Genomic DNA, 71,767 nt, shown 5'->3' on the forward strand with positions numbered 1-71,767 from the left:
GTGGTGTTGTTGTTGTTGTTTTGCAAAGCAGTGTGTTTGCAAAGCAGTGAGCCCCAGAATCGTTGATTGAGATGGGTGGCTGTAGAAATTGAACAAATACATAAAATTCAGTGATTTGAGTTGAAGGCGATGAGATTGTATCGGGATGGCGTGGGTATTTTTTTTTAAGGTGTGAAATAGCTAAATGGACATTTTAATAACAGCAGGAAAAAGTGAAGCATGATAAGATTAGGGGAATGTTATTCTCAGGCTGGAAAACTACATTATATAAAGATGACTCCGGCGTTTAGCCAAAGCATCCCTAATCAACAATGGGAGTATTTATCCCAAGCAGCAGCTGCCTGAGTCAGCTGAGTCCCGCAAATGAAAGCTCTGGAGTATCAGATAGGACTGGCTGGAATTGGTGCATCTAAACCATTTTTGTGCCTGAAGATGTCGGCTTCTGATCTTGACTCCAAAAAGCTGAGCTTTGGGGCTCCACCATCTTTGAGGAGGCTCCCACCGTATTCGGGGCCAATGGATACAAGCTCTGGATGATGGGTTGACTGGCTGGAACAAACACGACTTGACAGATTCTCTCTTCAATCCAAGGGTCGTTCAAAGGTAAGGCCATGTTAGCATTTTGGACAAATTGAGGCAGTAAGTTCATTAAGGTAGAGAAAGAGCCAAGGTGGTGCAGTGGTTAAATGCAGCACTGCAGGCTACTGCTAGATCAGCAGGTCAGCGGTTCAAATCTCACCGGCTCAGGGTTGACTCAGCCTTCCATCCTTCCGAGGTGGGTAAAATGAGGACCCAGATTGTTGGGGGCAATATGCTGACTCTCTGTAAACCGCTTAGAGAGGCCTGAAAGGCCTATGAAGCGGTATATAAGTCTACTGCTATTGCTATTGCTATTGCTATTGCTAAGTCCACAGCCAAGCCAAAGGGATGATTTCATTAAATTTCTTTAATTTAGTAAGGATGCTGTTTCCCAAGATCAAAATATCTTCATTCACCCATCATTTATATGCTGAGTTCTATAAGTATGTATCAATTCTTATCTCGATAAAAGTGGCATTCTTTATGGATGGTATGATAAAGTTGCATAGACAAAAAGAAAGGATAAATGTTATTCTTTGGTTAGCTTTTACAAACATAAAGGTCCAGGTAAAGGTCCCCCTTGCACATATGTGCTAGTCATTCCTGACTCTAGGGGGCGGTGCTCATCCCTGTTTGAAAGCCAAAGAGCCACCGCTGTCCGAAGACGTCTCCATGGTCATGTGGCCGGCATGACTCAACGCCAAAGGCGAACACGGTTACCTTTCCACCAAAGCTGGTTCCTATTTTTTCTACTTGCATTTTTTACTTGTTTTCAAACTGCTAGGTTGGCAGAAGCTGGAACAAGTAATGGGAGCTTACTCTGTTACGCAGTGCTAGGGATTCGAACTGCCAACTTTTCTGATCAACAGGCTCAGCATCTTAGCCACATTACCAGTATACTGTGTACAATAAAAATTGGCAAATGGAATTCTTTTTCACTTAATATTTTTACTTTATCCAATCTATTTTTATTTGAACAAATAAGTGCAGAAATACACCCACTCACATTTACATATGAAAAATTCGTGGATTGTGTGCGTATTTAACGTTAGCCATGGTTTTAACTGGTGGGAACAGTAGGGGGAGCCCCCACACAAAGTATTTGTAAAAAGCCCAGACAATCTGAGCTGAGCTGCAGAGGGCAGGTGATGTTCCCTTGATTCCTGGTGAATACATAGAATCTACCCAAATTTTTATTCATGCTAACAGTTTATAGCACTGTTGCCTTCTGGGAAGTTTTCCATTTCTTATCTGTAGCCTTGAACATTCCTGTTGCTTTCCCACCCAAGCACTATGCATATCTGGCCTTGCTGAGTTTTTAAGATTAGTCAAGAATGGGCAGCTTTTGCCACACAAGGATTAGCCCATCCTCAACTAATACACCTGATAGCTTCCAAGAAAACATCACACAAATCTTTCTGTCTATTGCAATTCTGTATGGCCCAATTCTTTTCATAACTGCATAAATGCTCAATTTTGGAACCATTCTTCACATGGTGAGCACACTTGGAACAATGTAATTTTTCCCCCCTGCAAAGCTGGGGAATTTGGGCAATGTATAGAAATTCCTCTATTCCCTCTTGTGATATATTTATAGAGTTGGAATGTAATTGTCTTGACTTTAATCCAGCGTTTCTCAATGTTGGCAACTTTAAGATGTGTGGACTTGAACTCCTAGAATTCCCCAGCCATCAGGCATTGCTATAATCTTTTAAATTGATTACAGAACTATTGTAGAGAAACTGGAATGTAGATATTCTTACATTTTGCTGGATCGCTTTTGTACTGTGTATACCCCCCCCTTTTTTTTTTCCATAACAAGCACCTGATGTACAAAACAGCCTCTCAACAAAATAAACAGATGGGCTCAGTTTGCCAACTTCTGGCTGGAAATTTACAAACAGCCCAGGAGTTCCAATTGCTCAATAATCTGTTAATGGAAACAAGAGGCATTTAGATTTGTGGACTCTTTTAAAAAAGCACTCATAATATATATTATGGTAGTTCTCTAAGAAGTACCTGCTCCCTTTTCATGAAATCTCCCGAATATATTTAATGCAGTCTGAAAGGTGGGCATAGAACTCAAATTTACTAGAATAGCAATTTGCAGCTTTCCTTGCTTAGATTTCATTAAATCTTCCATAAAACAACCCACTATGAAAATAGCAGCGAGACCAATTTTTATGAACATATGTAGTCTTTTCCAAGCATGTATTTAAGGCTATTGCCAATCCTAAAATAATGCCTTAGAGCAGGGGTCGGGAACCTTAAACACTCAAAGAGCCACAAAGGTCCTAACTGGAAGCCCCCCCCCCATTCAATTCTGGAGCTGACCTGAAATCCAGTTCCCCTACCATAGAGCCTCCTCCTAGCATGGCTTCCACTTTTTCCTCTACCTGTCCTAACCGAAAGCCCTATCAATTGTGGAGCCGACTGGTGACAGGGCGCCGGAGCAGAGAGATGCAAGAGCCACATGCAGTTCCAGAGCCACAGGTTGCTGACCCCTGCCTTAGGGTGACAAGCCTTAGAAGAATCAATAATTAAAAGAAAAGACAGGGAGGTCTCTTCATCTTACTGAATAAATATGATAGGAATAGTTAAATAGACAAAGGCAGAGTAAACTAAATGACTCAGGCAAATATTATACACATGCGGACACACATACTACCCAAACCCATGTAGTTTACTAAGCACTGCAACAGCAGACAATTCACTCTAATCGGGGTTTTTTAGATGGCTAAAGTGGGTTTGTTTTTATCTAGAAAGTGTCCAATTTCCTCATCCTAAACATCTATATAATTTGTAACAAATCTAAGAGAGTTCTGTTTACTTAGAAAAATACTACAGTGTAGCAGTGATCTAACTTGGAATATTCTTGAAATTTGTTTCCCCCAGTGTGGGCAGATCAGCAGCACAACGAGCTTGAATCACTCGAGTCCCTCTTAAAACCCAATCCAAATTTTGCTGGGCATCATTTCAGCGGGAACTGAATTTTGATGAGAACACCAGCAAAAGGAATGTTCTTGTTGGAATGATTTTTTTTCTATTTCTGTCCAAAGACACCAAAAAAGCCACCAGCTGTTTCTAAACCTTCTGGGACCATTTATATTGAAGGCATAAGCTTAAAGTTTTACTGACTTACCCTGACCCTCAGATTGTTTGTGAGATCCCCCTAGGGCACATGTACCACTGGCGGAGGTTGATTGCTTTAAAGCATATGGTAGCTGGAAGTAAAGGATAAGGGAATTAACAGGTTCATCACCAGCTCTGCCAACATTTGACTCCTCTCCATTAAGTATTTCTATTTATGCCCATTGTCTTCCAGATAATGGTAACTATGTGCCTATATTTACATTTTTCATCCTCCTCTCTCTTGATACTTTTCCTCTGTGTCTTTTAGAGTGCAAGTTAAATTGTACTGACAGTCTTTCATTAATTTCTTTGGCCAAATGTGGGGTACAGACTATTGCTGTGAATGAATAGGAAGTGTGTGGTTGTATGAGATGCAAAATTTATCTAGTCTTCCTTGCAAATTGAGGCCCACCAGCCTTAGGGTAAGGGAGCTGTGAATTCAGTACTCTGGTTATTGGACTCCAATCCATGATAATCCATTATCTCTTGCATGTGAGGGATTCCCTATCAAAAGGGCACTGATAGGTCTCTTTTCCAATGGCTTAGTAAACCTTTCATAATCTTTTTTTCCCCTCCCAGGAAGCAAGGCACTTCTTTGCTTCTAATTAAAAATAGCTTTTGTAGGAACTAGCAATTCATCAAATTCCAGGAAACAAATAAGGATATCACTGAGAAATCATAAAGGATAGTGGTGTGGAAACTTTGGCTCAAACTTTAAGGCTGTGTGGCCTCTCTTAAAGGAAAGCTAAGCAAAGGGGAAGAGTCATCAGCAAAGTGTGTAGAGGAGATTGGAAGAACAGGGAGAAAGCCAAAAGCAATGTGGTAATGGACTTAGTCTTGGTCTTCAGGGCAGTTAGTTATTTTAATATTTATTTCTGAGTCAAGTCCATTTCCTTTCTCACCATCCTGGTGATTTCATCCTGGGTGGGTGTAAAAGATACGATCTGCAAAACTTCAGGCAAAGTTGTTGTACAGGACCAGCATTTTGAACTCAAGTCATCTTGCCTGGGACAAAAAAAGGAGGAGGCTTAATTGCTGGGGAAAAGCCAGCTGGATACATCATCGAGTTTGTCAACCTGATAACTGTTCAGGCTTCTTAGCTTTTCCTTCCTTCCTTAGCATATGTAGCCTGAGACCATTGCAAAAGGCATGATGTCCAAATCTGAATCAAAACCAAACATAAGTTATGGAATAATGTGTGAGCCTATCCTTAAACCTTCCTCTTCAAAATCTAGAATGTCTGGGCTTAGATGATTAGAAACCACAAGATGTTTTTCCAACATTCCAGTCTAGTCTATGAGCCTGGAATTTCCTGATATTTTCCTTCCAAGTATGAGCTAGCCCTGCTTAGTCTTCTAAGATCAGGTTGGTTAAGTCCTGACACACCAGAGGTGGATACAAATGCAAAATGTGCCACCTGTGCCTTTTTCTCATGAATTCTTGAGTAAGCCATAAGGAAGAATATTCTAAAAATATGTCTAAAGGGCGGCTAAGCCTTGGCTGGAATTCTGAGAAATATTCCAGCTTCAATTACACTGTTGGTTTGGGGCACTTCTCCTTACCCGTCCTCAGCTTATTGGCCTTGTCCAGTCATCTGCCTCTTTGATTCAACATCTTGAACTTGGAGTCACACAGCTAAGAGATATTTATTCTCAAGATGAAACGTGCTAATTTCAGAGTTAAAATGGTATCCTGGTGGTGGTCCATCTCAAGGCCTTTACATTTGGCACTGGAATTCTTTAACCAACTGAACCATGCATAGGGTTTTTTTTTGCAGGCCAGGCATCTATTTTGATCTCATTTTTTTTTATAAAACACAGTGGTTTGGAAAGCCCAGGCAACTGTTAAAAACAATATTTTTAGGAGAGGTGTAACTTCTAACACAGCCACCGAAAAATAATTCTTTGGTCTTGTGGATGGATTGGGAACTCCTTCGTTTTTTTTGGCTCTCCAGTAAGCTGTGATAATGGGTAGGCTTACAAGATGGAGAGTAATTTAAAAGGGAACAAATATTTTCTTTCAAAGGACAGAGATGCCCCATGTGGTTTTGGAATGGAGGAGGTAGAGATGCTGTGGTTTAAAGCATTGGCAAAGCCTCCCCAAATCTGCTGGTCCAGAGTTTTCATAATTTCCAGCAAGTGGCTGGGAATTATGGGGCTTGATACCCAGCACATTTGGAAGCCAGCAGCTTGAGTAAAACTGGACCACATGGGTTGTTCTCACACAAAGCATGTTGACAGCTGACTTAAATCCATTTTCTGGCTTTACACAGCAGGTTGACTCATAAGGTAAACCAAAAGGTTGGATTGTGCAGCTACCTAACCACAAAAAAGCTAACCATGTTTAATAGGTTGTGCACATCAAATGCCACTATTGTCTCCAACTGAGGAAGTGTATGAACAAAGCCTTGGTGGCAATCTGGGTTTTCAAAATTTCTGGTAAACAGCATATTTCTTTTAAAAAATCACTTGATTGGCTTACTTTGGAAATATTATCTCCAAAACTGCTGGACAAGAGATGAGTAATAGAGCGTGGAATTTTACTTTCTGACTGTTAGGGAGATTTTGGAAGCAAAGCTGGTGGGATGAGGCCTCAATGATGCTGATTTGATTGCTCTGTTATTTCCTCCCAGTTCTTTGTCTCTGATTTATTCCGAGAGGAGACGTTTTTCCCCAAAAAAAGAAGAATCAGAAACATAAGAAATTACCTTTCATTGAGTCAGTCTATCTCGTTCTCTCCTGATTAGCAATTGCTCTCCAGGGTTCCATGTAGAATTTTTTTCTCATCTTTCCAGGAAATTGAACCCAAGACTTTTGGCATACAAAACGTATACCGTACTTGCTCTCATGCAGAATCTGATTGCAAGAATGGTGAGAGCTCATGTGGCCCTTTTTGTACCTTTGGTCAAAGGAATTCTTTCTGCAGTGAAACTTAGCCCATTCCCTTAAGCAGAAGGAATCAGTGTAAATGTTAAAGTCCGCTCATGAATTTCTATCAGGTTAAGCTGCTGTACATGTTCAAAGGATGTTTTTTATATTGATTTATAGACTTTTAAAAGAGATATACATACAGCTGTAAAACAAAGTGGTTAAAGAAGGACAGAAGATAATCCACTTTTTCTTTTCTTTTTTTCCTTTCCGTGGGTAATACTTTTGTATTATTGTTTTGGAACATTAAAAAAAAATCCTGGTGGAAGCTAATGTTTTTCTAAATGGTTCCTATTACTGCTGTTTTTATGAATTCCAGGAACTAAAACTGTAATGCTTGCCAGAAATGAAAAGCTGAGTTTTGAATGTATTACTCCATCCCATAAGAAATAATATGGAATATAGGAAAAATATTTTCTGTGTGCATTGAAAACCATAATCTATGTAAAACCTACTAGTAACTGGTGGACTAATAGGAAGATATCTCTGCTATTAAAGCCTCGTAACTTCTCTGGCTAATAATCAAGCCTGCTTTCCTGACAATATAATACAAACGGAGAAACTAATATGGGAATCCTAATATAGTAAATTGCCCAAGTCCAATTCCTAGATGTTTTTGGAGACAAAAACCATGATCAAATCTGTTATTGAGTCCATAGCAGGCATGCTGGGAGAGAAAGTCTCCTTTGAGCCAAAACTGTGATAGACGTTATAAATAAGAGGGTATTGCAAAGGCACCCTAAAGGGAGATGCAAAATTTGGTCTCTGACCAAGAGTCAAGGCTCAATTTAACAACATAATAAGGCTTTAGTCACTGACAGAGATGGAAAAGCCACAGGTGGCCACCCAGCAACAATTTCAAGCTTTCTACATGACAGAATGCCTTTGACTGTGCACAGAATCCTCACCTTTGGATAGCAGCAAGCAGTAATCACATGAAATGCGGCACAGGAGCTGTCAGCTGAGTTTTCTTTTGATTCGGGTGAGAATTTTCTGCGGAGACCTTAGATTTGCATCATGGCTTCTGTTCTGGTCCAGGTGGGCAGTCTTCCCGCAGGGACGGATCCCCCAAGTGTCAATTTGTAGGAGTGGGGGTAAACCAGGGTCTAGAGTAGGGAGCAATTAGAGCACAGAAAGACTTCTATAGCACAACATGTCCCCAATAGATTCCAGGATGGGTGAAGTCATGGGAGTAATAGCAGATTACGTCTAGCAGGCCTATAATTGTGGCTATATTTCAAGGGATGCCTTTATTGCACAAGCAACCCGCCCTGCCAGCAGCAGAACTGTGTTAACCCTGCTAGCTGGATTCCCTTTAGACGCCTGACTGAAGATTTGGGATACTAAGGTGCTGATAGAATATTGTTAAACCATATCCCAATTGCCCCAACATTCTGTTATTTGGTGAAGAATTTCCTCTACCAAGAAACCTTGATCATCATCATCGTTTAATAATCCCTTGCAGGGGTGGAGTCGGGGCAACTAAATGGTGCTAGGAGAGTATTTACTGGCTGGATGCCCTTCCTGTCCCCAGGGCGGAGTTTTGTTCAGCTGATATATTTCCCATTGTGCCCAGAGAGAGAAATATCTGCCTCTATCTAGGATTGAACTCACAGCCCCCCCCCCCCCTGATGGTGATGTGAGAGCTCCACCTCCAGGCCACCACACCACTCCTATCAAGAAACCTTAATCCTTTCTGCATAAAGGAAGGCATGGGGAAAAAATACTCCTTTGAGACCAAGGTCAACTCCCGTAAACTTTGTGGCTATATCCATGCTGTCTTCACTATGTAACGATTTGCTGCTGCCCTCTTCCAAGAAGTGTTTTGATGTCTTGCCTGGCTTGCAAGTCCTGTGATTATCTGATGCTCCCCCTTTCAAGGATTGATCAGATCCAGCACTACTTGGCATTTTGATATTAGCCAAAATGGTCAGAGTGCTTCAGTTTAATGACACCTGATCTGTAAAGTGCACGTAGATACCAGATTCCCACATGCCTCCTCGCTTCTCCCTGATGCTTTCAAATTCCTTCAGGCTTTTCTATTCTTCTCTTCTCCAGGATGAAATGGAGATCAGATTCAATTACGGTACTTCAGCCGAGTTAAAGGATGAATTAACATTACTGTCAGTTAAGTTAGTCTTTTTTTGTGGTGTAATGTGAGGCCATTGTTATAATGCTCATGTACCCTAGAGGCTTATACAAAGTCTTGGCTTTGCCATAAAGTTTACTCCAGATATGTTTTGAAAGAATTTTTGAGAGTCAGAAATATCATTGTCTGTTATTATGGAGGTCCAATGAGCAGTAACAATAAACATTATTTTGTAGGCTCTTTTGCAAAAAAAGAAAAGGTCATTGTGGACCTACTATCTCCTCTGGCAATAGCAAGGAAACAGTTCTTAGACCACAGAACATAGAATCATAGGGTTGGAAGGGATCTTGGAGGTCTTGAAGCTATGCTGGCTGGAGAATTCTGGGAGCTGAAGTCCACAAGTCGTAAAGTTGCCAAGTTTGGGGACCCCTGGGATAGATGGACCTTAGACTAACACGGTTCTTTTGAATGGAAAGAGCCAAAGCCTCAGTTTTGTAGCAGAATTGCTCAGAAGGTATTTTTCTGAAAGGTTCCAAGGGTATGTTTTGGGGAAAATATTTCTGCTATACACTCTCTGCCTATAATGTAGCTTTGATCTCCCTGCTTCTGATGTATAGATAAATTGGAATTCCATTATCTTAATGTCTGCACGTCCTTAAACGTTGTGGCGTACTTAATCTATTATTGGATTAAGAAAGATGCAAACAAAATGCTGAAATCCAAGAGAGTTTGTTTACAGAAAATGGCACTCATTAGGACATGCATCACAACCTGCATGTTGGCAAAAGCTGCAGAAGAAAGTCTGTTTCAGATTATAATGAGGTTCTGCGTATGTTAGTTTACAAACTGCCATAGAAATCTGAAAATATGAATTTATGAGTGAAAACAGATGAAATTAAGTCACACTGAATACTTAACGAAGTCACCTATCCCTGGAAGGTACAAAGACTTTAAGTCCAAATGTTTTATTCCTATAGAAATGTGGTCTAATAGGGATGTGTTGATAATATTAATTTGACCTTGTGTGATTCATGTTTTTTCAGAACTGTTTTGAAGTTGACAGCAAAGCCATCTAGAGTTGAGATGGACAAATCAAAAGAATAAACTTTTAAGAAAAGGAGGGAAACGGGGATAGTGAAAAGATATAGGGTGCAAGACAACATCTGGCAGAAAGTCAGCCTAAGCAGGAAAAAAGAAAACTGGATTCCGTAAATGCCCAGAAAATTAATACCATATATCCAAAAAGGGAGGTGGGTGGATGGGCGGAACTGTCTTTGAAACTTGGAGCTGTGAGGAGCAGAGCCAGCAAAACGTTACCAGGTTTTTAAAAAATCCCTGTTACATCAAAAGTCATTTAGGCTGTGTAAGGCTGCGGAAAGTTCAGAGAATATGTATGTTATGTAGAAGCTGAGCCATAGGATTGGACAGAGGTGGGAGGGCTGGCAAGCCAGAGAAAGAAAGAAAGAAAGGAGAAAGGAGGAAAAAGGCTGTGCTATGGAAAGAGGTTTGCTGTAGTGTATATCCATGTTTTGGGGCTGTAAACGGATGAGATCATAAGTGTTTTCAAGCAAGCAGCAAGGGGAAGATTTGAAGAAAAAGAAGGAAGAGAGACATGGAGCAGGCTAGCAAATTCCTTTTAGCTCTCTTGCTGGTTCTCCAGGGTAAGTGTGAAAAAACGGGGATTAATTTTCTTTGTGTGTCCTTGGCACGGCCCTCTTTCTTCCTCTTTTCTGCAAATGTTAGAATTTGCACATACTTTGGGAATGATATATGTGAATATGGAGTGGGTGGGTGGATTATCTTGGTTATTTTGAGGACTGTCCCATCTGTAGCACTTTCATGGGTTCCTCCATTGGAATGAGAATATGTTTTGTGAGTTTTGCACTGCTGAGAGGAAGAGTAAAATACAACTTTGCATGGATAGAATTTTATTGATTGGTTGGTCAGTTGGTTTTGGCTAAGAAGACCCTTAGCCACAATCTGGCTAAAAAAGTCAAGCTTGGCTCAAGTTTATTTTGGCCACTTTTGATGTATTAGATCTATTTTTTTAATGACAGCATGAAGCATATACTTTTATTAGATGCTGCCTTTCTGGTACAGCATATATGATAAGCAAAAGCTTATGTGGTACTTGTCTGTCAGCCAGCATAAACAGAGGAACATAATCAGTAAGGAAAAGTTAACATTATATTAGTGTCTGGTTGGTAAAACCTAGAACCTTAGTTTTCTATCAGTGAATGCAATTCTAGCTGCAGCTGCCTATTTGCAAAAGAGCTATCCACCAAGTAACTACGCTTTGCTGGAGGAAAAAAGTTTTTCCAAATAAATGTGAAGTATTGGTGAAAAAAGCAGCACATAACAAAGGGGAGAGAAGAAGTATTAAAATAACGTTTAAAAACAAGGCTCTTTAAATATTTAATAGTAGTAGTGGTAGTCAAATTGAATTTAGTTAAGTCACTGGAGATAGCTAATTTTAAGCAATTAGGTTGCTACTTATTAAAATCCTGATGTTATTTGTGATATATTGACTGCAACCCCGATAAAATCTTTACATTTTTTTTTTAAAAAAAATCTTGATGGTGAAGGAGGTACTTTAGAAAGATTTATTTATTTGATGCCTATAGCTGTCCATCTCAATCAATTATTCTGGGCAGTTTGCAATTCCAAAACTATAAAAACATCCGAAATATACACAGCAGCTGAGATAGTTAACCAATTAACATAAAAGCCAAGATCTGGGAAGACGGAATCTGCCAATGCAAGCAGATGTCTACTTTCAGATATACTGAATTCTTCCTTCAGTAAACAAAGAATTTGGGAGCATAAAAAAAACCCCTTCTCATAACTTCTGCCTTTTCTGCAGCAAAGATCCAGAAAAAAAACCTTTGCAGTCCTTGTTTTTATTTATTTCTTTATCAAAGAGACTTTTACATTTGCTAGAGATTATTTAAATCAAAATTGGACTTGTGATTAAGGATTTGGATCTATCGTAAACCAACAAAACCCTTTTATATTCAGCCATGGAAGTTATTTGTACTTTCTTCCTCCTTTCTGGGGCAAAGTATTGTGTTTGTTTTGTTTTAAAAGATGTTTGTGATCCTATCTAAAGTAAAAATAATTTCTAAGAATAGAAAAGTGGGTGAAGTTGTTGTGGTTGTCCTCTCCTCTTCATCCCAAGCATTTTTGTTTTCACCAAATATTATTTATTTTTATAATAAGAGGAATATGCAACTATTCAAACGGGAAATTCAGTTCAGTAGTAGTCTGATCACATCTCAGAATCAAATTTACTTTTTGGGCTGAATTGAAAAGTCAAACTCTATCAGAGACCACCTTCAAATTGATTTGACCAATTGTTTCAAAAATTCAGACCAAACCAATTGGACAGTCAGATCGGAATATCTGAATTGAATCAGATTGGTTTTCTAAATCAAACAGGATTACATCAATTGTCTGAATCACATCAATAGTGCAGAATTGATATTACCTGCTTCATGCAGATCTGGTTGAGAACTCCCTAAGCAGTTGGGTGGGGGGGATGTTAAATTTTCACTAATTTTTATCTGATCTAAATCTGTTGGTTTTTTGGGGCAATTAAAAAAAACTTTCAAAACTTTTTCCTACAATGAGAATGATCTCCCAACACAGCCTGCATTTTAAAAAAATCTTAAAGCTCAATTAAGACTAAAGTTTTTTTAATACCATACAGCATACAATGTTTGTACAGAGAGGAAATTAAGAGTGTAGTCTGACATTTTGGAAATTACCTGGCTGGATCAAAGGTGTCATTCTGTTACCTGGCAGGGCAAAACATCTGACCCGGACTCCCTTAGATTAGAAAGTCCCCCAGATATAAATGTAAAAAAGATATGAAGACTCTAGAAAGAGTGCGGAGAAGAGCAACAAAGAGGATGAGGGGACTGGAGGCTAAAACATATGAAGAAAGGTTGCAGGAACTGGGTATGTCTAGTTTAATGAAAAGAAGGACTAGGGGAGACACAATAGAAGTCTTCCAATATCTCAGGGGTTGCCACAAAGAAGGAGTCAAGCTATTCTCCAAAGCACCTGAGTGTTGGAACAAGAAGCAATGGATGGAAACTAACCAAGGAAAGAAGCAACTTAGAACTAAGGAGAAATTTCCTGACAGTTAGAACAATTAACCAGTGGAATAGAAGTTCCCTCCAGAAGTTGTGACTGCACCAACACTGGAGATTTTGAAGAAGACGTTGGATAACCATTTGCCTGAAGTGGTGTAGGGTTTCCTGCCTAAGCAGAGAGTTGGACTAGAAGACCTCCAAGGTCCCTTCCAACTCTTGTATTATATTATATTATAAATGTTTATGTAGTTCTCAACATACAACCATTCATTTAGTGGCTGTTTGAAGTCACAACAGCACTGGGGAAAATGACTTACGATCGTTTTTCACACTTACAACCATTGCAGCATCCCCACAGTCAAGTGATCAAAATTCAGATGCTTGGCAACTGTTTCACATTTATGACGCTTGCAGTGTCCTGGGGTCACGTGATCCCTTTTTGTGACATTCTGACAGGCAAAGACAATGGGAAAGCGAGATTCACTTGACAACTGTGTTGCTAACTTAACAATGGCAGTGAATTACTTAATAACTATGGCCACAAAGGTCGAAAAAGGCTCACTTAACAACTGTCTCACTTAGCAGTGGAAATTTTGGGCTGTAAGTCTAGCGCTGCCTGTACTATTCAGATGTTTCCTGTGGCCTTCCAGGTGTGGGACCAAAAAGTAAAGTGGAGGGGAGGATCCCTTGAATCTGTGAAATCAAATCTTTACTTTTCCTTCGTGCTGTGCCTTTAACATACCAGTTGTTTATTTCTGCCTAGATTGCCTAGCACGGAGTCCTGTTTCCCATAAGTGCGAAGTAGGGCATGAAAAGGACGGTATGCTTTTCTAAGCTGTCCCTGCATAAAAAATTCTGAGGTAGACTGCCAATAAAACCCGGGTCCTATTGCTCTAACGACCACAGAATTGCAGGCAAGAAGGTAGAAAGGTGGTAGCCTGATGCCTTCCCAGTGGGAGTTGTGTGTTTGTGGGGGAAATTGCCCACTTTGTTTTATAACCACCTGTTGGAAAAACATGTCCTTCTGGGTTCAGTTCCAAGTGGGGGGAAAAACACTGGAAACATGGAAGCTGCTTGGAAAGAGGGTTTAATGTGGGACAGGATCACATGGCTTGAGCTCCTGAACAGAAAAGGGGGATCACATGCTTCCGGATGTTGGGTGAAGAAAAAAAAGGGGGGGGCTGAAAGTCCCTGGTTTTATCCCCTCTCTGGCCTTTGATTTTGAACTTGTATTCTGATTGGTTGTCAGACTCTCCTGGGACCATGCAGGGGCAACATTGAGGCTGTGTTTTGAGTCCAAGTTGAGTCCTTGCTGGCTGATGTAATTTTCCCAGGTGCCTTGTGTTGAGTTTCTGTAGACGGATAATCCTACCTTTGCTATGTAGAGTAGACTAGGTCAGGCTTTAGTGGCAAAGGTGGTGGGGTGGGGGCAGGAAGCTCGAGGGAGCTACTTTGTCTTTAAAAACACATTTCTCCCTTTTCACATCCAGGGAAATATAAGATTCTGCCTTCTTAATATTTCCTAGGATATTTCATTCCTCTAGGAGAGGGGTGGGTGCTAACTTCCTACTACCCCTGAGTGCATTTTGTTTAAAAAAAACTACATTTACAGTCAGAGACCAAATAAAAACCGTTTCCTTTGATCTTCAACTAAGGTTGGCAATGCCAGCAGGTCTGGGGGGGGGGGGGGTCTGTTCCCTCTGCATTTAAATTTGGCAGAATGAAAAAAAGGGTTAAAAGGATCTATGCAATTCTGAGCAACATCTGATGAGTTTCCTGCTTTCTTTGGAAGAACAACCAATCTCTCTCTCTCTCTCTCTCTTTTCTTTTCCAAAAAATTTGTCTGCAGTTAAATCATTGCAATATGCAAGTCTATTCTTTGCATTCAACTGGGATAAATAAAGGGTGAACATTCCTCCCCAACCCCACAAATAGAGATACCGTGGAGAGGGTGTGCCCCAGGGTCACCTAGTTCCATCAGACTAATCTTGCTTAAACAGGAGTGAGTGCTCTTCAAATAGAGAATGTCCTCCCTGACATTCCTAACAGCACCCATTTAGCAAATCTTTTAAGAAATCACTGGGATATGTAGTCAATCAGAGCATGAAATTCACGCTTTGACGCTGGAACTTGGGCTGGTGATAGCTTCTCTTTCACGAAACAAGGAAAAAAGATTTGCCAAATGTTCCCTTGCTTTCCGGTCTTTGGGATGGAAATTTCAAGGACCTGCAGGATTCAGGGTTGTTGTTTTTTTAAATAGCAACCAGACTGACGGTTAAGGTTTACTTAAGGTGTTACCGAAAGCATCACCACCGATGGCTGTCCAGCGCTGAGTCCATTGCCTGTCTGGATTATTGCCCTCCAACCTTCTTAGTTCTTGTCAAGACTACAGCTTCGTTAATGTTTAACAGTAGCAAATCAAAAAGGGGATTAGATCCTGTGCGGCTGCTGCCTGGCACCACCACAGCAATGCCAAGGGTGCCATTTGGCCTCTCTCGAATGTTCACGGAAAGGGAAACTCTTAATATTTGCTGGTCCTGTCTTTTGAGCTCAGAGATCACCAATTATGAGAAATGGGGGGGAGAGCTTCACCTAGCCCAGGGCTTCTCAAACTATGGCTCGGAGCCCAGATAAGGCCCGCCAAAGCCATTAAACAGGCCCATGGGAGACCATGAGGCTGCCCCACCCACATCACCCCGCCTATGTGCCAGTCCCCACCTGCCTTCTGGAGGCCAGGGTGGCCAAAATTGGCCCCATTTTTTTCCTCTCTGGCTTCCAGAGAGAGGGAGGGAGGGAGACACACACACACACAAACAGAAGTCCCTCATACACACCTCAGGGCAGCCACATTCCTTCACTAACCTGCTTTCCACCCCAGGAGCAAAACAAAGTTTGTGTGTATTGCTTGGACTGCTAAATTGACCATGCCCACCTGGTCAGATGACCCCCCCCCCTAGCTACACCCACCTGGTCACACGCCCACCTAGCCATGCCCACCCAGCTCATCCACCCACCCACCCCCACAACAGTCTGAGGGATCATGAATTGGCCCCCTGTTTAAAAAGTGTGAGGACCCCTGGCCTTTTTATTTTCCTGCTTTGGAACAGCCACTGGGGATGGGGGTGGACAGAAGGTTGAAAAACTGCAGCAACTGTAAGGAAGCCCCTTTAGCTTTGTGCAATAATGCCCAGCTGATGGGAAGCCCCTTGTTGAGTGGTCTCCTGAGAGGAAAGATCTGCAGCCAAACCTCGCAGTAAGAGATCCAGTTCTTGAGGCCTGACAGATCACCCCACACCTACATCTAAGGTACTTCATCCCTTGGCTTTCTCTGAAATATACTTTCTAACCTGTGTAGGACTTGGCACTGGTGGCGGTCGTTGGTACTTTAAAATTGATACTAAAAACTTTCTTTTCTTCCATTTTAGAAACTGCTGTTCATCCATATTCTGGTAAGTGAGAATAAGACAGTAGCTTTACATTCCAGCATTTTTTTTAAAATAAGAGACATGCATTTCATACAATTCCCCCACCCCTTTTGTATACCAGTTGAATTATTGTCAAGTAGCAGAAATACCGTAGTGGATTTATTTAAAGAGATGGCTGCTTACTGGAAGCTGCCCATTGTTTTTCAGAATAATATATATATTTTAATGTGGATGTGATTCTCTCTGAAATGACCAGGCTGCCTCTAACCTTTGGCCAAGAAGAGGTTTTCCCTTTTGGTTGCGGTGTCAGGAGCTGAGCCTGGATCTCTTGTGTGCCTTGTGCCATGGCTCAACGAAGCCTTTGCATGAACCTCTTGGCCTGTTGCCCTGCCCTTGCCTCCTTCGGCTAGAACAAGGATCGGCAATCTCTGGCTCTGGAGCCGCATGTGGCTCTTTCATCCCTCCGCTGTGACTCACTGTCACTGCCACAATTTTGAGAGGAGCTTCCATAACGTGGGGTAAGAAGCACGATGCACCAGGAGGAGACTCTATGGCAAGGGGCAGATTTTCCGGTCAGCTCCACAATTGATAGGGCTTTTGATTAGGACAGGTAGAGGAAAAAGGATGCCACGCTAGGAGGAGACTCTATGGTGAGGGAACTGGACTTACGGTCAGCTCCAGAATTGAACAGTGGGGATTCCAGTTAGGACCTTTGTGGCTCTTTGTGTGTTTAAGGTTGCTGACCCCTGGGCTAGAAGGAGCAGAGAGGCCATCTCCTCCCTGACTTTCGTTAGGTTTCACATCAATATGTCAATGGACGCTCCCATTTTCAGTGGAAGGCCTCTCTTATTATATACCTCCTTTCCTTTCTTCCTGTTGCAGTCCCAGCGGATGCACCTAATCTGGAAAGTATGGTGGTGTCCGTAGTAAACATCACCGCCAAGGAAGGTTCCCGGACGGTTCTCACTTGCAAGAGCTACCGGATGGTCTGGACTCAGGACAATCTGAACGATCGCCAGCGGGTGGTTCATTGGGATCTCTACAGAAGCCAGCAGTCTGTGGAGAGGCTGTGTGACATGTACTCTGCCGGGGATCGGCGGGTCTACCACACGTACAACCAGGGGCGGATCTCCATGCCCGAAAACGCATTTACGGAAGGCAACTTTTCATTGATGGTCCAAGGTAGCTGCTACCCTGCATACATCCATTAACCTTCTTTTTTCTAAAAGTAGAGTGTGGATTTATTCATTTACTTTAGAAAAAAAGTAGTTTCCAAAAAGGCTTGCCATAGTAATCTTAACCACAAAATCTAGAGAAAATTGTTTCAATTAAGATTATTAATTTAATCTTTCTCTATATATAAAAAAACAGCTTTGTGTGTGTGTGTATGTGTGTGTGTTCCAATATAATTCTGGAACACCTCGAGCAATTTCAACCAAACTTAATGCACAAATGACTTACTTTGTCGAGAAAAATACTGTAGGGGTAAGACGCCCCTAACACCCCTTGGGGTGTGTGTTCTGTTAAGATGCAACCTGTTGTGCCTTTAAATGACTTCTACTGTACAGTACAGTGGAGTTGCCATGTTAATGGTTTCACAATACTCCACAAGGGGGCTCCCTCTGGTAAGGGGAAAAAGACATTAGAAATTACGTTTGGTTTGGACATTTTCCCCCTATAAATAAATATGCGGGCAACGCCAGGTTATCAGCTAGTGAAAAATAAAAACGCAGCAGGGTGACTTGTTCTCAGATGCCAAATATTTTCAATTCCTCCTTTGGGGCTCCTTCTTCCAAATGTGCCCACTGAAGAGCCTCATTTCCACCAAAGGAAAATATTGGCCCTCTCTGTGATGCAGTACATACCAGTGGGTTCCTTATAAACACTGAGTTTATTAATATATAATGCTGAGGTTAGTTGTGGGTTTAAAAGTTAAAAAGTGACTCTTACTGACTACATGGATTATGGCAGGTAATTTCCTTAGCCCCAATAGTTTGCACTTGCTGTCAGCTACAGGTTTCTCTTTTCCTTCCCAATTTTGCCTATGGCTGTGATCTCTTGGTGATGCCCTATCCAAGGACCAATTAGATCCAACCTTGCTTATCTTTTTTCAAGTTCTGCCAAGATCACTGCCCAATTCACCAGCCTCATGACCCGAAACATCACTTTAGCTTTTTCCTTTTAGTTTGTTCCTTTGTTTTGCATTGCAGATAGTAGTTCTCACCCTTCAAATTGCTTATTCTCTAAAATGGCAGAAAGGGGAGATTTGTAACCAGAAGGAGGGTTTTCCTAACGTTTCACTGTAGAAGAGACTTTCTGGAGAGCTGGCAAGTTCCCCTCACGGATGTTTAAAATCAGAAGTGCATTTGTTTTGAATACTTATAGTTACAGGATTCCTTCACTGCTATAGATTGGACTTACTAAACTGGCAAGAATAGCCGACACCCTAGAAGATAGGCTCAAGATCCAGATGGATTTTGACAGAATTGAACACTGGGCCCTATCTAACAAAATGAAATTCAATGTAGAGAAAAGTTAAGTCCTACACTTAGGTAAGAAAAAACAAAACGACATATATAAACTGGGTGAAACCAGGCTTAATAGCAGTGACTGTGAGAGGGATCTTGGAATCTTAGTGGACAACCAGCTAAATAGGAGCTAGCAGAGTGCAGTAGCAGCCAAGAAAGCCAATGCAATCCTAACAGAGGGATACAATCAAGATCAAGTGAGGTATTAATACCACTCTATAAAGCCCTAGTAAGACCACTGCATCCACTTTTGGTCACTATACTAGAAAAAAGAGGTTGAGACTCTAGAAAAAGTGCAGAGAGGCGCAACCAAGATGTTGAGGGGGCTGGAAACTAAAACATCTGAAGAACGGTTGCAGGAACTGGGCCTGGCTAGTCTAGAGAAGTGAAGGTCCAGGGGAAACATGATAGCAGCCTTCCAATATTTGAAGGGCTGCCATAGAGAGGAGGGGAGTCAAGCTATTCTCCAAAGCACCCGAAGCTGCCGGATAAGGAACAATGGATGGAAACTGACGAAGGAGAGATTCAGCCTAGAAACAAGGAAGAACTTTCTGACAGTGAGAGCAATCAACCGATGGAACAGAAGTTGCCTTCAGAAGTTGTGGGGAGCTTCGTCACTTGAGACTTTCAAGAAGAGATTGGACTGTCATTTGTCAGAAATGAAGTAGGGTCTCCTGCTTGAGGGGGGGTTGGACTAGATGACTTATAAGGTCCCTTCCAACTCTGTTAATCTGTTAATAATTTATCTTCTCCCTGTTGTTCTGATATCTAGTGATCTAAACAATCTCCTTCTCTTCCTCTTTATTCCCCTAATCAAGACGTTGCTGAGAGCGACCAAGGGATTTATTCCTGTAACCTCCACCACCATTATTGCCATCTGTATGAAACGGTGCAGCTGCAGCTTGAGGTCACAGAAGAAGGTCAGCAGTTTGGGAGGGGGGGGGAATGGGAGGAATGTACGAGTGGGAATCAACAGGAGGGGGAATGTGCACGTGGCTTGTCTCTGCAACTTTATTTTTTGCTCCCCTTCGGTGTTTTTCTCAGTCATTAAATCATGTATCCCTGTTTGAAGCAATTTTGGAAAGGGGCCTTTCTACTGTTCAGCACGGAGCAAATGAGAAGCCTGGGGAGTTGTAATTTAGATGTTTGCGGCCAACCAAGCATTTCCCGTCACAAGGCTGCAGAGAAAAGGCCTGGAAGACTAAGATATGCTTTTGTTAGTGAAAAAAAATGCGATTTGCAATTTTTGGGGGGGGGGGGGGGGGAGAAAACCTTTCCTTTCAATCTCTGATGAGAAGTAATCTTGCTCTGATTGAGAAAATAGAAATATATCGATGCCTGAGCTGACCCTGTCATTATGCTCTTAGGGATCCTTGTTGGATTTCTCCCCCTTTCCTCCCCCCCACCCCGCCTTGTGTGTGTAGATGTAGGATTTAGGGCCAATGCAATCTCTTTGGCTGGATCCAGGAAAATTCTTACGTTTTGTGTTCTTAATGAAATTTTCTCTATGAGATTCTTACCAAGCAATGTCATTTGTAGACGGGAGGGTGGGTGTTTTTTTGGGGGAAAAATTATCCCCAACTACAGACACCCCACAAAGGACATTTTAAAAGAATTTTCCAAGAGCTTCAATACAAGGAAGCAAAGAAAATCTACAATTTTCCTATTTTGGAAAGACTGGACTGGTTTGATGAAACTCAGATACTTTAGCCACCTAATGAGAAGGAAGAAGGACTCCATGGAGAAGAGCCCAATGCTGGGAACAATGGAGGGCAAAAGAAGAAGGGGACGGCAGAGAAGGAGGTGGCTGCATGGAGTCATCGAAACAGTCAGCGTGAGCTTAAATGGACTCCAGAGGATGGTAGAGGACAAGAAGACCTGGAGGGATGTTGTCCATGGGGTCACAATGGGTCGGACACAACTTCACAACTAGCAACAACAAATACCTTATATTGGAATAGGATGCATCTCATTAGAAAGATAGAGCACTTCCTAAAAATTGCATTTTATATAAACAGCAAGCCTGCGAAGTAAGTTCAGCTGAGAGTTACAAGAGCAAGAGACCAATCAGCGACATGCCTGATATGGGACCAGAACTTTTTGTTTTTTGTGCATTTGATGCACTGGAGTTAGTCAGATTTTTATTTATTGAATGTTTATTAGATATTTTTGTGGCAATTCCTTTTTATGTCAAAGTTACAACACACCATTTGTACAGTCCCTCTGTCCTTCTGTGCAAAGCAGAAAAAAAACAAGGCAGACAATCGCCATCTGGATTTTGTCCTAACGAAGCCAGTGATGGAGACCAAGATACCGCTTAATGGACAATTTGGCTTGGCTGGCTGATGTTTAAAGCCAACTTCAGAATGTATGTTGACTCCCACATCCTCCCCTCAAAGAATCGGTAGAGAGAGTTGGAAAACCATGATGGATCTAGGTTTTATAAAGACTTAAGCAAATCCGTTCTGCCTTTGTACTTGCTTTTGCATTCTCCCTGACATCCAATTACTTCTTTATTAAAATTGCCTGCCGCCTATCTCTATGAAGTGACACTGGGCAGCTTATTATTGTAGAAAACATACTCTGAACAATATGGGCTGTGAAGGGTTCTAATTCTGTCTCGATGAGAACTGGAGGGAACAGTATGAAATGGCATTGTAGGAGATGACCAGGCAAGCCCAAGGGAGGGGTCAACTATATTAGTCGGGAATCCCTTCAGGCCCACAAGAGATTTAAGAAGAGGGAGTCAAACTATTCTCCAAAGCTCCCGAGGGCAGGACCAGAAGCAACGGGTGAAAACTAATCAAGGAGAGAAGCAACCTAGAACTAAGGATAAATTTCCTGACGATGAGAATAATTAACCAGTGGAACAACTTGACTCCAGAAGTTGTGAATGCTCCAACACTGGAGGTTTTGAAGAAGAGATTGGACAACCATTTGTCTGAAATGATATAGGGTTTCCTGTCTAGGCAGGGGGTTGGGCTAGAAGACCTCCAAGGTCCCTTCCAACTCTGTTATTCTATTCTATTCTATTTAGGTCCAGCCAGAGGTTCGGACCAGTTCACCCCAACCGGTAGCGAAAATTGTGGGTGGCCACCCGGCCTGGCTCTACACCATCCTATTTTTGAACCTGGGCACATGCACAGAAGGCGTGTGAGCGAGTAAAGCATATACATGGAAGGCCGGGCTCATGCACGGAAGGTGCCGATGGCAAACTGGTGGTGACAAAATGTGCAACCCGCCACTGAGTCCAGCCCACCTTGAATTCCTTCGAATTTTATCTACTGCCAATTTGCTTTGACCCTTTGTAGTTCAGATTCTTGTACAGAGCTTAAGTTTGCAATAAATCTTTCCCTTCATTTGAACTGCCCGATTTCACAAATTCTCTGGCATATCACAAGCCTCCCCACCAGCAAATTTATTCTTTTCTCTTGTGTTTGTGTGGTTTCTACAGCCGGGGAAGTCCAGAACTACTGGGATGGAGAGAAAGTGGTGGTCGTTGCCCTGAAAGGCAGTGCGGTGATCCTTCCTTGCATCAACCGGAACCAGGTTTGGACCGGACGAGATGAGGAGGAGGATCAACAAGTCGTCCACTGGGACAGGCAGCCCCCTGGGGTGCCTCACGACCGGGCCGATCGGCTTATTGACCTGTATGCTTCTGGCGAAGGCCGTTTGTACGGGCCTCTCTTCCTCCGGCAAAAGATGAACATCAATGAGAAGGCCTTTGCCCTCGGTGACTTCTCCCTGAGGATCTCATCCTTGGAGGCCGCGGATGAAGGGATCTACTCCTGTCACCTGCACCACCACTACTGCGGGCTCCACGAACGGAGGATCTTCCAGGTCTCAGTGGCTGAGCCAGAACAGGAAAATAAAGTGGTGGTGAATCTCACACGCCCCAGTCCCCCAGCACCAGGTAAGCAATTGACCTACCCGTATTTTTCGGACTATAAGATGCACCAGAGTATAAAACGCACCAAGATTTTGAAGAAGTAAATTTTAAAAAAAGTTTTTGCACTCTGCAGGCCTCCATTTTTGTGAAGGGGGCGGGGTTTCAGGAGGCTAAAAATGCTGCATTGAGCGTATAAGATGCACTCAGATTTTCACCCTCTTTTTGGGGGGTCTTATACTCTGAAAAATATGGTACTTATGCAATTAGCTTAAAGCATAATTGATAATTGATGTCTTAACAAAAAGGATGGTCTCTCTCATCCAAGAAGCATTTTTAAATTCCAGACGTTACATTCCAAGGACTGATGTGGGGAAAAAAATTGGACTTGCTAATTCCAAGTGCTTTGGGGAATAAAAGTATGTTTTAGGGCCGATTTTTAATTGAGGTAGTAGCCAGTTTTATTGCATTGTACTTTTCTTGCCTCTGAACCAAGGAGTCAGTTTTTCCATCTTTCTAAGATTAACTTTTTTTCTTTAAATCAACAGATAGAGGCGGGGAAAACCCTGCAACTTTAATAAACAAAATGCCTAACAAATAAAGAGAACAAACCTATCAGGCATAGTCCATTGTTTATTAACAATCTAAAATATTTATTGCTTGTTTAATATTTATTCCCTGCTTAATAACATCCCTAGCAGTGCTGCTATGAATTTTTTAAACGGCCCAGTACTGCTAGGTTTTAGCTCTTCGAGGGATTCAGAGAGGATGCTGAGAAAATCTCAGGGACCATATGGCAGATCTTTCCAACCAAGCTCCTTCTAAATGGCTCAGGGCAACTCTCTTCACAGCATGGTGGACGGGGACAATGGGACAGGCCCTAGAGGGGAGAAAGCTATCATTGCAGCAGCAGTCTTAAAGAGTGGGATGCACTTCTCTTTCTGGGCTCTTCTAGAGACATGGTTTGTTGAGGGTTGCAATCAGAAAAGTAACTATCATTGTGTTGTACCTTATGATTCATGACAAATGTATCTTGTCTTTTTGTGTACACTGAGAGCCTATGCACCAAAGGCAAATTCCTTGTGTGTCCAATCACACTTGGCCAATAAAGAATTTTATCCTATCCCTATCCCTATCCCATTCCTATCCCATTCCTATCCCATTCCTATTCTATTCTATTCTTTCCATATTCTATTCTATTCTCTATCCTCTATTCTATTTTCCATATTCTATTCTATCCCTATCCTATCCCATTCTCTATTCTATTCTATTCTATTCTATTCTATTCTTTCCATATTCTTTCCATATTCTTTCCATATTCTATCCTATCCTATCCCATTCTCTATTCTATTCTATTCTTTCCATATTCTTTCCATATTCTTTCCATATTCTATTCTATTCTCTATCCTCTATTCTATTTTCCATATTCTATTCTATCCCTATCCTATCCCATTCTCTATTCTATTCTATTCAATTCTATTCTTTCCATATTCTTTCCATATTCTTTTCATATTCTATTCTATTCTCTTCTCTATCCTCTATTCTATTTTCCATATTCTATTCTATCCCTATCCCTATCCTATCCTATCCCATCCCATTCTCTATTCTATTCTTTCCATATTCTTTCCATATTCTATTCTATCCTATCCCTATCTCTATTCTATTCTATTCTATTCTATTGAACTTGGCAAGGCAAACCCAGCCATTTCCCTTTTATTTCATTTACCTTGTAAATATAACTCCCAGGATCACTCTGAAGGCATTTCCTTTTCCCATTTCAATTATAAGCTGATAATGACTTTTGGTGGCTCCTGGGGGCATCATAATTTGGAGTTTCAAGGAAGGCACAGATGACCCTGGACCTCGGCCTGGTTTCAAGGGGACAAGTCACAAGTCTGAGAGTCCAATTGCCATTTGCAAACGAGAAAGCAGAGGAATTGTTTGACCCAGTTTCTGAGCTGCTCCGCTCGTCTCTCTTCTTGCAGCTGCAACCAGGAAATTGGTCCCAGATCCCCAAGAACTTCTTTCTATCTTTTGCAGAACACTTTTTTTTTCCTTTTCAGCTAACTCAAGACTTCCGTTGGAAAATCCGTTCAAAGAAAACTCACTAACTCACTATTTGCAAGGATCTTTCTTTAATCGCAGAAGTTCAGTTGCTTCCTCAAACTCTCAAACTCTGGGAGGAATATACTTTTTGTTCCAAAGAGAGGAACGAGAAGCTTCTCCTTGGATTTTTTAGTGTCAGGCATAGTTCCAAGATTTGGAACCCTTTCCAACAGGAAATTTTATTCTGCTTACAAGATCAACATGGCCTACTTATTTTCACTCCGCCTTCCATCAAGATCTGCTGTTAACTCTTTGAGGCTCTGATTTTAAGTACAAGGTCACTCAGATTCCTATTCTTTTTTCCAATCAGAATTTTGGTGTGGATTGCAGGATCATTGCTAGGCTGCCTTTAAATATATGTGGCAGTTTGTTCCCTGGATTTTGTTATCTGCTTCTCCTCCGTTATCTCTCTCTAAATGTGGCTGCTCAGCAATGGTTTGTCCAAGGTAGATTTGCTTTGCATGTGGAAGTTTCATTACAAATCCTCAGAGTTTTATGAATTCCTTTTATACATACATACATATATAATTTACATATGAGTATATCAAACACAGTGTGACAGTCCTGGCATTCCACCCGCCATAGAAATCAAAAACAAATAACAAATATACTACTTACACAATGCTGTCATACAATTATTTTTGACCAATGTATTCATTCTAATACATATATAATTTCAGGTCTACTTAGACTAATTTTTTCGTGTTCCTTCTCCCACCTCGTGTTTCCAGCCATTGATAAAATCTATTCCATGCATCATAATATTCTGTCTCTCCTTTGTGTTTTAATTGTAACGTTAGTCTATCCGTTTCTGCGCATGTTAATATCTTCCTTATTATTTCCTTTTCTGAAGGGGTATTTTCACTTTTCCATTGCTGTGCATGCATCATTCTTGCTGCTGTCAGGATGTGACGCTTTGCTATAACCTTCTGTTATAATACCTAATAGAAATAATTCTGTCTTGAATTCCTTTCCGAAGGGCTTCTGTCATAGCATCTTCTTTCTTGTACTAGTCGACCAGATAACTGTAATCCTGATTTTTTTCTGAACGTCATTCAGAGGTAACAATTCTCTGCATGGACATTCTGTCTATAACTGTTGTGACTAGCAGTCACTGAGAGAATCTTCCTCCATGTTAACTGTGCCACAAATTAGCCCCTTTCCTTTTCTGTGTCCCGAATACCGCAGAAAGCAGGCCGTCACTCCTTCCAAACCGATCCCCAGGACAATTATTTTAAAAATAGATGGGATGATATTACCATGCACAACATGTGCAGTTTAAGAGTCTGACAACTCTGAATCACATGACATTAATATCAGCTGATGTAAACAGTGACAGAAAACTCAGTGAAACGAAAACTTCTCTTTCTGTTAAAAATGAGGGTCACCCCTAGACTCTGCTGCTGTTCCCCACAGACTAAAAAGGTAAAAGTTTCCCTCGCATATATGTGCTAGTCGTTCCCGACTCTAGGGGGCGGTGCTCATCTCCATTTCAAAGCCAAAGAGCCAGCGCTGTCCGAAGACGTCTCCATGGTCATGTGGCCGGCATTACTCAAGTCCTGAAGGAGCATGGAATTCCCTTCCCAGCAAAGGTGGTCCCTATTTTTCAACTTGCATTTTTACATGCTTTTGAACTGGTTGGCAGAAGCTGGGACGAGTCACGGGAGCTCCCTCCGTTATGCGGTGCTAAGGATTCGAACCGCCAAACTGCCAACCTTTCTGATCAACAAGCTCAGTGTCTTAGGCACTGAGCCACCGTGTCCCAGACTATATTCCCCACTATGTCAAAGAAGAACTGGGAATGAGGACAGTAGCAGCCCAAGTCATCTAGGCAGCCCTGGGCTACACACTAATTTGAAAAATAAAGGTTTATGGCATCTCTTTGCATAGATCAAGAAAGGAGAAATTTTGTGGCTCAGGGTTGACGTGTAGGATACTTGGTGCTCTCTGAGCTTGGGTGTTTTCTTGCAGACGTTTCATTACCCAGTTAGGTAACATCATCAGTGCTAGTGTAAAATAGCTAGCCCTAGTAGTGTCTAGCACTGATGATGTTACCTAGTTTGGGTAATGAGACGTCTGCAAGAAAAAAACCCAAGTTCGGAGAGCTCCCCTCATTTGCATTATCGCTTGCTTGAAAGATGGCGGGAAATTGGTTTTCACAGCCAGTTCAATCAACTTGTACAAGTTTCTACCATAAGATACGACCACATCCCGCCTACTGATGTTGTCAATGTGCTGATAACCGAACTAGGATTTCCCCTCGGGCCGGGCTGCTCACCCACCAGCCAAAATCTTCTACATTTCATGTTTCATTTCAGCCTCTGGTTCTCCAGATGGTTTGCCTGAAGTTTCTCTGGCTTCTTGATGTCCAGTGCTGAACGTTTCTTCCCAGGCTGTATGTGCACATTGTGGCCTCAAGAAAAAATGTGCCAGTGGATTTCAAGGAAGAAAACATCACTGCATGCTGAAGTTCTATTTTCCTTAGAAACTTTTGCAATCGTTTTTCTTCCATTGTTTGGCGAGGTTGTGTTTTCATCTCTAAGGTTTCTCCAAAGTTATTCAAAAAGGAGTTTCTTTGAGATCTTCTGGGATCTTCTCTCTTTCTCGATGTATCCAAAGTTCCCTTTTTTTTCACATTGTTGGAAGAAACGTCCTTCTGGGTTCAGTTCCAAGTGGGAGAAAAGACACTGGAAACATGGAGGCTGCTTGAAAGATGATTTAATGGTGGACAGGATCACATGGCTTGAGCTCCTGAACAGAAAAGGTGGGATCACATGCTTCCAGATGTTGGGCGAAGAAGAAAAAGAGGGAGAGAAGCTGAAAGTTCCTGGTTTTATGCCCTCTCTGGCCTTTGATCTTGAGCTTGTATTCTGATTGGTTGTCGGACTCCCATGAGGCCATGCAGGGGCAACTCTAGGCTGCGTTTTGAGTCCAAGTTTGGTTGAGCATTGCTTCTTCCCAGGTGCCATGTCGTGAGATGGGTAAAGGGCTAATCCTGTCATGCCTTAATCCCATCACCCTGGAGCTGAAGGGGGAGATCTTTGTTATGTAGAATCGTCTGGCTCAGGCCTTTTAATGGCCCATTGACAAAGGTGGGGATTATTAAGAGTGAGTCTGCTTCCTGCCTAAAAACATGTTTCTCCATTTCTTATCCAGGGAAATATAATATTCTGCCTTTTCAATATTTCCTAGGATATTTCATTTTTCGTCTAGGAGAGTGGTGGGTGCTAACTTCCTACAATATGAAATGCTGCCTAAAACCAAAATGCTGCTCTAAGTCCTTGTCTGCATTTATATAACCCTTTGACTCTTGCAAACAAGTATTTCTCCAAATGTCACATTTTGTCTCTCCTCCCTCCCTCCCTCCATCCCTCCCTCCCTCTCTCTCTCCCTCTCTCCCTCCCTCCCTCCCCCCCCCCCCCCTCTCTCTCACACATACACAGCTTCATCAACCACCTTTCACACTGGCAACTTGCTCTTGCTTTCCCTTCTCTGAACTGCTACACCCTGCACTGGAATGGATTCCTGGCTTGAAACCTAGATATACACATATTTTTCTTTTGCATGTGTGCACACATCTGTGGTTTGATTTTGTTTTATTGAAACTCATTCTTTTGGTATCGACATTCTTCTATGACTCTACTGGACTAGACAGTTTGACAACATGAAGCAATCCTCAAACAGAGACAGTAACAAGAGCCAATCTGGGGTCGGTCACTGGGACCAAAGGTTTTTCTCTTGCAAGCTTTTGGATATGTGCTGGGACCCATCCTCTCTACTCTAGCTTCTCTCTAGCTAGAAAGAAGGAAGTTCCCTGAACATGGGCTCCAGCACAAGTCCAAAAGTTTGGAAGACAAAACCTCTGGTTCCATTGACTGGCCCAGATTGGCTCTTGCTGTTGCAGATTTGTCCTGGGACACATATGTTAGTCTTTATTCATGACAGCGGGAAGAATTGGACTGAAGGGCCTCAGAAGGACTGGAGTGACTCAGAAGGCCTTTTCCCTTAAAATGGGAAAAAGAGCAGGACGGACAATTGCCTGTTTCTTTAGGATCTTCCTTAGTAACTATCAACCACCAAGGTAGTTTCAACTTAGTGTGAAAGATTGCTAGGCAGGGGAGATATGCATTGAGGCATTGTCTACTAAAAAGCAAGCATGTGGAAAAGCTTTTGCTTATTTTTTTTATGGGGATGTTTAAATGTTATTGGGGAGAGGGTAGCTGAGGGATAGAACCCCTCCTTTCCTATGGACCAAACTTGGAGATCCTTCCTGTGATCGGAACAGTTCTTCTCTGGCCCAAATCAAAATGATTGGCGGGTGGCCAGAATGGAAAAAGATAGGCACCAGGCAGCTCCATTGAATATAGATATCAGAGTTGGGAGGGACCTTATAGGTCATCCAGTCCACCCCCCTGCTGAAGCAGGAGACCCTACACCATTTTTGACATATGGCAGCCCAGTCTCTTCTTGAAAGCTTACAGTGATGAAGCACCCACAACTTCCGGAGGCAACTTCTGTTCCATGGGTTGATTGTTCTATCCTGTCTCCCCTTCTCCGATTATAATCAATACTTTTTGTGGAGAGACCCATGGAGCATCAGGGCTGTTTTTCTCCTCTAATATTGATTGGAAGGGGAACTAGGACAGACACCCCTCCCCCACCCCAAAAGTGCTTTAGAATGACACACTGTGGAATTGATAACTGGCCCTCTGTACCACAAGAAGCCAGTACCTGGAGCACTCTGCTAGCTACATTCTGCTCATAAGAGAGTTGATATATTAAAGGAAAAGGAGAATCTGTTAATCAATATTCATTAGTCATGATATCGAAATACAAGCTCCATATTCAGAAGTAGGGTATTCCTGAATACCACACTGTAAATAAGTTATTGCTTGTGCGTTCTCTTTGTGGGAATCTGGTTGGGTTGTAGGATTGACTTTAGCCATAAGTTTTCCTAATTATTTTATAGCTGTGAATCAATCCGCTGAGTTTTTAAAAAATCTCCCTCTACCATCTAGATCCTAACTCGGGCCGGAACCACAATGTGATTAACGTCATCATCCCCGAGAGCCGGGCTCATTTCTTCCACCAGCTGGGTTATGTTCTGGCCACTCTCTTGCTCTTCATCCTGCTCTTGATCCTTGCAGTTCTCGTGACTCGCCAGCACCGCAGGAGAGGTGAGCTCAGGCATCGGGTACTCCTTCACTTTCCTCCTCGTTTTATAGGACCCCACTTTCTCCTGGGAAGATAGAACTGTGGTTATCACATGAATGAATGGCCCCTCCCAGAGGAAAGAAAAGAGGAACAAAAGGGGAGTGGAGTTTGCAGGAGACAATTAGTTTGCTTAATTGGTTTGTGACTCTCCGAGACTCCTTGCCAAGTTCTGCAGCTATCGGCCTGGCAGCTCTCCAAGCCAGATAAGGTCTGTGACCATAAATCCTCACTTGAAAGACTTGGCTGTATGTGAGTGAGCAGAATTCACAGTCAATTAATAAAAGGGTTTTTTGTCAGGACAAGGAGTTTGCTTCATGCTCTCGGGAAGCCTAAGTTAGAACAAATGGCTGACAATGCTGGGAGGACAAAATGGCAGCTGCCAAGAGACAATTGCCAAAAAATGAGGCAAAATGAGACAAAAAGCATCTTCTGTTGCCACAAGTAGTGTCAAAAGAAAAAGAAAATCCAAATACCCATTTCACTAGGGCCTAATTTGGACATGAATGTATATCCTTCAATGAAGCTCCCTATCATATCAACTCTTAATATGTTTATTTCCCTTTAAAAAATTCTCTGTGTGACTTCAGTATGTTGTTCTTATTTATCTGTGCTGACAAGTGTCCCCCTGGATATGTGTTGATATCTGTTCTTTTCTATTTTTAGGCTTTCAATACAATATGAAAAAATACAATGAGTAAGTAGACTCATATTCCAAAGATACAATACGATCCTAGAGAACTTTTCTCAAAATAGCTATAATGAAAGCTGAGAAACTTCTGCATTCTAATAGCCATCCAACTTTGGGGTGCTACTCAGATAACCTTTCACTATTAATTATGTAAAATGTCCACATGCTTGTGGTTTTTGTATCGACAAATTGAAAGAAGCAGCAATTGGAAATATATCGGAGAAAGATTGGTTGCTGATATGCTACCCTGATAGTAAGACTTGCAGCAATCGAAACAATACAATTATAATTTTGCACTTGTATTTCCAGGAAGGAACTGACTCTCAGGGAGGTTCCATTGGATGCAACAAATTTGTCAAATTACAAAAGTGAAGATTTTAAATTGGGTAAGTCTTGGAGGACGGAGGGTTTGAGGAGGAGGTGCTTCCACATGTTTCATTGCCACATACTGACCCTACACCATGCAGTCGTTTATTTGGTTTGGCATTAACACAGTGTGTGAACAAACCACTGCATTGTGCAAATCCTACAGTTCCTCAATAAATTTTGGTTAAAAAAAAAGTCAAAAGGCTTGCTCCATACGTGGATTCACTCCAAGCGGGTCTTCACCCTGAAGCAGTGGCTTCTTCAGTCTCACATACTCATCAATCTGCATGATTTTATTTATTTATTTTGATTTAGTTTGTCAAACATGTACGAGATAACAGGCATGTATAAACATGGATATGAGCACGTGAAAGGAGTACAAATAAATGGGGACAATAGGACAGGGATGGTAGGCATGCTGGTACGCTTATGCACGCCCCCTTACAGACCTCTTAGGAATGGGGTGAGGTCCATGGTAGACAGTTTGAGGTTGAAGCTATGGGGGTTAGAGGAAGTAACAACTGAGTCAGGTAGAGCATTCCAGGCGTTGATCACTCTGTTGCTGAAGTTGTATTTTCAGTATTTTCTTCCATCTCACATACTCATCAATCTGCATGATTGCCAAACTTTAACCTGAAGATTTAAGATCTAAAAAACAATCCTACTGCCTCCCCTCATATCCTGCTCCTTCCCTCCCCATCTGTTAAACTGCATCTTCACTTGGATTGTAATTCTACTTTTATGGTTTTTAGAAAGAGAAGAAAGAAAGAAAAAAAGAGTAGAAAGAAAGAAAAAGATCTGAGTGTCTCCTTTTTCTAAATCATGTTTTTCCTTAATCAATTTCCCTCCTTGCAGATTACAAAAACAATATCCTGAAGGATAAAGCTGAACAAAATAGGATTCTCCCTGCTAAGAATATTGACTTAGATAAAGGTGAGTGGGCAGCAAGACTAGATGGTGATTCTTACCCCCCTGTCCCCGCCCCCCTTCAAATGTTAAATGTCCTATTGTTTCACTTCTGAGAAAATGTGTGTCACCCTCCTTGTTAGCAAAGAGAGGGGGATATTTGGAAACTGTTTGACGAAACTCAGCCTTGCAGAGTCGGTCCTTCCCCACAGTCTTTCATTAGCTCACCACCACTGACTGCCAAGGGCAGAGCCAAGGTGGCGCAGTGGTTAAATGCAGCACTGCAAGCTACTGCTAGATCAGCAGGTCAGCGGTTCAAATCTCACCGGCTCAGGGTTGACTCAGCCTTCCATCCTTCCGAGGTGGGTAAAATGAGGACCCAGATTGTTGGGGGCAATATGCTGACTCTCTGTAAACCGCTTAGAGAGGCCTGAAAGGCCTATGAAGCGGTATATAAGTCTACTGCTATTGCTATTGCCAAGGGCTTTATTACAAGCCGTTCACTGCGGGTGAGTCATTCTTTCCCTCCAGGAAAGGCCGATGGCACAAGATTCCCATGGGCCAACATTATCTTTGGGGGACCAGAGCTGCCTCTGTTTGCTCCAGGCCCAAGAAGTCTTTTTGCTACTTTACAATCCCTTTTGCCGTGTCGAACCCCTAATTTTCGACCGTAGATTGCATTCTAAGCAAATCCACACTTCGACCTTTGAAAAGGCTCTCCCTTCCAGGAAAACAGCACTTCAGAGCAGGATTCCGATTCCTGAATGAGCCTGGGCAGTGATAAAGAATGATGGGTCCAGTTGAAGTCCAGTATATTAATGGCTAGATATCATCTGCTCCTCTTCTTAGATCCATGATGGCAAACCTATGGCACATGCAATGCCCTCTCTGTGAGCACACGAACCATTGTCAACTGATCTTATGCTTTCCGGCGCGCATGCAGCTTGTGTTTGTGAGCACCGGAGCACCAGAAAACGGCCTGAAAACGGCCCCAAAAATGGCCAAAAACCTGGCCATTTTTCAGGCCATTTCCAGGCCATTTTTGGCCCCAAAAGTGGCCGAAAAAATGACCTGAAAAACAGCTTGAAAACAGCCTGAAAATGTCCAAAAAACAGGCATGTGATGAGTAAGTAGTAGCCAGTTGGTCTTTGGGTTTCTGGCCCTGTGGCATGTGCACGTGCACACATGTGCTGATGTGGGCACTTGGTGCTGGAAAGGTTTGCCATCTTTTAGACTGTATGTTTCACTGCATGTTTCTCCACCACCTCAAGTTCTTTCACCTGAGAATGCTTGAAAAGCTTCTCTCTCCCCCCCCCCCCCCCCAATCTGACGCAGTGGACTACAAACCCTTTGTCCAGTAGGTGATTTCATCCAGTGTGTTCAGAAAAACCATTTTGAATGATTGTAGCAGGCCTCATAACTTGGAACCACGTCCCCCTAAGTACTTAACATCGGACATCCCGACATATCTGGCAAGCAAACTGGGTGTCCTTTCATGGCTTTTAATTTGGTCTTGTGACCCTCCACCCAGCTGGGCTTTTAAATTAAAAATAACATAATAGTACCCTGTTTCCCCGAAAATAAGACCTCCCTGGATAATAAGCCCAACTGGGCTTTTGAGCGCATGTGCTAAAATAAGCCCTCCCCCCGAAAATATTGCAACACAGCAGCAGCCATGAAGTGACCATGCTCGCCGCCTCCTGCACCTCAAAAATAATAAGACCTCCCCGAAAATAAGGCCAAGTGCTTATTTCAGGGTGGAGGGTGTCAAAAGAAAATTAGACCCTGTGTTATTTTCAGGGAAACATGGTAGATTCTACACAATGCTTTGCTTCTCATTTTTCAGAAAGGAGTCAAAGAAAGTAGTGAATTAATAGCACCTAAACCTATTGAATTCTGGCTCAAAATTCTGCCTTGCTTAATGTTTAACCCACCACTAATTCTAGATTTCTTCTGTGTTTTTCCCCCCAGAATTCAGGAAAGAAAATTATAAATGAAAACAGCAACTCAAAGCTACTGGCTGGACCAGAAGCTCCTTTAAGAATTTAAAAGTACAAGAGAACTTTGTTTTCCTTTTTTTTAAGTGTCATCATTCCAGTTACCAAGAAGTTTTTGTAGACTTTTTTTCCCCAACCTTGGGCCTATGTGAGCATACAAGACACGTAAGCTGTAAATCCTATGCATGCTCATTTCATAAGGTTTACTACCAGGTAAACAAGTATAGGGCTGCCTTGTAAAACTTCCTCTTTATTATCTTATAATATATATATGATTTTTTTAAGGGAGGGTGCAGGTCAGCTTCTTCGTTCTTTTTTCTTATGAGATTGCTTATACTTCCCCCATCCCCTTTAAGGATTTTATCCCTTTAAACAGTTTTGTTTCAATTGTATGATGATTTGAGATTTTTAAAAAAGTAATAAGCTGAAAAATTAGAAGGTTGGCTTGCTGTTAAAACACAGAACCGAGAGCATATTTCCCCCCCCCTGGCGCCAACATTTAAAATATGGAGTTAGGAAAGTGAGGAAGAGGATAACCTTTCTCCACTACTGAGTTAATGTGCTGTCCATGACACCTTGACTCCAGAGAAAACAATATTTTCCTTATTGGCTGTCCCCATTGCCAAGTTTTCTCCAGTCCCCTTCCCCCTCCCCGCTCTGTTCTTAGTCGTTGCCTTCCAAGATAATGAGTAACAAAACCTAACAGATTTTTTTAATACTTTGTGAGACTGCCAATTTGATGATGCCAAAATAAGGAGGAAAAAGAATGACATTAAAAAGTCTTATGATGAAGGACAGCTAGGCCTGTTGCTCGGGGCTGAGATGAAGGCAAGCTCTGAGAGACAAGGCGGAAATTGCCCTTATGAAGGAATCATTATGTCATGATAAAGCATAAGCTATGAAAGGCCCAGAAAGAAAAAAGGCTTGACAGTTACAACATGGACCAGGTTTCTTAGTTTTGGGAACACGTCGACATTTGTATCCTGCAGAACTCTTCATCAGAAGCCTGCATCAGTATATTTTTTTCATCCAGAGGTTTGAGTCAGGAATCCAAACCCCATTCGGTCTTCTCTTGGCAATAGAGTCTGCTTAAATTAAGAGGTATCTGGGCCAATCCCTGGAGTCTGAACCAACCTTAAAATGACTTAGAAGATGAACTTGCCAGTTTGGGATTGTTGAAACAACAAGAATGTCCTCTGTTGGATCTAAAGTTTCTATCTATGCCTCTTCTTCCACTGACTCCGTTTATTTGAATCCCCTGTTAAGAGTATGATCCTGTCCTTCCCAGTATTTGACTTGGAAGCAATAGGGATTTGAAAAGCAACCAGAAATCTTGTATGGAAGTCTTGGAAGCCCACTGTGTTCTGACTGAGGCTTCCTGAGAGCAGGAAGCAAACGTCTTGTGCTGACAAAACCCCCTTTTATTGATTTACTGTAAATTCTGCTCATTCACATCCAGCAAAGTCTTTCGAGGGAGGATTTACAGTCACAGACCTTATCTGGCTTGGAGAGCTGCCAGGCTGAGATCTGCACAACTTGGCCAGGAGTCTTGGAGAGTCACCAACTAATTGTCTCCTGCAAACTCCCCTCCCCTTTTGCTCCGCTTATTCCCTCTGAGAGGGGCCATTCACTGTCCACCTGTGGCCTTCCTCCCAAGTCTGTTCTTTAGGTGTTCCCTTCATCTGGCAACTCTGCGCATGCGCACAATGGGGACAAGCTCCAGCTGTTCTTCTGCCTCACTGATGTCTGACTCTGGAGGAAGCTGATAACTGGCATACGGCCCTGGCCCCCTCTCTGCCTCCGACACAGAACCCTCCTCAGAGCCTTCCCCAGACTCCAGGACTGGCCCATCTTCCTCCCCAACCTCCTCACTGTCTGAATCTGTGCTGGCTCCTCTGGCTGCTGACGGCCCACAACACACTGCAACTCGGTGATGGCTCTGTTCCTCTTGCCTCATGTGATTATGACAGATAATCATCCATCTCCTGCTGCATAAAGGAGACAAAATGTAGGGTCCCGTGGTTGATTGTCATCCTTGGACATTGCAAGATATGAAATGACAGGCTGTATACTAACTGAGTATAAGAACCTGATCTCAATTGGGGATGAGGATGGAGGGGGAGGGTCTTCCATCCCACAGAAGGAGGACGCCTCGATTCTAGATTTTCATCACTTGGCTGGAGAGAGTGGAACAACCAACCTCTGGTATGTCCCTCCACCTCAAGGTTCCTCAGTCTTCATGTGCATACGTAGTGGTGAAAACATATTCATTCCCCTGCATTTAACCTCTACTGAATTGAAGGAAAGGACACAACTTTTGAGTGAGTTTGACCTACTCAGAATAAACAGGGTGCAGAAAACCCATTAAACAGGCTATGAGAAGAAAGAGGGGGGGAAGAGGAAGGACAACTAGCTTTGATCAATATGGGTACCTGGAATATTCCGCCACCCGCCGCCCTCCAAAATCATGATGATCTTTCGCAGTTAGAAGGCATGGTGAGAAGAACTTTTTAAAAAAGCGGTATTGCTAACAACAGACTACCTGATCTGGCTAATAAAACGCTGAACAAACTCACCGATGTTTGGACAAGAGTTGTTTTATTTTTATTATTTTTTGTTTGCTTTTGCGTTGCCAGGAGTTTAGCACAGGCGAGAGGTTTTGTGTGTCTCTTGTGCGTGTTATGGCTTGTTTCAAGCCTCTCCTACCGTCCAAAATTTGAAATGGGGTCACTTGGCCATCCAATCTCTCTGCCACGTTAATATTTTTCTTTAAACTCAGCCTGGCTTCAATTCTGCTTGAAGAAGAAGGGGGGGGGGGAGGGAGAGAGAAAATAATTCTGCATGAAATTTAGATACTTTTTTTAAAAAGTGGTAACTTCTTCTCCACTGATACATTTTGTATCCTTCTGATGATTTCCTGCCAAGTAAAATCGCTTAGTAGCTTTTTCTAGGTGGCAGAGGATTCTGGACAGCATTTTCACAGGCATCGGTGTATTTAAACATACTATCCTCAAAGTCAACAGGGAAATTATCCCGACAACACAATTTGAGAGGCATCATTTTGTGATCATCTCCCACAAAGTGTTAACAGTGCATAGTGCTTGTTAACTCAGAAATAAGCCCAGAAATCAGTTAGGTAGTTTTCAGCAAGTTCCAGATTAACACAATGAAGATGGTTGTGTTGACCAATCCTGCTTTGTTGTTGTTATTTCAGCGATTCAACAGAATGTTAGCAGTCCAGAAAGTGTTGTTTTCATTAAGAATCGGCTCATAAAATAAAGTTCTTTGAATGCTCCGAGGAAAAGCTGTAGACAAAATAAAAGTCCACAGTGAAATCAAACAATTAGCTGCTTGAGATTAAAACTTGTCAGCATTCAAAATACCAGCTTTACAAAGTGCCATTTGTCTACCAAACCTGTGGAATTCTTGTTTGCAAAAATGTATTGGATATATATGTGAAATGCTAACTCCAAGGCAAAATGACCCATGAGGCTTAGTCTACCAACCGTTTATATTTGTTTTGTTTGTTTTACACCTGGAGAATTTTTATTGTTACACCATAGTGGGAAGACTTCCAAAAAAAATTGCATGCTTACTTTAAAGCAAATTCAAGTTACAATGAACAAATAAAATACTACATTTATCAAAATGGGGGTGTGATTTTGGAAATGGGAAAGAAACCATTTCCATCCTGCCATATATTTTAAGGAAATGTGATATTTTACAACTTACACATTCAACTATTTAGAAGGAATAATTTTTAAAGCAGGGGAAGGAAGGAAGGAAGGAAGGAAGGAAGGAAGGAAGACTTTTGAACATAAAAAGTGAACAGCTTTATTTCATCCTTCAGGAACTCTGAAATCTGTATTTCCTTATTGTGCCTTTGCAGCCAAGAGAACATTCTCTCCACACACACACACACACACACACACACACACACACACACACACACGTTGGTTGAGAGTTGTCGTGGGAACAAAATTTGAGCATTGCAGCCTGCTCCACAGCAGATACCAATCTTTTTGGAAGGCCTCACTTGCCTTGATCTCCAGCATTGAGGGGGCGAAATGCCAAAGTTTGACTTCTGCACTGACTGTTCGGAAAAAGTGAAATGGCCTTGGAAAGCTCATAGGGGTGAATGGCTTCTTTATCCTGCTCTTCTCACTCGGTTTGAGTCTGGGGTCAAAACCAGCCAAGAGCAAGACTTGTTTGGAGCCCCCGTGATGAGAAAGGGGGCAGCGTTTGTAGCAACAATTGGCAAGCCAGCCAGTTCCGCGTTGGTTGAAAGTGCCATAAATATCCTGCGCGCTTCCCTTCTTAAGCTAACACAGTGAATCAAACACCTAGCAGGAACGTGGCCTTCTCGATGGTAGCATCTGTGTTCTGCCATGGCAGGTGATGGTGGTTATATTGCAATCATCATGATGAAAGGGGGTGACCGCCAGGCTGCCTTTCTTTCAAACCTTCCGCATTTTCAGCAAAGAAATTTTCAACTGGCCATATGTCCCTGTACTTAAACCATTTAAAGCATTCTGTAATTCGAATTATTTTTTTTCCAGCTAAGGGGAGGGTGTTATGCTTGGGTTTGCAATTACATTATGATATTTTTGTAATGCAATGCGCATGCATGCCCCACCCGTGCAGAGAGGGCTCGCGTGCCATAGGTTTGCCATTGCGGACCTAAATTATGTAATTTTTTAAAAAATCACAATATCTGAGACTATGACAGCTGCAAATGGTAAAGCAACGTAAATGTCATTTAATCAGTAATCTTAACTTCATTGCTAGCATGATCTGCTTTCTCATACCGCTGGTTTCACGGAGGTGACAAACTCAAGTCTCTTTTGACTTGTTCCCAACAATTTCACACACACTTTTGTGTAATTTTCTTTATGCTGTCTGTTGTACCAGAAAATTAGTTTGGTTCTATGAGTTTGCTTCCCCCTGGTGGCCATTTCTCTTACTACAAGCCTTCTGAACCTGATTAAAATTGAAGACAGCTCCAGTTTCCAAAAATCAGGGATTAAGAGGTTTAACTATGGTTTACTAATTGGCCATGGACTGAGCTTGCTCAAGATCCTGAAAAAGAGGCACCCTGGTTTCCACACAGCAGCGCTTGGCTTCATACCACACATTAACCCAGAGGCTTTTAGTGCCATGTGTGAATCCAGCTGTGGTGAGGCCAAGTGCCAGATGCTTTTTTCTTCTTCAAACGGTGGGAAGTGTCATTGGTGTGCAGCCAACGATAGGAAAACAAATAGACGTAGGGCCCTGGGTGCTCAGAGTGGTTTTTTTCTTGCAGACGTTTCATGACCCAACTAGGTAACATCATCCAGTCTCAGGAGGGAGTTGGCTTTGCTCTTGGGAAACCTTTGTGGATGTGGAAATTCTGGGAATGAAACAAACTCCTGGAGACCAAATAAAGGCTCTCTTCGTTTTTACCGGAAAAGAAAGAATGCTTTAAGAGTTTTATCGCAACATCTATCTGATTAATGCACTGGGGGTGGGGTGGGGGGGTGGGGACAGACTGCAGGCCTGGTTTTAGCCACCACTGACGGAGTAGCAGTGGCCCCCTTTGTGTCCAGGCAGCCCCTTTGGAGACAGACTGGAATCCAAGAGGCCTCCAGGATAGAAAGGAAATGTGATTTCATTTCATACTTAGGATATGTTCCCAGTGTTTGAAAATCTGGGAAGATCCACGTAATAGAATAGAATAGAATATAGGATTCAGAATAGAATAGAATATAGAACAGTGTATAGAATAGAATATAGAATTCAGAATAGAATAGAATTCAGAATATAGAATTCAGAATAGAATAGAATATAGAATATAGAATAGAATTCAGAATAGAATTCAGAATATAATAAAATATAGAATAGAATTCAGAATACAATAGAATAGAATTCTTTATTGGCCGTGTGATTGGACACACAAGGAATTTGGTGCATAGGCTCTCTGTACATGAGAATAAACAAAGACAATATAAATTGAAAGATACAAGCAACATGGTTATAGTCATAAGTGAGGAGAGATAGATACTAGCAAGGAAGAGAAGAAGAATAGTAATACAGTCTTACTTAATTATTTGACAGTGTTTTTGGGAATTAGTTGTTAAGCAGAGTGATGGCATGGAGTGGGGGGAACTGTCCTTGTGTCTAGTTGTTCTGGTGTGCAGTGCCTTTGGGGAGTTATCCCATCGCTCCCAGCCCCTGGAGTGGAAGGAGGCCTCCTCCCCCCCCCCCATTTCCAACCCCGCTGCCTGGGAACAATGGGATTTGTAGTCCAGCGCACCCACAGGAGGCTTCTCACAGCCCTGCTTGCCTTTGTAGGTCTCCAAAAAAACCAAACCAACCACCCTTCCCGGGAACGCCCATCCCACTAAGGGAAGGGGGTGTAGGCAGCACCTGACTTCCGAGGAGCGATTCCATTGGGCGGCTCTGCAGAGGGGGAGGAGGGGGCTGCTCTTCCCCGCTTCTTAAAGCCGCCCCCCCCCCGGGGCGCGTGCACGTCTGAATCGGAAAGGGGAGGGAGGGGGAGGAAAGGAACCCCTCGCCTGTCACCTCGCCTGTCCCTTTGATTCCAGCTTGCGCGCGTGCGTAATAGTGCGGAGCCTCTTTTGCCCAGGGATTTTTTTTTGGGGGGGGGTGTTTAAAAGAAAACCACCCCTAAATAAAACCGGGTCCCTTTAAACTGGGTGGGCGGAGAGGAGGCTGTCAAGGAGAAAGGCTTTGGAAGGAGAGCGATCTAGCCAGCCAAACGTTGCTGCTTTTGCTTCGCCCTGCTCCGCTGCATCCGTTCAGCTTCGGGTTGGGGTTTTTTTTTCCCCCCCGCCTTCCTCTCTTCCCCTTCCCCAAGCCATAAACCTTCCCCATCCAAGCTGCCTTGCTCGTTTATTTCTTTATTTTTAGCATTTGCAACCTTGTCGCCCCCGCTGGATGCTTTTGCTTGGCTGTCAAGGCAAGGAAGAGAAATAGCAACTGCTGGGTTACTATTATTATTATTAATAATAATATTAATAATAATATTATTTTTTAAAGTCCACTTTCTCTCTCTGGCGCTTCCCCCTACTACGAGCCTATTGGGGTACTATTTGAATTAGAGAGAAGGGGAGAATGCTTTTTGCGGGGAGGCCTGGCCGAGCCCCCCCTTCTCCTCCTGCAGCCTCTGGAGGGCGGTATGGAACGCCCCAATCCTTCCGCGCAGGCATCGCTCCAGTAGCAGTCAGGCATTTTCCCTTCCTGTTCGGACCTTGCCTTGTTTAAAAAAACACAAAAAAACACCCTAGAAGACTCCGAGGGACTGGCGCCTTGAACTTGGCCTTGATTTATTTCCCCCCCGCCCCTCCTTTGCTCTCCCTTTTCCACCCGCTTGTCTCGATTCCTTTTCCACCCACCCCCCCATTCCGCTCCTCTCTCTTTAACCAAACCTCCCTCCTCCTCCTCCTCCTCCTCTCCTTTTTCTCCTTCCCCTCTTTCCCCCTCCCCCCTTTTTCCACCCTCCTTCCCTTCTTCCATGGCGGAGACAAAAATAATTTACCATATCGATGAAGAAGAGACCCCTTATTTGGTGAAATTGCCAGTTTGTCCGGAAAAAGTCACTTTGGCGGATTTTAAAAATGTCCTCAGTAACCGGCCGGTGCATAGCTACAAATTTTTCTTCAAGTCGATGGACCAGGATTTTGGGTAAGTTGGTCTTGCAATAATTGTTATTTTATTATAAGGTTTTTTTGGGGAGGTTGGTCAGCGTTGTAACTGCCCTGATTTTGCTAGCATTTGAGAACAGCTGGCATTCCCTGCCTGCCTTTTAAACAAGCCTGGGAGTGTATTTCTTCACATTTTAGAGGTGCTTCGTTTTCGGGAGCTTCCTTGTCGTGCACCTGTTTTATGGGGAAGACCAAAATCATATGCTTGCTCTGAACCGGTGTGCAATTCTTTCCTGTCTTGGAAAATAATAATAATCTGTACATCAAATGTCATATTTTACAAAAAAAAGAAAGCTTTTTTTTTGTCTGCTCCCCGGTTGATAAAACAAGCCGTGGCTAAAATGGGATAGGTGAAGGTCTGGGATCAGATTTAAGGTCCTCTTGTGTTCTATCTAAGCTGTCATTTGATGGTAGCCGGGTAGAAATGTGGATAAAAACACGTGGAAAGAAAAATACGTTGTGCCATACTGGCAGAAGGTGGGCATGTTCAGACGGCAAAGGGCAGAAATATGAAATTTAAAGAGGTGGAGCTTAGATTTTTCTGAAGGAGGAGGCCCTGGGCAAGAAGCTGTGTGACACTCTGGTGCCCTGGAATTATGAAAGTTTGGGGAGGCGATTCTGTGAGAGGTTGTGTTTGTGTGTGGTGTAAGGGGGGGGGGCTTGTCTCTTTAGTTCGCCTCCTGCCAAAGCAGTCTGAAGTTTAGCTCTTCAAATGCCAGGTGGGCAGCAGTGAGCAGGACTAGCTTTTCGGCTGCCAGTTGCTGTTTCTGAGTTGCCAGTTAGGCCTATTTGATTGATTGATTGATTTGCTCTTGCTATAAAAAAAGACTTGACACAAGGGAAATCTTTAGGTCCCACTGATTATTATTTTTATCTACTTATCTTTTATCTACTTATCTTTTATCTACTTATCTTTTATCTATTTATCTTTATCTATTTGTCTTTCTGTCTGTCTGTCTGTCTGTCTGTCTGTCTGTCTATCTATCTATCTATCTATCTATCTATCTATCTATCTATCTATCTATCTATGTCTATCTATCTATATCTATATCTATCTACCTACCTACCTAGCTAGCTAGCTAGCTAACTAGCTATCTAACTATCTAGCTATCTAGCTATCTATCCTAATTATCTAGCTATCTGGCTATCTAGCTATCTATCCTAATTATCTATCTATCTATCTATCTATCTATCTATCCATCCATCCATCCATCCAGCTATCTAGCTATCTATCCTAATTATCTATCTATCTATCTATCTATCTATCTATCTATCTATCTATCTATCTATCTATCTATCTATGTCTATCTATCTCTATCTCTATCTATCTATCTATCTATCTATCTATCTATCTATCTATCTATCTATCTATCTATCTAACTATCTAGCTATCTAGCTATCTATCCTAATTATCTATCTATCTATCTATCTATCTATCTATCTATCTATCTATCTATCTATCATCTAGCTAGCTAGCTAGCTAACTATCTATCTAACTATCTAGCTATCTATCCTAATTATCTATCTATCTATCTATCTATCTATCTATCTATCTATCTATCTATCTATCTATCTATCATCTAGCTAGCTAGCTAGCTAGCTAACTATCTATCTAACTATCTAGCTATCTATCCTAATTATCTATCTATCTATCTATCTATCTATCTATCTATCTATCATCTATCTATCTATCTATCTATCTATCTATCTATCTATCTATCTATCTATTTATCTAGCTAACTAACTATCTAGCTATCTAGCTATCTATCCTAATTATCTATCTATCAATCTATCAGTCTATCTAGCTATCTAGCTATTTATCTATTTAGTTTGTCACTCATGTACAAGATAACAGGAGTAAGAATAAACATGGATAAGAAAACAGGAAATGGGAATAGATAAATGGGGACCGGAGGAGGTCAGGAGTTAGGCACTGCTGACCTCTTAGGAATGGGGTGAGGTCAACAGTAGACAGTTTAAGGTTAAGGTGATGAGGGTTTGAGGACTGAACAACAGAGTGGGAGGGAGAGAATGAAACTGTGATACCTATCTATGCTCCTTTTTCTTTCTTGGAAAAGCAAAACAATTGTGTTTCTGCTGGAGGTTAGTTTTTGTCTTTGTGCTTGGGTGATGCCCTCTAAGCAGGGACAAGAAATAAACTTAGGTGTCTAAAAAAAAAAACCCGAGTCTTTGTGGATCACGTTGATTATCTTCCAAGGTGTGATATTTTGGCATTGGGATGTTTTATGTTAAGAAATGGTGGCGCCTGTTTTGCCTTCGGTGGGCTTGGATACCTCTTAATAGATCTATATGGCGTCAATGGTGTAGGAGTGCTGTGCTTAAAAGCTTTGGATTTTTGTTGTTGTTGTTGTAGGCTGAAAATGACAATAGCGGAAGACGTCAGAGCAATTTTCCGGGGCAACAAAATGTTCTTGTTCTGGCCATTGATAAACTGAGATTTCTATTGAATGATAATTGTGTTTCCAAAGGCCTTTATGTAAGAGAGGGACAGCCAGGCTTAATTAAATGCCTCCAAGGCACCCGAAGCAGGACAAGAAGCAATGGGTGGAAACTGATCAAGGAGAGAAGCAACTTAGAACTGAGGAGAAATTTCCTGACAGTTAGAACAATTAATCAGTGGAACAGAAGTTGCCTCCAGAAGTTGTGAATGCTCCAACACTGGAAGTCTTTAAGAAGAGGTTGGATAGCCATTTGTCTGAAATGGTATAAGGTTTCCTGCCTAGGCAGGGGGTTGGACTAGAAGACCTCCCAGGTCCCTTCCAACTCTGCTATTGTATTGTAAATGAAAGTAGTTAAATGTAATAGTATATAAAGGGAAAGGAAAACTCCCAAGAAGGCTTATGTCTCCTTAATAAAAAAAAGTTGCAATGGATGGCTGTGAAAGTTGGACCATAAGAACGGTTGATTGCACAGGTTGAGGAGGAGGAGAGGGGGAAATCTCAGTTATGTTACTAAGCGAGGTTTTCACAATAAGGATCTTCTCCAGTGTTGTAATAATGATCATTTTCTAATATTCCCATATTATATTATTTATATCTGCCTCCACCCCAAGTTTAAGGTAGTACTTCTACCTTTTGTATTTTTTTTTTTTTTTTACTTTTAGTACTTAAGGTCTAAAGCAGAGACATCATCCTGTCAACAAAAGTGCGTCTACTCAAGGCGATGGTTTCCCCAGTTGCAATGGATGGCTGTGAAGGTTGGACCGTAAGGAAGGCTGAGAGCCAAAGAATGGAGGCCTTTGAACTCTGGTGCTGGAGAAGAAGACTCCTGCATTGAGTCCCTTGGACTGCAAGGCCATCCAACCGGTCAGTCCTAGAGGAGATCAACAACCCCGGCTGCTCTTTAGAAGGCCAGATCCTGAAGAGGAAACTCAAAAGACTTTGGCCACCTAATGAGAAGGAAGAAGGACTCCCTGGAGAAGAGCCTCATGCTGGGAAAGATGGAAGGCAGAAGAAGAAGGGGACGGCAGAGAAGGAGGTGGCTGGATGGAGTCACTGAAGCAATCAGTGTGAGCTTCAATGGACTCCAGAGCATGGGAGAGGACAGGAAGGCCTGGAGGAACGTTCTCCATGGGGTTGCGATGGGACTGACCGGTTGGATGGCCTTGAAGTCCAAGGGACTCAATGCAGGAATCTTCTTCAGCACCAGAGTTCAAAGGCCTCCATTCTTTGGCGCTCAGCCTCCCTTATGGTCCAACCTTCACAGCCATCCATTGCAACTGGGAAAACCATCGCCTTGGCTAGGCGCACTTATGTTGACAGGGTGATGCCTCTGCTTTTTAATATGCTGTTTAGATTTGCCATATAGCTTCCCTCCCCAAGAGCAAGCCTCTTTTAATTTCTTGGCTGCAGTCCCCATCTGCAGTGATCTTGGAGCCCAGGAAAATAAAATCCGTCCCTACCTCCATTTCTTCCCCATCTATTTCCCAGGAATTGAGAGGGCCGGATGTTGAGTTTCAAGCCAACTTTGTTAACTGCACAGCAGCATAGGAGAATTTCCCTGGTGAGGTCTGTGGTTGGACGTAATATCACTTGTGTAGATATTGGTGGTCCTTGACTTACGACCACAAATAAACCCAAAATTTGTTGCTAAGCAAAACAGCTGTTCAAGTGACTTTTACCGCAATTTACAAGCCATAAAGGTGCTTTCCCCCCCCCCCCCTTCAAAAAGCAACTGGACTCTTTAGTGAATCACTGCAGTTGTAAGGTTAGTAACAGTTGCTAAGTGAATCTGGGCTTCCACACTGATTTTGCTTGTCAGAAGGGCGATCCTAAATATGAGCCAGTTGCCAAGCATTTGAATTGTGATCTCATGACTATGGGGATGACGCCACGATCATAAGTGTGAATACAACGCATTAATTTCTTTTTAAAGTGCCTGTATATCAATATATAGATAGAATTGAATAAATGAACTTCACTACAGTAGAATGAAGGGACGCGGTGGCTCAGGGGCTAAGACGCTGAGCTTGTCGATCAGAAAGGTCGCAGCTCGGCCGTTCGAATCCCTAGCGTCGCATAACGGAGTGAGCTCCCATGACTTGTCCCAGCTTCTGCAACATAGCAGTTCGAAAGCACGTAAAAATGTAGAAAAATAGGAACCACCTTTGGTAGGAAGGCAACAGTGTTCCGTGCGCCTTCAACATTGAGTCACACTGGCCACATGACCACGGAGATGTCTTCGGACAGCGCTGGCTCTTCAGCTTTGAAACAGAAATGAGCACCGCCCCCTAGAGTCAGGAACAACTAGCACATATATGTGAGGGGAACCTTTACCTTTACAGTAGAATGAAAAAAAATTGTACCCCTACCATGCAGGGTTTAGAAATTACCACTAACATAAAATACAAGTAGTAGGGTCTGTGGGAGTAGACACATTTCATTTAAGCCATGGGTGGTTTAAGCATGGTGTTTTGAAAAACCACAATTAGCAAGTTTTAACTATAAAAGTAACACATCAATCATGGCTTAGAAACCACAGAGGCTGTATTCATATACCCTGCACTCTGCCAAAATAAAACAAGCCGTGTCAATTCATCGGGTGTTGTTGTATTTTAGCTTCATCTTATCTGTAGATCAGCCCACTGTGGCTTGCTTATTCAATGAATCACAGTTCCACAGAACTGTGTATGTCTAGTTTAATAGAAAGAAGGACTAGGGGAGACATGATAGCAGTCTTCCAATATCTCAGGGGCTGCCCCAAAGAAGAGGGAGTCAAGCTATTCTCCAAAGCTCTTGTGGGTAGGACAAGAAGCAATGGGTGGAAACTAACCAAGGAAAGAAGCAACTTAGAACTAAGGAGAAACTTTCCTGACAGTGAGAACAATTAATCAGTGGAACAGAATTTGCCTCCAGAAGTTGTGAATGCCCCAACACTGGAAGTCTTTAAGAAGATGTTGGATAGCCATTTGTCTGAAACAGTATAAGGTTTCCTGCCTAGGCAAGGGGTTGGACTAGAAGACCTCCAAGGCCCCTTCCAACTCTGCTATTGGATTGGATTGTATATCCGTGGCCAACCAATCTATCTGTCGGAACTTAAAACGAATCCTTTGGAAGATCTGGCTCTCGGGGGAGGCTGCTGGGAATTATATTCTAAAATTCCTTTTTGTCTGCCCCTATTCCGACCAATATTCAGACCAACTAGGGGACGCAGTGGCTCAGCGGCTAAGATGCTGAGCTTGTCGATCAGAAAGGTCGGCAGTTCGAATCCCTAGCGCTGCGTTATGGAGTGAGCTCCCGTTACTTGTCCCAGCTTCTGCCAACCTAGCAGTTTGAAAGCACATGAACATGACCACGGAGAAGATAGCGCTGGCTCTTCGGCTTTGAAATGGAGATGAGCACCGCCCCCTAGAGTCAGGAACGACTAGCACATGTGTGCGAGGGGAATCTTTGCCTTTACCTTATTCTGACCAATTTGAGAGCCCAGGAAACAGAAGAATGATCTTCATGTGAAGCTAATCAGATGTGTGATAACCATTGGTTATACTCACTTTTAACTATCTTGAGTATCAGCAGAGCCTGTGATGAAGAGATCTTAAATTTTAACTTTTTATACTCTGACTGCTGAGTGTCTGAGAAGAATTATTTCCTATAAAAGCTTCCCATGATAATCCCATCCTATAGCGGGAAAGGGTTGCCTTTATTACTTATTTCTCTGACTGTAGCTTTATTTCTAATCCCCTTGGTTACCTGGCTGTTTATATCTTACTTTTGAAATACGTTGATGAAAATTCTAGAGTCATCCAGGTAAACTCTGAAGGTTGAGCCATGGCAACTGAACTTAGTTTTCGGGTTAGTTTTGAGACATTTCACTACTCATCCAAGCAGCAGCATCAGTCATACCTAGTTAGGTAGAGAGTTGTTGTTGTTAGTTTTAAAGTCATGTCCGACTCATCGTGACCTCATGGACAACATTCCTCCAGGCCTTCCTATCTTCTACCATCCTTGGGAGTCCATTGAAGCTCACGCTGACTGCTTTGGTGACTCCATCCAGCCACCTCCTTCTCTGTCGTTCCCTTCTTCTCTTACCCTCTATAGTTCCCAGCATGAGGCTCTTCTCCAGGGAGTCCTTCTTCCTTCTCATTAGGTGGCCAAAGTATTCTGAATTTCCTCTTCAGGATCTGGCCTTCTAAAGAGCAGTCAGGGTGGATCTCCTCTAGGACCGACTGGTTGGATCATCTGGCAGTCCAAGGGACTTGCAGGAGATAGATAGATAGATAGATAGATAGATAGATAGATAGATAGATAGATAGATAGATAGATAGACAGACAGACAGACAGACAGACAGACAGACAGACAGACAGACAGACAGACAGACAGACAGACAGATTAGTAATTGTTAGTTGGGAAGTTGTGTCCAGCCCATCACGACCCTATGGACCATGTTCCTCCAGGCCTTCCTGTCCTCTACCATCCTCTGGAGTCCATTCAAGCTCATGCCGACTGCTTCAGTGACTCCATCCAGCCACCTCCTTCTCTGCTGTCCCCTTCTTCTCTTGCCCTCCATCTTTCCCAGCATGAGGCTCTTCTCCAGGGAGTCCTTCTTCCTTCTCATTAGGTGGCCAAAGGATTTGAGTTTCCTCTTCAGGATCTGGCCTTCTAAAGAGCAGCCAGGGTTGATTTCCTCTAGGACTGACCGGTTGGATGACCTTGCAGTCCAAGGGACTCAATGCAGGAGTCTTCTTCTCCAGCACCAGAGTTCAAAGGCCTCCGTTCTTTGGCACTCAGCCTCCCTTATGATCCAACCTTCACAGCCATCCATTGCGACTGGGAAAACCACAGCCTTGACTAGATACACTTGTGTTGGCAGAGTCATTGAAATGTACCAACTCTTCCCAAAGCCATCTCAGGGGTTTCCTCCCCAAATCGGGTTGCAATATGGGAGTGAAGATGCAGCAAAATGTCTCAAACTAACAACAACCAAAATCCAGTTGCCATGATTCAGTCTTCAGACTACTTCTGAAATAAAGTTTTTCCCAACTGGATTTGATCTGAATTCGTACCTTTGGCGAGCGCACAAATAAAATAACTTGAGCTACGTGTCTGCCCCAGGTGGCTTACACTATGAATTTACACATGATATCCTGGCTCAAACTTTTCTGTTTTTTTACATACAGTATTTTCAGGGTTCTGAATTAGTGTTCAGTCTAGCTTAAAGAACTTTCAACACAAACTTATTTAATTGGCTTTTTTTTACAAAAATGGGTTGGACACAGTTATAAAGAAAATGTCTCTCAGTGATTATTGACATTATTTGATGAAAGAGGGATTAGACATACAAAATAGTTCCAGATGCGGGGGAATAAACAAAGATAGCTGTTAGTTTATTTTAGTTGTGAGTTCTCCAGAAGTAGCTGCTGTCCCCTTTCCCAGTAAACGGGATCAAACTGTTCTGCTAATATGTGAACGAAATGAACTATGAGTTGAAATACGAAGACGCCTAATTTAAGTCTTTTAAGGTGGAGTCTTTTTTTATTTTATTTTTGCCCCCTGGCTTGGAAATGTTTTGATCTGTTGGCATTTAAAAGATTTGTCTTAAGAGAATCGTAACACCCAGTTCTTTTATGCCTGCTGTGAATCAGCATTTGAAATGTGAATAATTGCTTGGTAATAAAATCTGCTCCTTCTCTGTTGGATCTGTGGTACCTGGATCTATTTCTGGCATTGAGGAACTGGTGTTGTGTATCACTTGCAAAGGTCAGAGCCAAAGAAGGAAAGATTGTGGAAAAGCACCCATGGATTATTTTTTTCTCGAGCCCTATGATTCTGTAAACATGAGGCCGAATTCTGTACTTTTGTATTCCTTTTTTTTTGGTCCTTGATTCCCTCCCAAATCCATTCTAGCCCTTCAGGTTCAGGAAAGTTGTAGGCCCACAGCAGTGACGTGTGGTGAGGTTTATGGCTGGTGAGGCAGCAATTTTTTTAGACTTGTGGATTTCAGCTCCCAGAATTCCACAGCCAGGCATGCTCAGTTCCGATTTAAAGTGACAGCATTTGTTTTTCTCCTTTGCTAAATAAGTTTCCTTCTTTCTTTTTCTTTTTCTTCTCCCTTCCCCTCCTTCCTCCCTCTCTCCCTCCCTCCCCCCTCTCTCAAACACACACACACACACACACACACACACACACACACACACACACACAAAGTTGCACCAGGAGGATGAAGTTTGAATTCCTCCCCTTCCCTCCGACCCACACATACCTTTTCCAGCTGTTTCAGAGAGGATTTCAACTCTGTTCTTGCCTGTCATCATGAAAAGAAAAAAAATGTAAAAGAAAAAAGGCAAGAGCTGAGATCAGGCTGGGCTAGTTGCTGCCAGAGTCACCGTGGATGGCTCTGCTTAACTGTTTAAAAAGCCTCTTAAAAAGCGCCCTCTACAGGAGGAGGCAGGAGAACGACGTGCCTCATCTACGTCAGGAATTTTTAAGCTTTTAACCCTTGCTTAACTCTGCTCAAGTGATCATAAAAAGTCAGACTAGATGAGGCACGTCGTTCTCCTGCCACCTCCTGTAGAGCGGGCTTTTTTAGAGGCTTTTTTAAACAGTTAAGCACTAAGCAGAGTCATCCACTGTGACTCTGGCAGCAACTAGCTCAGCCTTTTTCCTTTTACATTTTTTTTTTTTTCATGATGACAGTGGTGAGGCTCTGCCTCCCCTGACTGCACGTCCCTGGCCCACAGAGAGAAAAATCAATGGAGCTTGATGGCCAAATAGCATTTTCCATAAGAGTTCCTTGGTGTTCTCTCTAAACTTGCTTTCTTTATTGAATTCTACTGTATATAGTGCAGTATTAATTCAATATCAGGGGTTTTCAATTCAATATAGAATGTGATGTATAATGTACACTGAAGATGGCATTTAATTTCGTTGTACCCGGTGCAATGACAATAAAGTAAACTATAACTATAAAGGGACACGGTGGCTCAGTAGCTAAGACGCTGAGCTTGTTGATCAGAAAGGTCGGCAGTTTGGCGGTTCGAACCCCTAGTGCCGCGTAACAGAGTGAGATCCACTGACTTGTCCCAGCTTCTGCCAACCTAGCAGTTCGAAAGCACATAAAAATGCAAGTAGAAAAATAGGAAGGGAACAGCATCCGATGCGCCTTCGGGCGTTGAGTCATGCCAGCCACATGACCACGGAGGCATCTTCGGACAGCGCTGGCTCTTCGGCTTTGAAACGGAGATGAGCATCTATAGTTGTCAAACCAATCACTACAGTTGTTAAGTTTACTAACTTAACAGTTGGTAAACCTGTTGGTAAACACAATTGTTAAGTGAATCTTGACTTTGCTTGTCAGAAGTTGATCACGTAATCTCAGGAGAGTGCAACGGTCATAAATATACACCGTTTGCCAAGCGCCTGAATTTTAATCACAACTCGGATTCTGTAACGGTTATCGGTGTGAAAAACAGTCACGAGTCACTTTTTTCAGTGCTGTTGTAACTTCGAACGGTCATTAAACAAATGGTTGTACGTCAAGGACTACTAATGCTACTGTTTGCCACTGAAGTCATTCCATAAACAATCCACAGAAATATGTTGTTTCTTCCCTCCAAATCCCTTCTTATTCTGGAAATAGCACATACATAAATTTCTTCTCTATGGATTGGCCCACTAAAGCTAAAGGGTCGTGGTGGCTAAGAAGCTGAGCTTGTCGATCAGAAAGCTCGGCAGTTCGGCGGTTCGAATCCCTAGAGCCACGTAACGGAGGGAGCTCCCGTGACTTGTCCCAGCTTCTGCCAACCTAGCAGTTCGAAAGCACATAAAAAATGCAAGTAGAAAAATAGGAACCACCTTTGGTGAGAAGGGAACAGTGTTCTGTGCATCTTCGGCGTTTAATCAGGCCAGCCACATGACCACGGAGACGTCTTCGGACAGTGCTGGCTCTTGTGCTTTGAAATGGAGATGAGCACCGCCCCCTAGAGTCAGGAATGGCTAGCACATATGTGCGAGGGGAACCTTTACCTTTACCTTATCCCATCCCATTGCAAGTGGTAATTAGATTGAACTCTACAGCTTGAAATAAAAATAAAAAAAAACCAAGCTTGTTTCCTTAGCACAGTTCCAGGGTGGCTGCATGGAGCTATAATTTGGCAAGGTTTCCAGCCCTGGCATGGTGGGGTTGTTTTTTCCCCCTATTGAGAAGCCCAGCCAGGCGTGGGGAGAGGAAAATACTCTGGCATCAGGAGGGCAAATGGAAGCTGAACCTAGCAGAGCAGACTGCCTGGCTGGATGTTCTGTGCAATATTGGACATACTGTCATAAAAGCATATCCTTTTCCTGGTTCCTCTCAGAGCAATTCTGGAATAGTAAATGGCTCAAGAATTCCCCAGACTGCTTTATTGGTTCCTGTCCACAAGAGGCTAAGGGGGAAACCGTGGTCAGGCATGGATTTGGAGCTCAGCCAATATCTGGATAGAACTATGATCAAGCATCTGTTTCCTTTGTATATTTCGTCAGCTGAATAATTAATACACCACAGAGCTGTGATTGGAGATAACAGAATTGGAAGGGACCTTGGAGGTCTTCTAGTCCAACCCCCTGCTCAAGCAGGAAACCCTATCCGTTTCAGACAAATGGTTGTCCAGTCTCTTCTTAAAAACCTCAGGTCTTGGAGCATTCACAACTTCTGGAGGCAAATTGTTCCACCAATTAATCGTTCTCACTGTCAGGAAGTTTCTCCTTCATTCCAGGTTGCTTCTCTCCTTGATTAATAATACCATACCATACTTCACCAGAGTTGGAAGGGACCTTGGAGGTCTTCTAGTCCAACCCCTTGCCCAGGCAGGAAACCCTATACCGTTTCAGACAAATGGCTATCCAACATCTTCTTAAAGGCTTCCAGTGTTGGGGCATTCACAACCTCTGGAGGCAACTTCTGTTCCACTGATTAATTGTCCTCACTGTCAGGAAATTTATCCTCAGTTCTAAGTTGCTTCTCTCCTTGATTAGTTTCCACCCATTGCTTCTTGCCCTGCCCTCAGGTGCCTTGGAGAATAGCTTGACTCCCTCTTCTTTGGGGCATCCCCTGAGATATTGGAAGACTGCTATTGTGTCTCCCCTAGTTCTCCTTTTTATTAAATTAGACATACCCAGTTCCTGCAACCGTTCTTCATATGTTTTAGTCTCCAGTCCCCTAAACCTCTTTGTTGCTCTTCGCTGCACTCTTTTTAGAGTCTCCACATCTTTTCTACATCGTGGTGACCTAAACTTGGATGCCGTATTCTAAGGATGGCCTTACCAAGGCATTATGAAGTGGTGTTAACACTTTGCACGGTGGACTCTTCTGTTTCCCTGTTCTGACATGTGACAGATTTTGTGAGCTGGGCTCCAATCCACTTTTGCTGCATCCTGAAAAGAAATTCCATGACTTAATCGTCCCTATCTGCAGATAAAGGAAAAGGCAATGGTGCGGTGGTCTAGAGGTAGAGTTCTCGCTTCACAATCAGGGGGCTGTGAGTTCGATCCTAGGTAGTGGCAGATATTTCTCTCTCTGGCCACACTGAGAATATATCTGCTGAACCAAACTCCGCATTGGTGACAAGAAGGGCATCCGGCCATTAAAACACTCTGCTAGCTCCATTCCGTTACCCAGACGCCATCCCACAAGAGATTATGGCAGCGGTCACCAGCTGGTGGTCCATGAAAATTTTTTGATGGTTTGCAGAAAAATTATTTGCATTTTTTATATTGCACTAAATCAGGGGTCCTCATACTAACGGCCCCTGGGCCAAATACATGCAATGAATGCTTGTGTCCCTGAGTCACCCCCTTCGGGGTCTTTTTGTGTGGGTCGGAGGGGGGCAGAAATTCGAACTTGGGGTCTGCTTCTGCTTCCTAGTGCGGGGCCTTGGGCGAAGGCTGGAGGGACGCATCGCTGGTGGCGAAGAGCCGGAGGGCCTCGTTCCAGTGGGGCTGCATCATGGCCTGGAACTGGCTGACCATCTCAGCCTGCTGAGACTCCAGGCGCCAGCACCTGGCCTTGCAGTCCCGCAGGTCTTCCCTCTGCTTGGAAAGCCTATGCTCCTAGTCCTCAGTGAGGTGCTTCTGCTGAGCCTCGTTCCTCAAATCCAATTTGAACTGAGCTGTTTTGCCAGCTATTTCTCCTGGTGGCTGCTTAGCTCCAGCAATTGGAACAGGCAGGCGAGGAAGGGCTGGGAGGGGAGGGCGAGCAGAGGCAGGCGAGGCGCCCCTCAACTTGAGTGACATTGAGTTGCCCACGCCCACCCAGTCACATGACCACCTAGCCACGCCCACCCATCTGGTCATTAGGCAGATCATATATTAGTGATCCGCGGGATTTAAAATTGTGAATGTAGTGGTCCCTGGGGTCCGAAAGGATGGGGATCCCTGGATTATGGGATTATTAAAGGAAAATGACATATGATCTACAGATAAAGGAAAAGCATATTGGGCTTGCAGAGGGATGTGCAACAAAGTTCTTAAAGGACAAGGAAGCCATTGAAGAGTTTTGGCAGGGTGTGTGAGAGTTGAATTGGGGAGTGGAATGGAGGGTGCTGAAAAAGGGCACTTTCAGCTGGCTGGCATCCTGACTAGCACTGGTACACAGTGCTAGTAGGATATCGGTGGGAGGCGTTCTTGGAACCGTTCCCCTTGGCTCGGTGTTTGCAAGCTACTCCAGGCCTTCTAAAGAGGATGCTGTACCACAGGGCTGGGTTCCTGCCAGTTTCTAACCTCTTCTATAGAAGAGGTTCCCCAAATCTACCATGCCGTTTTAGAACGGTTCCAGCTCCCTACCTCTGCCCGTCTGCACATCATCAAGATGAAGAGCGAGAGGAGGAATTCTGGGAGTTGAAGTCCGCAAATCTTAAAGCTGTCAAGTTTGAACACCCCTGGGGGGGGAGTTTTCCAAAGGGTTAGGGGTGCAAAGGTCTTGTAACTTGACAGTTTTAAGACTTGCGTGCTTCAAATGCCAGAGTTTCTGAGCCAACATTTTGGTTGCTAAGCAAGAGCGTTGTTAAGTGAGTTTCACCACATTTTACAAGTTGGCCACGCCCACCCGGTCACATGGCCATCAAGCCACTCCCACAAAGCAGGCCACTCCTACAGAAGAGGTTCTAAAAAATTTGAACCCATCACTGCTGTACCAAGGAAACCTCTCTCGACCGGTTGGGTGGGACACATTCTTTATTGCACACACACATGATGGAAACACGGCAAGGGATGCCGGAGACCATCACTGCTTCCTGCCGTGTGGGTTTGGAGGAGGAGGAGGAGGCCCCTTAGAAAAACAAACAAACGGTAGGACTTCCTGCGTTGCCCTTCCCAAGGAAGTATTTTTTTCCCTGGTTAGGTGTTTTTTTTAAAAAAAAAGGATTTCTTTGCCAATATCGAAGGATCTAAAGAGAGTCTCTGTCTCCAAAAGCTGCTGCTAAGGAGGCGCAGTGGAAAAACAGTTTTCCCTCCTTTCTTAAAAAAAACAAAAAAAACCAAAACACTTGTCCCAGTTTCCCAAAGGATTCTGACAAGCACGCTCCAAAAACAGAATGGGTTGGGCTGGGCAGAGTGGATACTTAATGGGGCTTTCCTTACATAAGGAGGAGGAGGAGGAGGAGGAGGAGGAAGTGGCTGAACCGAAAAAGATCAGGGATCTGTGGCTAAACTATACAGCCTACTGCACTCTGCAAACTGGGGAGAGATGACTACCTAGCACAGGGATGGCGAAGCTTTTCGGTACCGAGTGCCCAAACCGGAACACATGTGCATGTATGTGCACGAGCCGGAGCACTGTAAACCCAAAGAACAGCTAGCTGGCGTGCAGGCTGCTTTGGGGGCATTTTCAGGTCATTTTTGGTCTGAAAAACGCCCTGAAAAATGCCCCAGAAATGGCCTGAAAATGCCTCCGAAGATGCACCTGAAAACGGCCTGAAAATGGCCCTGAAAATGCCCTGGAAATGGCCTGAAAACGGCCCGGAAAATGCTTCTGAAAGTGGTCTGAAAAGGGCCCAGAAATGGCCTGAAAACAGCCCGGAAAATGCTCCTGAAAATGGTCCAGAAAATGCCCCGGAAAATGCCCTGAAAACGGACTGGAAATGGCCTGAAAACCGCCCAGAAAATACTCCTGAAAACGGCCTAAAAACGGACCGGAAAATGCCCCTGAAAATGGTCTGAAAACGGCCCGGAAAATGCTCCTGAAAACAGCCTGAAAATGGCCCAGAAAATGCCTCGGAAAATGCCCTGAAAACGGCCTGGAAATGGCCTGAAAACCACCCAGAAAATGCTCCTGAAAATGGCCCGGAAAATGCCCCTGAAAATTGCCTGGAAATGGCCTGAGAACGCCCCAGAAAATGCCCCTGAAAACGGCTTGAAAATGGCTCAGAAATGTCCTGGAAAATGGCCGGAAAACAGGCCAAAAATGGACTGGTTTTTGCCTGTTTTCATGCTGTTTTCAAGGCCTTTTTTGGCCCAAAAATGCCCCAGAAATGGCCTGAAAATGACCTGAAAATGGTCCAGAAATGGCCCTGAAAACGGCCTGGAAATGGTCCAGGAAATGGCCCAGAAACAACCTGAAAACAGCCCGGAAAATGGGCCTGAAAACGGCCAGAAAATCAGCTCAGAAACAGCCCAGAAAATAGCTGGAAAACGGCTCAAAAATGGTCTGGTTTTTGGCTGTTTTCAGGCCATTTTCTGGCGCTCCGGTGTGCACAAAGACCAGGTGGCTGGCGCCATCACATGTTTTGTCAAACATGTACAGAATAGCAGGATAGAAGTATGAAGATGGACATGAACAAAGGACATGAATAAATAGGGACAGGAGGACAGGGATGGTAGGCACGCTGGTGCGCTTATGCACGCCCCTTTAGGGGCCTCTTAGGAATGGGGTGAGGTCCACGGGAGACAGTTTAAGGTTGAAGCTGTGGGGTTTTTTTTCATTAAAGTTTTTAATTTTTTCATTTTCATAACATATAATCCCATGTCTACTATTACATAACCAACATCATATTGTATTATTAAATGTTTACATCAATTCATCTTACCATCAACTCCCAAAAACCAATTATTGGCTCTTCTGCTCTCCATACACCATATTTGTACCTTCTCCATCACTTCCTTCTCCCTCTCTCCTCCTCCTCCCTACCTCCTTTCTTCCCTCTGTCTTCCTTCCCTTCTCTACTTCCCCTTCCTCTCTCCTTCTCCTCTCTTCCCTTCCACTCCTCCTTTCTCTCCTCCTCTTCCCCCCTCCTGTCCTCTTCTCCTATCCCTCTCTTCTTCCCTTACCTTTGTCCTCTACTTCCCATTCTTCATCTCATTTACCATATTTTCAGAGTATAAGACGCACATTTTTTTCCTCAAAAAAGAGGCTGAAAATCTGGTTGCTTCTTATACACCGAATACAGCATTTTTTGCCTCCCAAAGCCCTGCCTCCTTCACCAAACTGACCGTGCAGAGTCTGTAGGAGGCTTTCAGAGAGCTCCTGGGGGCTGGGGAGGGCAGAAATAAGCAACAAATTGCCCCCCCCCAGCCCCCAGCACCACTCTATAATCCTCCATAAGGCTATGCATTCAATTTTTTTTGACAAAAAACGGCCTGTTTTTGCAAAAAATGGGCCATTTTTTTGCTCATTTTTGGGGCCCTCGCTCCCCTAGGAGCACTCTGCAAGCCCCCCAAGGCTATTCATGCCTTTTTTTTGAAAGAGTGCAAAAACTCCCCCCCCCTTTTGGAAAGCTCTTTAACTGATGGATGAGAATTACATTGATCAAGTGTTGTGTTAGCAGAAACACCTACCTATCTACTGTATTTCTCTATTTCTCTCTCTCTATCCCTCTCCCTCCCTCCCTCCCTACACACACACACTGTCTCTCTCCCTACCTACCTACTGTATTTCTCTATCCCTCTATCCCTTTATCTACCTACCTACCTAACTACTCTCTCTCTCTCCCTACCTATCTACTCTATTTCTCTCTCTATCCCTCTACCTACCAACCTACCTACTCTCTCTCCCCCTACCTACCTACTGCATTTCTCTCTTTCTCTCTCTCTCTCCCTATCCCTTTATCTACCTACCTACCTAACTACTCTCTCTCCCCCTACCTACCTACTGCATTTCTCTCTTTCTCTCTCTCTCTCCCTATCCCTTTATCTACCTACCTACCTAACTACTCTCTCTCCCCCTACCTACCTACTGTATTTCTCTCTCTTTCTCTCCCTGTCTATCCCTCTATCTACCTACCTACTTTTTAAAAAATTTGCCTCTTCAAAACCTTGGTGCATCTTATACACCGGTACATCTTATACTCCGAAAAATACGGTACTTGGTGTATTTCAGCTTCTGAGCGAGCTCCATTTTATGTTGATGGTATTTATAATTCCTTTTCAATATACATATTTAATTTTTCTCCTCCTTTTAGTAAAAAAACCAATATAACAGAAAAGTATACATATATAGTCATTGTGTGCTTTTAAATACCCCCCCCCCCCACCAACCTAATTTTGGCCAAGATGTAGACCTGGTTATAATTCCCCACTATTCTCATCATTATCTTTATATAATTATACATCCTTACATGCCCCCAATTTGTGATTCTGTCTTTTTATCTCAATAGTTTCCCATTGTAAGTATATTTCATGTTCCCTCTCCATTTTTCATACCTTGGATTTGATTACCTTTAATCAAATCTTAATTATCTCTAGATGGCAATCCTTGCTGTTCAATGTTCATTACACTTCCCTTAATCTATTATATAAAATAACAAGCGGTAAACATCTCATTTTGTTCATCATCTTAAAAGTTCTATATATGTCCATGTTTCATATATTTTGACCCATGCTTAGTTATCCTTCTATTGTCATATTCAATCAATTTGTAATTCAATTTACTTATCATGTTAAAAAGGTGGATCACAAACCTCTGCTTTACAACCTCCCCATATCAGTTTCATATTTACCCATATTCCATATATTTTAACCTTTATTTAGCTATCTTTCCATTATCATTTTCAACCAGTTAGCAACTCCATTTTATTGTCATATTTAGGAATAAAGCCCTTATCTTAACTTTATATTTTCCCATATAATAGTTTCTAGTTATCTGGTTTTTTTTCCTAGTAAGTCTTTTGTCCCACTTATCTGTTCCTGTCTTCTCCCTTTTCTTTATTTTGACACATCCACTCTCTTCAATTTTCCCCAGGTCACCATCAAAAGGTTATTTGATATTTCTCTTTGTTGGGGCATAATCTCCTATTTCAATTTTCCTTATGCCACTAACAACCTTCAAAACCACCTGTCTGCTTCCCCCCCCCCTTTTGTTGAGACACCTCCCCTTTCCACAATTTTCCCTACACCACTGCCGGGACCAATGGAGTTTTTTCTCTGCTTTTTATTTCCCTCCGTTTCTGCCCCTTTATTGCCTTGCCCCCCTTCTTCTTTGAAATCTTCTTCAGATATCTGCTTCTCTGGATTCAGAATTCTATTTAGGCTTGATAGTAATGATTTATGCATATTTTTTATAATTTTACGTAGTTCTTCAAATTCCCGGTTTTCCATGATGTCCAGTTCCAAAGTTACAGTTAGTTATACAGTTCTTATTTCAGAGTTCTGTTCCACCTTAAATTTATCTGCTTCAGTTGCTGTGGGAAAGAACGATGGGACCCATCAGATTTTTGTTCTTCCTTAATGTCCAGTTCCAAAATTGCAGTTAGTTATACAAGTCTTATTTCGAGATACTGGTCCCGCTTAAATTTAATTCAAACCGGAAGACAAGCTGGGGCCATCTTAATCTTTTGCTGAGAGAAAAAAAAAGAAAAAACCTAGACAAAACAAAAAAGAACCTTTGTATTTCCCAGTTCTTGATTCTGTTATTATTCTGTTATTATTCTTTCCATTGCCTGGTCCGGTCCCTTGTAGCTGCTCACAATATATCACTTGGAACAAATTTGCAAACAGCGATTCGGGTATTTGTCTTTGCCTTCTACTTTTCCAAATTCTGATTTATGGCAGTTGGTTAATTAAAACTTCCCACACAGTCAAAGTTAGGTTATCAGTTATCAGTAAGAAGAAGTGTTTTTTTTTTGTGTTAAGATATAGTAGTTGGAAAAAATTCAAACAGAATAAATCCTTCAGAATGTTTGGTTTCTATTTCAAATCCAAAACCAAGTTTAGAGTTTATATTTGAGTGTGTTTGTCATTTCTCTGCTTTCTCCTTTCTGTCCGAAATTGTTTCAAATAAATAACTTTTGGGGGCCTGATGTTTCAACCCTCCATTTCCACTTTTTTTCTTTCTTTCTTTTTGGAAAAAACCAGATCTGACCATCAATATTATTTATGTTCTCAAGATTTCTTTGCTTTTTCCAGGTTTGATTTATGGCTGTGGGTTAGATAAATTTTCTTACCGGTCTTTCAACTCTTCCACACCCTCCTGTTTCATTTGGTTTGACAAGAAGCCAGCATCTTGTCAGCCATATTGCAGACTGCCACTCCGACTCCAATTCATAAGCAAATCTCCTACCTGCAAGAGACCTGTTGCCTCCCTCTGGGTCTGGTGAGATGCTGCCCTTTTTCGCCCCCTCCCTCCGGTCTGATCCAAAAAGGATCTTGGAATTGGTTTGTCAGACAGGGTTCACGTGAGGCTCTTGAGAGCCCACATCCCCCACGTCTGTTCAGCTGGAGCACTTCCGGTCGAATCCCGAAGCTGTGGGGGTTTGAGGATGTAACAACAGAGTCAGGTAGAGCATTCCAGGCATTGACCACTGTTGCTGAAGTCGTATTTTCTGCAATCGAGTTTGGAGCGGTTTCCCTTGAGTTTGTATCAATTGTTTGCTAATGTATTATTGAGGTTGAAACTGAAGTAGTCATTGACAGGTAGGACATTGTAGCAGACAATTTTGTGTACTGTGCTTTGGTCAGACCGTAGGCGGCGCAGTTCCAGATTGTCCAAGCCCAAAATTTCAAGCCTAGTGGCATAAGACATAAGGCATAAGGCATAATAATATTGCGAGCAAAGGAGTGGAGGACTCTTCTCGTGAAATACCTCTGGACCAGCTCAATTGTATTAATGTCCAATATACAGTGTAGATTCCAGTTAGGAATCCACACTGTATATAGATAGTTTCTATATGGTTAGGTTGTACATGGTTAGGTTGTAAATGGTGAAGTTGTACATGGTTGGGCTGTACATGGTGAGGTTCTACATGGTTGGGTTGTACATGGTGAGGTTGTACATGGTTGGGCTGTACATGATTATGTTATACATGGTTGGGTTGTACATGGTGAGGTTGTACATGGTGAGGTTGTACATGGTTGGGCTGTACATGATTATGTTGTACATGGTTGGGTTGTACATGGTGAGGTTGTACATGGTTGGGCTGTACATGGTTCGGTTGTACATGGTTGGGTTGTACATGGTGAGGTTGTACATGGTTGGGCTGTACATGGTGAGGTTGTACATGGTGAGGTTGTACATGGTTGGGTTGTACATGGTGAGTTAGTACATGGTGAGGTTGTACATGGTGAAGTTGTATATGGTTGGATTGTACATGGTTAGGTTGTACATTGTTGGGTTGTACATGGTGAGGTTGTACATCGTGAGGTTGTACATGGTTGGGCTGTACATGGTTAGGTTGTACATGGTTGGGTTGTACATGGTGAGGTTATACATGGTTGGGTTGTACATGGTTAGGTTGTACATGGTTGGGTTGTACATGGTTAGGTTGTACATGATTGGGTTGTACATGGTGAGGTTATACATGGTTGGGTTGTACATGGTTAGGTTGTACATGGTTGGGTTGTACATGGTTAGGTTGTACATGATTGGGTTGTACATAATTAGGTTGTATATGGTTAGGTTGGACAGCTCTGAATCCATTTCCAGCTTTTATTTGGAGCAGGGCTTGGCCCTGGGAAACGCAAAGAAATTCCAAGGAGAGGATGTGAGGATGTGAATTGTGAAGAGAGGGAAAAAATGAATAATTCAAAATTTCAGATTAAGATGGGAGGGAAGGGCTGTGAAGAGCAGCGGGGGTTCAGTTGGAAAGTTGAGGCTGGGTAGGCCTGATAGGGAGATTGGCAGAAGATTGCGAGGAAGGTGGGAATGGGGTGGGGGCCCCAAGTGTATTTTTATGCATTCGGGGAAACAACAGATGGATTTAACAGACGTTTGGGTGGGGAAGGAGAAGAGATTCTGAAAAGTCAGAAAGGCAGTTTGTGGAGGAGGGGGGGGATGCTGTAAAGACTGGGGATTGCTGTTCGAGATTTCGGGGTTTTGCATTTGCATTGGGCTTTGCAAAGCCACAGAGTGGATATTTCTCCTTGTGGTCATTTGGTTTCCCTTTGAGGGAAACACGTGATTGGCAAGGCAGCATCCAATACAGTAAACTCACCAGGCTGTGTTTAAAATGCTTCTAGAAGAGAGTCTCTCCTTCTTTGGGACGGATTGGTTCACTAGCAGACATTTTTAAATTTATTTCGTTGCTTTTTCCAAAACATTTTGCTAAAGTTCACTTCCCTGTACTTTTAACCGTGTAGTTTGGGCCTGCCTCTTCAGGGGCAGAGAATCAGGCAGGACACATTCAGCTCAGCTATGCGTTCCCGACTCTAGGGGGCGGTGCTCATCTCCGTGTCAGAGACGAAGAGCCAGCGCTGTCCGAAGACGTCTCCGTGGTCATGTGGCTGGCATGACTCATTGCCGAAGGGGCACGGAATTAGGTTTCTTTTAAAGATAAAATTTAAAAAAGGCAAATGGGAAAGCCAAGACTTGGATCTCAGGTGCTTAATCGGAACAGAACCAAACTAAATTTAGTTTAGTTTGGTGAACAAGCCCCTCTTAGCCTCCTGAAGTTTTTGATTGGTTATACGCAAGGGAAATGGATGGAGATCAATTTCTGGTCATCGTCTGTGCTACAACTCAAAGGAGCATCTTTTGAGTGATTTAGAGATGGGGGTGTTGTTTTACCAGCTTTTGCAACACTGGTCTGTATTTCCCTTTAACAAATTGCAGTGAATTTTTTCCCCCTCTGCCATTTCTCTTGTTCTGACCTAGGCTTCCCCAAAAATCACGAGGCAGAGTCCTGGTCCTGACAAAACCCCTTTTATTAAACGAATGTGAATTCCTCTCCTTCGCATTCAGCCAAGGCTTGGCAAACAGTCTTTCAAAGGAATATTTATGACTACAGACCTTATCTATCTTGGAAAGCTGCCATGTAATATTTCCCAACTGAGGTTTCTGTGCAAGGAAAGACTGGCACAGAGTCTCTCGGAGATTCAGGACAGATCTTCACACTCCTGAAACAAATGTAACGACTGAACGAACAAATTGTTTCCTGCAAAAGCCCCCTCCCCTTTCGCTCCTCGTTTATTTCCTATGGGAGGGGCCAATCACCTTCCACCGGTGGCTTTACTCCCAAGTCGACCCTGATTTCTGAGCCGTTCTTTTCTTCTGGCAGCTCTGCGCATGCGCACACTGGGAACAGGCTCCAGCTGTTCCTCTGCCTCACTGCTGTCTAGCTCCAAAGGCAGCTGATCACCACCAGATGGCCATGGCCCCCTCTCTGCCTCTGACGCAGAGCCCTCATCTGAGCCTTCCCCAGCCTCCAGGACTGGCCCATGTTCCTCCCCAACCTCCTCACTGTCCGACTCTGCTTCCTGCTCCGCTGGCGGCCCGCACCTCTGTCATTCCAGGATTCTGAGTAAAAAGTCATGGCTGTCTTAATTCTCCCCTCCACACACACACTTTTCTTCCTTCTTCATTTTCTATCTGTCTGCCTCTCTGCTTAATAAAGTCACCTACCTGTCTTTGTGGAGTTCGTTCTGGCGAGATCTCTCTGAGCAAAAATGATCAAGAGGTTGCCTTCTTCCTCCCTCTGTACTTTTTGGATCAAGGCTCCTTGGAGAAACCGAATTTACGTTTCATCCCTTCTCCTTAAGTATGGAAAATGACTCCAGCCTGCTGACTTTGATAACGTTTTCTGGTGTGTGTGTGAGTTGGAACTTTTTTACTTTGTACTGTCTGGAAGAGGGAGTCTTTCGTACCATGACTGGTATTGTAGTTAAAAATGCATTACGCACAGGTCTTTTTCAAACCGCCCCACTGCAACAGGTCAGTTTTAGTTGATTATTGAGTCGCTTTAGAACTTTGGCCTCTTTTTAAAAAGAATGTGTGTAGACTGCTTCTCCAGGATGCGATGGCTCAGTGGCTAAGATGCTGAGATCCCACGATTAGAAGCTGGACTGGAATGTTGGAAAAACAAATGTTGGCATAGCTGGCACCTCCATGTTCTTGCCAAGCAAACCATATGGACATATCTGTCAAGTTGCCAAGACTTGGCTCAATCGCTTTTTTAAAAAAAAAATCCTACTTTTTAATTACAACATATAATTACAACCATGGGGGGAACGGTGGCTCGGTGGCTAAGACACTGAGCTTGTCGATCAGAAAGGTCGGGGGTTTGGCCGTTCGAATCCCTCGGGCCGCATAACGGAGGGAGCTCCCGTGACTTGTCCCAGCTTCTGCCAACCTAGCAGTTCAAAAACATGCCAAAAATGCAAGTAGATAGGAACTACCTTTGGTGGGAAGGGAATAACGTTCGGTGCACCTTCGGCATTGAGTCATGCTGGCCACATGACCATGGAGACGTCTTCGGACAGTGCTGGCTCTTTGGCTCTGAAATGGAGATATGCACCGCCCTCTAGAGTCGGGAACGACCAGCACCTATGTGCGAGGGGAACCTTTACCTTTTACCTTTTATAAACAACCACCATCTCCTCCCCTCCTTCTGATTGATTAAGGCTCATGGACGGAGATGGTCCCCCCCCCTCCATCATCTGCTCTGGGAATCTTTAAAATGGACAAAGCTGAAGATCGAACTACTTCTGCGAACAAAGTCAGGGCTCCATTACAAAGTTCTGGTCCTCCGACTTGAGTCACCCTGTAGAATCAGCAAAGTCAAGAGCAGGAAGTCAAGGTCCCAGGATTGAGAATCTGATTAAGATGTCTTTTCCCCCTCCCCTTGTTTAAGAGCCCATTCCTTGACATTCGGGGGCACGTACGGATTTGCTTCTTCATTTAGGCTTGACGTTGTGTCTTCATTTACTCTGGCTTTCTTAAAAGATGTTAAGTTAATTAACAGGTGCTTAGAAGAGGTTAATTCAAGGTTCTGGTTGTCACTTTTAAAGTACTTCATGGCTTGAGACCAGGTTATCTAAGGGACCGACTCTTACTGGTTACATCTACCCGACCCAGCAGAGCAGGGAGGCAGGGAATGTTGCAGGTCCCATCCCTGAGGGAGATGCACTTGGTGGGACCTAGAAGAAGGGCCTTCTCCATGGTGGCTCCCTCTCTCTGGGACATCATTCCCCCAGAGATTAGAATGGCCCCCCACTCTCAGGAAGGCACTAAAGACCTGGTTCTGCCAAGAGGCTTGGGGAACCCAGAGCAGGATGGAGCCCATTAAATAGCTCGCCGGGTCAGGGGTTGAGAGGTGGGGGGCTGATTTTGTTGTACTGTATTAATTTATTTGATTCCCTTTGTTAGTTTTTATTGTTTTAAATGTGGTTTTATATTCTGTAAGCCGCCTTGAGTCGCCACGGGAGAATAGGTTGCAACATAAATTCAATAAATAAAATAAATAAGTACAGCAGTCAGCCATAATAGCTGCCCAGTGCTAACTTCTGACTTTAAGTCAGAAGTCTGACTTCTTTTTTAAAAAACAACATTTTTAAATTGTTTTTATTACACACACAAAGAAAGAAAAAAAACCGAATCACCTTTCGTTACATCTTGTAGAAAGCGTGTCCATTGGTACAGATACATTTTGTGTGTTTCTTCCACAATCATTACCTATACTTCATTCAAATTAAGTTGTACATTTTAGAATTTATGTATTTTACTATCTCTGTATTTGATTACAGTTACTTAAACTTGTTTTTTTCTTAAAATCATTTATATTTAAAGACACAACCACCTACTGGCATACTTTCACAACCTCAATGAGTCTACCATAGCTTTACATCTTTATAACATATTCTAAAAAAGAGTCAATTAGTAGGATATCTAACATTCCCTCCCCCTTTTCCCCCCCAACTCACAAATTAGTGCTTCTGTCCGAATTACTTTTAGTAGTACAACACACTTGTATATATTTTCCTTCTTTTGCCAAAATATTTTCCAAACACACCTGCAAAGCACTGTTCGTGCCCTTGAGTCTTTATCAGGTTTTATAAACAAGCTCCAAACCCTTCCTTTGCAAAGTCAGTGAAGTCAAGTAGGAGTGAACAAAGGATACATTGTTTCATGGAAAAAAACTTCAGGCTCAGGCTTCTGACTGGCAGATTCAACTTTTTTATATACGTTTCTTCAAGTATCTTTAATATGCTTTTATAACAAATAAAAGGAGGAATTTGCTAAAATAAAAAAAAACTTTTTGTTTAAGCCAAAAGAATTAAGGTAGTAAAAAATAAAGAAAAATTCAGTCCATTCACTTTAAGTGGAGAAACAGGAAACGTTGCAATCACTTCAATCCACAAAAGATTGTTACAAGCAAAAGTAAAGAGTTTTCTAAGACAGTCCAATAAGGATTAAATTCGCCACTTTATTCTTACTTAGAGGACTAATATCTTTAAAGGAAAAAAATTTTCTTAGGGCAATCTTTGAAAGTAAAAGAAAAAAAACCTCACCAGATGGAACACTTTCACTTCTTCTTTCCTTCCGGAGCCATCTCCGACTATATCAGCCTGGGGGCTGCCTGTTTGCCGCCAGTTGGAAGCGCTCTCCTTGGGTCAACCAGGGACTTTGCGGTGTCCCTGCAACCAGCAAGGTTTTGTCTTCCTAGTCACCATCTCTTCGGGACAGTTTAGGTCCTACCGGACCATCCAGGGGCAAAAGTGTCATCGGCGGACTCGTACTGTCGAGTCCGCACGATGTATCATTGCGACGTTGGCTCCTCCTCTCAGAAGTCTGACTTTTTAAAAAATATATATATATATTTTATTAAGGACTAATTTCACAGTTCGAGTCAAGACTGAAACATATAAAAATAAACAACAAAGACTGGGTGAATTAAATAGCTATATTTACACAATGTCACCCAAACTTAGTAACGATATACCAGGTGTAACAGTTAAGTTTCACATAAAAATAGAAATAGAGGTTGTTTCTTTTATGAAAATATACTTTGTTTCTGATTAAATCCACAAAATAATCACAACTCACAGTAATTTTGAAAGATTAAGTAGAAATCAAAATTTTCCATATAGGGAAAGCTTCTTACAATCCTGAAGCATGTATACTTCATGATTTGTGAAAGGCCATTACTGAAACCTAAATTTATGGTTTCACAACTCTTGAAGTATCTTTTATTGTTTACTATGCTTAGAGTTTCAGATTTTTAGGAACCAGAGAGCCATGTGATCCATATAGGAGATCTCACTTTTCTACATAATTCAACAGTAAAGTCTGACTTCTTTAAATTCTAAATTTGGTTTGAAATTCTGGATGAGAGTCATTGTCCATTCAGTCACCACATTACCTTGAACCGAATCCTCGGACTGTCAGGACTGCAAATCATCCTTCTTTGGAACCTTAGGCCTGCCACACTTTCTATTATTCTACTATACCTTTTATATTGTAGGAAAATGGAAGGGGGGATTGTACGGAGTTAGATGCTATGTAGCCATAACAACATTCTTTCTAGAAGCCAAGGTCATCCTTTGTCTCTGCACCTCTGCACCTGAGCTGGAACTGGTTGGGTGGAAGCTGCCAGCGTGGCAGTGGAAGATTGCACCATGGGATGGGCTGGTGGGTGTGGGGGCAAGATCTTGAACTTTCAACTGGGTGGGAAAATTGGGAAGCTTTCAGATGTGGGTTTTCCCAGATGTGCCATCATGGCTCTCTTAATAAATTGGAACGCTGAGGAATCATTTGCCTTGGACTCTGATTTACTTTTGGGTGCTATTTGGAACCCTGACACGGACGCTGTTTTATATCTGGCTTCGGCCCATCTATTGGAGAGTTCCAAGGGACATCGTAACACTATCATGTACCCATTTCAGGACCTCGGAGAGTTCCAGGGGGGAATAGATGTTTCCCTTTGTCACAATATGCCTGATCTGGGGCTTGGATCCATTCCTGAAGGTGATTATCAGAGTAGTTGCATACTCAATCTGGAAGCATTGCAAGAATCACAGTTATTGTGCTACCGCTGTTAATCGGTGCTTACAGATTAAGGAAAATTGGCCGCATACTACGCGATAGCTCTGGGAGTGGGGAGGGCAGGTGGGGGATGGCAAAATCTTTAGTTTGACTCCTGCGTTCTAAGCATCCTCTTCCTGCATAAGAGGTTCCTGTCTCCAGCATGTGACTATCAGAGTCTGATTGTGCCAAATTATTAATTCAATAAGCAGGTTGAGAAAACTTTGGGGGAGCTTGCTCAACCTGTGCCTAAGCTCCTTCCCTCTTCTGGAAGTGTTTTGATGAGCAACCTGGACCCAGGACTTTCTTGTAGACGAATGTGTTGTTGTTGTTGTTAGTTGCAAAGTTGTGTCCGAGCCATTACAACCCCATGGACAACGTTCCTCCAGGCCTTCCTGTCCTCTACCATCCTCTGGAGTCCATTGAAGCTCATGCCGACTGCTTCAGTGACTCCATCCAGCCACCTCCTTCTCTGCCGTCCCCTTCTTCTTCTTTTGCCCTCAATCTGTCCCAGCATGAGGCTCTTCTCCAGGGAGTCCTTCTTCCTTCTCATTAGGTGGCCAAAGTCTTTGAGTTTCCTCTTCAGGATCTGATCTTCTAAAGAGCAGTCAGGGTTGATCTCCTCTAGGACCGACCGGTTGGATGGCCTTGCAGTCCAAGGGACTCAATGCAGGAGTCTTCTTCTCCAGCACCAGAGTTCAAGGCCTCCATTCTTTGGCACTCAGCCTTCCTCATGGCCCAACCTTCACAGCCATCCATTGCAACTGGGAAAACCATCGCCTTGGCTAGACGCACTTTTGTTGGCAGGGTGATGTCTCTGCTTTTTAGGAGGCTGTCTAGGTTTACCATAACTTTCCTCCCCAGGAGCAAGCCTCTTTTAGTTGCTTGGCTGCAGTCCCCATTAATTAACCCCATTAATGGACATACATTGTATAAAACCAAAATGCTCAGATTTTTCATCTGCATTAAAAAAAAATAGATGTACAAATAGCTGCCTTGAAGGTTTTCAAGAACAACAGAAACTCCAAATTCAATATTCAATTCCGTTAATTCCATCCCTGTGCTGTGAAGGAGCTTTCTGTGCAGAGCCGAGGTTTGCAAGTAAAACAAATATCCTGCAATTATTATTATTTTTCCCCCTGACTTAATTATCTGTGTGTGGCTTTCAAAAAAAAAAAGGAGTGGAAGATCATTTTTCTTTCTAGCCAGCCACATTTTGGATGCTCCTGCGAACATTACTTAACCCTAAGAGAAGAAATGTTGCCATAATGCAAACTTTCCCATCTGCTAAATATCATCTTGGCATAATCATCATTCTCTGGTTTCGGTGGAATAAACCATCCACTCTGGGTCAATTTTTTTGGAACGAATAAAAGAAGCCTCTTTCTCTGTATAATTTGGCATCATAAACAATCATCTGGGCTCAAACAAGCAATGGAGGTAAATGCGAACCAATTATTTCCGGTGTGGTTGGTTTGCCTTGATTAAAAGTGCTGAAAGGAGGAATCTCTCTTGCCACATGCATTTTTATGGGCTTCAGTTCCTTTGCTGACTCCCAGGAACAGTTGCCTCCCCCTGCCGGCTCCTGCCCCCACCCCATATTGTGGCAATGGGGAAAGTGCTGGGAAGAGAGAATTGGATGAATTCTCAAATGGGCAGGGAGAAAAACATGGTAAAATTACATTGGCAAAGCCATGACATAGAATAACAGAGTTGGAAGGGACCTTGGAGGTCATCTAGTACAACCCCGTGTTCAAGCAGGAGACTCTATACCAGCAGTCACCAACTGGGGGTCCGTGAGAAAATGTTGGTGGCCCGCAGAAAAATCATTTGCATTTTTATATTGCACTAAATCAGGGGACGGATACATGGAATGAACGCTTGTGTTGCTGCAGAGAGTCTCCCCCTTCGGGGTCTTTTTGTAGGGGTTGGAGGGGGTCAGAAATCCTGACTCAGAGTCTGCTTCAGCCTCCTGGTGGGGGGCTTTAGGTGAAGGCTGGAGGGAAGCACCGCTGGTAGCGAAGAGCCAGGGGGGCCTCGTTCCAGTGGGACTCCATCATGGCCTGGAACTGGCTGACAATCTCAGCCCGCTGAGCCTCCAGGTGCCGGTACCTGGCCTTGCAGTCCTGCAGGTCTTCTCTCTGCTTGGAAAGCCTATGCTGCTAGTCCTCAGTGAGGTGCTTCTGCTGAGCCTCCTTCTCGGCCAGATCCAACTTGAACTGAGCTGTTTTGCCAACTCTTTTTCCTGGTGGCTGCTTAGCTCCAGCAACTGCTTCCTGTGGGGGCCCTAAGGAGCCCCAGCGGGCAGGCAAGGAGGGGCTGGGAGGAGAGAGTAAAGGCCAGCGAGATGCCCCTCAACGAGAATGACATTACGTTGGCCACGCCCACTCAGTCACATGACCGCCTAGCCATGCCCACCGAACTAGTCTTTAGGCAGATCATATTATTAGTAGTCCATGGGATTTAAAATTATGAATTTAGTGGTCCTTGAGGTCCGAACGGTTGGGCCCCCCTGATCTAGTACAACCCCATGTTCAAGCAGGAGACTCTATGCCATTTCAGACAAATGGCTGTCCAATTGCGTCTTAAAAACCTCCAGTAATGGAGCACCCACAACCTCTGGAGGCAAGCCTTCCTGCTGACGAATTTTTTTCGGCGTCCGGAAATTTCTCCTTCGTTCTATTTTTCCCAGCAGTCTCAGAGTGATTTGCTTCTTGCCTTCTTCTCCAGCAGCTTTCTGTATTTTCCAGTCTAGCCTTCCATCCTGGACTTTCCTGGTGGTGTCTTATCCAAGGTCTAATCAAGGTCTATGTTTCACGATCTGCCAGATCAGCGGAGTTCATGCCCCGTGATTTGAGTCTGCAAAATGGTCAGCAAATTAATGGAGATACCTCCATGGAAGAGAGGTGGGGAGAAAAAGGGCAGTGGTGTGTCAGGATGCTTCATCAAAATATTCAGTTTTCAGAGAAGAGCAACGAAGAGGATTAGGGGACTGGAGGCTAAAACATATGAAGAACGGTTGCAGGAACTGGATATGTCTAGTTTAATGAAAAGAAGGACTAGGGGAGACATGATAGCAGTCTTCCAATATCTCAGGGGCTGCCCCAAAGAAGAGGGAGTCAAGCTATTCTCCAAGGCACCTGCCATCTCAATATGCTCTGTAAATAACTTTTCGTTCCAAGGATGTGCCCAGACCGTGAGAATAGGACATTTGAAGGGGCAAAGAATTGGGGGGGGACAGCATTATTCCTAAGAAAGTCGGTGCAAATTGGATTTGCAGTCCCAAAACCTGCACAAGGAAACATTGACATAATTTTAAAAACAAGCTTATTTCCTTCGATTGTTTCTCTCCACGGCCTCCCTTTATTTTCTTAGCGATCAGCATTTTACCGAGGGGGCAAATAATTTGAAAGCTTGTAGACAAGACCGACTTCCTGTTAATCAGAAAGACGGTCGGATGGTCTGTTT

General features: G+C 43.0%; 1 protein-coding gene and 1 long non-coding RNA gene across 3 annotated transcripts; one reads left to right on the plus strand and one right to left on the minus strand.

The window, feature by feature from the left end:
• The first annotated feature begins 253 nt into the window (after positions 1-253).
• Positions 254-35,116, plus strand: MXRA8 (matrix remodeling associated 8). 2 transcript variants are annotated; one of them, XM_032231810.1, is made up of 10 exons: positions 254-603; positions 16,250-16,273; positions 17,132-17,431; positions 19,596-19,697; positions 22,232-22,690; positions 29,788-29,946; positions 30,647-30,677; positions 30,981-31,057; positions 31,893-31,970; positions 33,915-35,116. In XM_032231810.1, the coding sequence occupies exons 3-10, from the start codon at positions 17,161-17,163 to the stop codon at positions 33,938-33,940; spliced, it is 1,203 nt and encodes a 400-aa protein (XP_032087701.1). In that variant the 5' UTR covers positions 254-603; positions 16,250-16,273; positions 17,132-17,160; the 3' UTR covers positions 33,941-35,116. The 2 variants fall into 2 exon arrangements, with proteins under 2 accessions (XP_032087701.1, XP_032087700.1); XM_032231809.1 differs by lacking the exon at positions 254-603 and adding an exon at positions 9,979-10,388.
• Positions 4,236-15,820, minus strand: LOC116518433. Its single transcript, XR_004256555.1, has 3 exons — positions 15,123-15,820; positions 7,547-7,744; positions 4,236-4,716 (listed from the first exon to the last, which is right to left on the minus strand). It is a non-coding gene; the product is annotated as an uncharacterized LOC116518433 (long non-coding RNA).
• Positions 35,117-71,767: the final 36,651 nt, after the last annotated feature.

This window comes from Thamnophis elegans, chromosome 15, assembly GCF_009769535.1.
Source record: "Thamnophis elegans isolate rThaEle1 chromosome 15, rThaEle1.pri, whole genome shotgun sequence".
Lineage (NCBI taxonomy): Eukaryota > Metazoa > Chordata > Lepidosauria > Squamata > Colubridae > Thamnophis > Thamnophis elegans.

Excerpts from the sequence above, each read along its gene's own strand:
- MXRA8 (XM_032231809.1), top strand. The coding sequence starts at position 10,340 with ATGGAGCAGGCTAGCAAATTCCTTTTAGCTCTCTTGCTGGTTCTCCAG. Across the intron at positions 31,058-31,892 it reads AAGTGAAGATTTTAAATTGG|ATTACAAAAACAATATCCTG; the intron begins GTAAGTCTTGGA and ends CCCTCCTTGCAG. Across the intron at positions 31,971-33,914 it reads GAATATTGACTTAGATAAAG|AATTCAGGAAAGAAAATTAT; the intron begins GTGAGTGGGCAG and ends TTTTCCCCCCAG.